This window comes from Fundulus heteroclitus, chromosome 6 (assembly GCF_011125445.2).
Source record: "Fundulus heteroclitus isolate FHET01 chromosome 6, MU-UCD_Fhet_4.1, whole genome shotgun sequence".
Taxonomy (NCBI): Eukaryota; Metazoa; Chordata; class Actinopteri; order Cyprinodontiformes; family Fundulidae; genus Fundulus; species Fundulus heteroclitus.
The window spans coordinates 11,811,272-11,867,782 of NC_046366.1; the positions used below are offsets into that span (position 1 = coordinate 11,811,272).

The 56,511-nt window shown below is 41.2% G+C and overlaps 1 protein-coding gene across 3 annotated transcripts; it reads left to right on the top strand.

Moving 5' to 3' along the window:
* The first annotated feature begins 1,220 nt into the window (after nucleotides 1-1,220).
* LOC105934230 (semaphorin-6B) lies at nucleotides 1,221-56,083 on the top strand. 3 transcript variants are annotated; one of them, XM_012874129.3, is made up of 17 exons: nucleotides 1,221-1,871; nucleotides 27,330-27,453; nucleotides 29,647-29,758; nucleotides 33,102-33,162; nucleotides 33,245-33,307; nucleotides 39,518-39,616; nucleotides 39,698-39,788; nucleotides 40,096-40,215; nucleotides 41,072-41,160; nucleotides 45,178-45,395; nucleotides 45,481-45,612; nucleotides 45,825-45,974; nucleotides 46,056-46,232; nucleotides 49,680-49,820; nucleotides 50,764-50,841; nucleotides 52,489-52,550; nucleotides 53,667-56,083. In XM_012874129.3, the coding sequence occupies exons 2-17, from the start codon at nucleotides 27,333-27,335 to the stop codon at nucleotides 54,650-54,652; spliced, it is 2,700 nt and encodes an 899-aa protein (XP_012729583.2). In that variant the 5' UTR covers nucleotides 1,221-1,871; nucleotides 27,330-27,332; the 3' UTR covers nucleotides 54,653-56,083. The 3 variants fall into 3 exon arrangements, with proteins under 3 accessions (XP_012729583.2, XP_021178016.2, XP_035993942.1); XM_021322341.2 differs by having other exon boundaries at nucleotides 1,221-1,546; XM_036138049.1 differs by lacking the exons at nucleotides 1,221-1,871; nucleotides 27,330-27,453 and adding an exon at nucleotides 27,493-27,755.
* The last annotated feature ends 428 nt before the right edge of the window (nucleotides 56,084-56,511 follow it).

Sequence of the window (56,511 nt, forward strand, 5' to 3'; positions counted from 1 at the left end):
TTGGACTGCTGTCATGAATTTAGACAGCCTTCAACTCTGACGTCATTACTTGATGGAAACACACCTGGATGATACGAGTCAAATCCGGGCCTACGACCTTCGGAAAATGAACTGCAAAGTGCATAATCTCCTCTTCGGACATTTTCATTGATTTCCGTGAAGTGGGCTGTGCTTATACATCATGTCACGCAAAGATTTGTGGGATACCTAAAGGGTTCCTACCTCCTTCCTTACTGACCGCACTATTCGGACAGCACTTATTACGGCAACCGCTGATGTACTTCCGCTTTGGCTAAAGAGTCCTTTCTCTATAAGGGTATTCGGATGGAGCCATAAACAGACTGCAGGATCACCAGGGAACTAAGTCATCACACCCCTGGGGATCCTGATGAATTTAAATGGCAATAAAATGTGTTGTCCAAATTAATTTCTCAACTGAAATTGTACTTTTGTTACTACATTTAACAAAAAAAGACATGTTTTTCCCCTATAATGTCTTACTCTATTTTTGCTTGGATTTAATAAAATATATATTAAATATCTATCTATCTATCTATCTATCTATCTATCTATCTATCTATCTATCTATCTATCTATCTATCTATCTATCTATCTATCTATCTATCTATCTATCTATCTATCTATCTATCTATCTATCTATCTATCTATCTATCTATCTATCTATCTATCTATCTATCTATCTATCTATCTATCTATCTTACTGTCTTCTACTTAAGCAAAGGACTTAGGTGGAAAATTGAATATTGTTTACTGGTGTGAGGGGTGGATGGAGACAGAAAAAAGGGCTGTTTGCATTTATGGATGCAGATTTAGCAGTATCTAAAACCTATGGCTCGTTGTCTTAATGATCCAGGTCCAAAGCACTTTGATTTCAACCTGCAGTTATTTGTATGAGCTCTGTTTAAAATAGAATCCCTCTGTGCACCGGTTTTTAAGACAATAAACATTCTCTGTCACATTCATAACGCTTTAGACGAGACGCCATATATTTATAGGCCCATTAATTGACTTAACAAAATGATGCCTGTCAATTATTGCCTTTTTTCTTTTCCACGTGAAGCTTTTATTTTGCTCCTTTACCCCCACTTTTGTCAACATTCTCAAACTCAATAATGGCTTACCACAAAATGTGTGTGCGTGTGTGTGAGAGAGAGAGAGAGAGAAAGAGAGAGAAAGGCAGAGAGAGAGAGAGAGAGAGAGAGAGAGAGAGAGAAAGGCAGAGAGAGGGTGCTCCTCCATTCATCATTGATCCACTGCAGGACTGTTTCAGGGGGTGTGAATTATGGGCCCCTGTTGTCACCGTGCCTGCTCTGCGCTGGACATTTCACCTCGCCACTGTAAATTTACAAAAGGGATTACGTTCTGCTGACCAGTGATTTCAGAGCCGTACCCGAACCCTCCCCTGCATGACAGAGGACTTCATTGCAGGGTTTGGTGTTTATTATTATCTTTACATCTATTTTTTACGAGGGTCTCGAACAAGGCAGTCGGGAGAGAAAACGGATCTGGACAACAGACAACCTCAGTAAGTCGCTGTTTACGCATTGATGAAACCGGCTCCTACTCCCTAAGGAGGGTGTGCGGAATAAAAAAAAAAAAAAAAACGATTTGTAGTTGCCTGGGCGTTTTGGACGCGCTCCGTATAAACGGTGATGCCTCGGCGACGCGCCGGAGTCGCAGAAGGAAGAGGCAGGTGAGGTGCGGCTAAGGAGCGCTATTCCAGACTACAGCCTTGGATACCAGGAGAGCTGCTGCAGCCGTCACCCTTTTCTCCGCTGAGGGAAACGAGAGCGACAGAGAGGGCGGGTTGGCACCTGCTCCAGCCTCCCCATACCTGGCCATCTGGTGCGGTGAGTGTGCCAAATGGTGGGATTGAGAGACGCTTAGACGAGGAGTGGGTGATCAGGTGTAAGTGCGCAGTTTTTATTGGTGCCAAAGCGATGGTGCATTTTAAGGGGGGCCCCCAGGTAAACTGAAAGGTACCGTCTGGACCCTGTTGGGTTCGAGCAGGTCTTTGTGTCTGCTGCAAGTTTGCTGGGATATTAACATATGATGTACGCCTTTGTTGCGCGTCGTTGCTCTTTCACGTGTTGCACGGGGTCGGAGCTTTTGTAATATTTTTGTCATGCAAAATAGGATTATAGAGATGAGCACAAAGCCTGATTTAAAAAAAATCCTATTTGGCTCATAATTCCCTTTTGGATCAGGGCTCTTGATCTGTTCTAAATGAACCTTGTCACCTTCGGGTGTTATGTTTCATTGTCCCTTCTGGGTAAATTGATGACGTCTTATAAAGTGCGTGGTCAAGATTTTGTGTTAACAACAGCAAAGGTCAGATGTGATTATTTGGAAGCCATAAAGTCAATTGATTATGTCATTACTCACAGCACAGCAGAGGCACAGGGCAGGCAGCAGGAATTAACAGAAAATCACGGAGAAGAAATGAGAAGAAATAAATGCATCACAAAACATTTTAGGATGTCTGACTCCTGCAGATTCAGAGAAACCCAGAGAGCAGTGGCTGTTTTAGATGGAGGCGATATGGCTCAGCACCCAGGGAACCATGGTTTTTTTGAGGACTCATGCCATGAGTCCCCAAAAAACATTCAAATTAAGTTTGTAAGGCCAGTTGATAAAAAGTTCCCCAGTTTAATGTGTTGAATTTTTAGCAATCAGCAAAATTACTTTTTTTTACGAGGCTGGAACCTCCAGGAGAACCCGGCTCAGTCTTCTGTCACGACCTACTGGGATTTTGAAAGGACAAAGGAGATAAATAATAACACAAAAGTAATGCTCTAGGCGAGGTTTCTATGTTAACTAAAAGTGCAGCGAAAATATTGCCAGCAGTTGCTCCAGTGGAGTCATCTATCCGAGAAGCACATCTAATCAGAGAAGATATGAGCCTGTAGTATAATCTGGGTGATGAAAAAGCTGCAAGCTATCCCTCCCTCGTTAGTTATTTGCACCTCTAACAGGTTTCCTGCTGCTTATTTGCATGTCCAGTTTATGGGGCAGTTCGTGTTGTACACAGCAGAGCTGGCCAGGCTCAACCTGGTATCTGACTCTCTGGACTGCAGCTGTTCATCTCTAAGCTAGACTGCTCAAACCTCAACGGCACTGTTTCTGAGTAAACTGGGATTCTTTAAGACGTAGTTTGAGGTTCGTGCAACCTTTGTTTTATTTGTGAAAAACACAAAGAAGAGCAACATGACATCGCCACCTCTGTACTTCACAGCAGGCGTGATGTTCCCAAGCTTTCCTGTTTTTTTTTTCCTCCCAATTTATGAACCGTCATGATGGCCAAACACTTCAGTTTTAGTTTCAGCACATCACAGGACATGACTCTCGGGGTCCGTGTCCCTGAGTGTACTTAGAAACTGTGAACTGGCTTTCTGTGTTGCTTTTTGAGTAATGGATCCTTCCTCTCTGAATGGCTTTCTAGCCCATATCAGTATAAGACTCATTTTACTGTGGATAATGACACATATACCACCCGAAGCTGGTAAGAGTATCACTATCCACAGGAAAACAAGTCTTCTATTGATCTATTCAAAAGTCTTTACATTAAGCACAAGACCTGAAGTCAAACAGAGAACTACTTTTTATGTTTTAACGATTCTCTGACAATACACCATAAAAAGTGAGTAAAATTTTTGTTTTGTTTTTATGCAGACTAGGTGGGGTCATGCGGCTTACCTAGTGCCAAATTCATGCAAGAGCTGCCTCTGCAGTCAAGAGTAATTTGAATTATGCTCATTGTCCAAAATGTCTTACAGCTACAATAACTAAATTGCCCATAATCACCCACACACTCCCTACTTCTATTGCCTGGGTTAAATGCTCACATTCAGCAAGGGCTGGAGTGATTTAGCTGTTACTCTGTATGGAGTTGCCTTCCCACAACTTTGTCTTTCATACGGAAAACCGTCGAGTACAACAGAGGAACCATAACAGCTCCCAGCTGCCGCGGTTGGTGTTTGTGTTGCTGTGCGAGCTGATATTCAAAAAGAAATGTCTGGCATCGCGAAAAAAAAAAAAAAAAAAAAAAAAAAAAGAAGGAGCGAGCGGGAGGGGGAGACGGGGGAGCCAGAAACACAGACAGACAGATTGAGCGTACAAAGGATAAAGTGTGGCAGAGAGCGACCCTGGTGTGTAGGCTACACAGGGATCGGCGGAGAATGTAAAAAGAAAGAGAAAGAAATGATGGCGCAGAAAGCGCTGAGCGGACCGGCACCGAGGGAGAGGGGCTGCAGGCGGCCGTCTGAGCGGCTGTGAATGGTCTCCCTGTTGCCCACACAGACAGCCACACAGACAGCCGTGCGAGCAGGTGCTAAGCCCACCACACAGCGACCACAGCGAACAACAGGTGCAGCCCCTGTTTCCTTCGGCCCCTCTTTGGAAAGGGCAGCTAACACCCAAACACACCGCTAGAAACGCCCACATAACATGCTGAAGGACAACAAAGAGAAAATTCAGCCTATATGGTTTGAAGGCCAGGATTTAAAAAAAAAAATGTAGGAAATTCATTTCGCTTGAAAGTTAGAGCTATGGAGACGCGGAGCTTGCAGGCAGAAGCAATCTCAGGCTTAGACAAATACCCACAGGGACATTATTAAGTCGTATTGATCACACAGGTCTCTATTCAATCTTCAAACAGGCCATCTCAGGGCTTGGTAAGATAAAAAAAAAAACCCTGATTGGATAGAATTGTAATTCAGGCCAGAGAGTAAATAAACAGTAGATTAGTGTGTCAAACCTAAATTCTTGGGAATGCGTCTATAGATATACAGGACAGCGGTCTGAGAGCTTTAGTGTCTGAAACAGAGTGAGATGAAGGAAACAAAAGGTGCTGGAGGGTTACCTAACACCCTCACAGCTCCCTCTGTCAAGAGAAACAAATAGCCTTACTCTATCAGAGGTATACAGGAAGAAAAAGTCAAGACACCGGAGTTGTCAAACCGTGGGATTATAGCTCTGCTAAACCAGTGGCTCTTTTATCTAGCTGAATTCTCTTTTATGTCTGAGTGTGAAGAAATTTCACAATGATGACCTTTTTTGTCTCTGAAATAACAGTTACTTCCCCTAATTTTGTTTACAGTGGAGCTCAAGCATCTTGGAAACTGATTAAAGCCGCTTTTAATGCAGGCATTCCTCGGGTCTGGCATTATGAAGAGAAAACTGAGCCAAAATGCACAGTTCTTGAATCTTATTCCAACTCTGAAATATCACCATTACATATGGATCATGACCGAGACAGCTAAACTCCAGATAAAAAGGGTTGGACTTAGGCTCAGAGAGAGGTTAAGGAGCTCCATCATCTGGCTGGAGTCACCAGGTGCTTCATGCATCTGAGAGGGATGCCTCCTGGACGCCTCACTTTGGAGGAGACAGACCCTGAGGCAGACCCTGAACATGTTGGAGGGACTGATTTCATTCTGGCCTGGAAACATTTTGAGATTGCTAGAACAGCTGAGAGTGTTGATTGGGGGGGGGGGGGGGGGGTGTCTGGGTTTCCGTTGTGGACCTGTTACCCCCACGAACAGTGACGACTACTTTTAACTTGACAGTTTTTGCCCCCCGTAGGGCAACCAGTTTGCACACACCCAAGGTGTAGGAAGTAACATTTTTTAAACCACTGTGATTTTCTGTCCCTCCCCGACAGCTTAAATCAAGTTTAACAAAAACGAAACTGTCAGAGTGACCGCATAGAGCACTGCAGTTCTGCTCCTATCCACTGCTGCACACTGCCAGTCAGCTGGCAGTAAGAAAACTATTGCTCTTTTACTTTGCTTGCAAGAAAGATCATTTCTTTTTTTTCTTTCCATATTAAAACCAAAGGAGCACTGCTCATTGCTAACCGGGCAAGCCAGATTGATAAAACGTGGCATTCTCGGTGTAGTTCTGCATATTATCAATCTGGGACTGTTCGTATGGAATCGGTTTGGGGAAAAAAGGGACATTCAGTAGAAGCTCCGAGAAGATTGGGCGAAGCGGCACCAAGTGCCCGCCCACCAAAGTTTGGTTTTAGCCAATCACGGTATCAGATGAAAATATCCGAAGCAGACGCAAACATCTTTGCCAAAAATGTGGAAGGTGCCTCTTGCCGTTCTTCTTTCAAAGAAGACATTGCGGATTCTGACAAAACAGATGTGACTGCAGCAGCTACACGTGCGTCCTCCTGCGCTGCCATGTTGATGTTGGTTCGACTGTGGGCTCGGCTTTTGTCACAGATGTATGTCCCGCACTAAACCATAACACTGCAACGTGATTGGCCGACTCGTGCTGGGTTGCTTCTCGAATGGTAGAGACGGGAGTGGGACAAGATGGATTCTCAGCTTGCAGGCAGGGTTAGCTCATCACTCCTATTATACTATTCCAAAGCTATGAGTGGCAGGTCTGTTAAGCAGCTGACTGCAAGCTGGTTACCGGAGCAGAGAGCCCAACTAATTAATCAGCTAATATGCTTGTGTTGCTTTATAAAGAGCAGAACAGCCAAAGTGTAAAATATTCTGCACAACTGTTTAAGTTTGTAAATCAAGCACATGTATCTCAAAAATCAATGTCAGGTTATTTTTGGATCAATGGGAATTATGGTTGCTCTTCTGTTTTTATGTAAAAGAAACTTAATTATGTTATATATTTGTATAAATACTGTGGTGCAGTGGTGTTTTACCTCAAGGTTATCATGCCATGAAGAAGTCATTCCCGCCCTGGTTAATGCGTACTTTTACAGTACTCACACTTACTTTGTAATTTTCTTTCAACAAGCCCCCACCCACCCTAACTGTAACGATCTTTCTCTGTCATAGCATAAACAAATTTTCCTAGTCATTTAATCTTAAAATAGAATCCGGAGATTTGAGGAAACGTTTCGTTTTGCGGAGAAGGGATCGCATTAAGTGTCTCCAGTTTCACAACACTGTGCGGTGTTTATCTGGTGGTAGGGCTTAGCTGGATTCTTTGGATCAGACTCAGTGCGTTAGATGGGGTTGAGCAGCACAGACGTCAATGGCAATTAGGAAAGTGGGGTTCTGGGTGCGCTGGTGGCGCAGCGGGTAGCGCGACCCATGTATGGAGGCCTTAGTCCTCGACGCGGTCGACCCGGGTTTTACCCCGAGTTGCGGTCCTTTGCCGCATGTCTCTCACTCCCTTCCTGTCAGCCTACTGTAATAAAAAGCGAGCCACTAGAGCTTCGAAAAATCTCCAAAAAAAAAAAAGAAAGAAAGTGGGGTTCTGAAAGGTCACTTGTTCCTACGGGGTCTTTGGATCGGTGACCTTAGCGAGCATTTTCTAAACATTTAGAAGCCCAGAGGGTTGGGAATCTTGCAATCTGGATATATCTCTTGACATGATCTAATTCCTATTGTAGATGATATGAACCTCGACATGCAAACATTTCTTATTGTTGTAAAGGTCTTTCATAAATTTCCAACAGGTCTCCCCAGATGTTAAAGGAAAGAAGACAGATAAATATCCCACACACTGGGAGCTTTAACCTTTTAGAAGCTCAGCTATAAGATAAATGATTTTCAGGATGCTAAAATGAATGCACCATGTGGATTATATCACTGCCTCGGCTTCCTAAACACTGTAATATTATCTTTCACCTATTTTCAATGTAAAAACCCCTCTGCCACTTTACAGAGGCCATATATCTTTGGTTTTATGAATCTCTGCTCACACCGATTCCTCCCTAAGGGGCAACTTCTTTTGAAGCATCCACCTAGGCGGTCTCAGCACATGTTATACGCGTGCAAACACATGTGTTCGTTTTAACATCTGCTCTGTCCACTGCATCATCTTCACAACGCCTCTGAGAAGACATCAGACATAATTACAGAGGTCAGGCATAATTACAGGGTTCCTTTCGTAGTCGAGAAATGCCTGGAATCTGATCTAAGGGCAATGTCTTCAAGGTCTGGATAAATATGGAAAAGGTATCCATCCATCCTTCCATCCGGGGGTTACGGAAATCTGAAACCTCTTGAACAACGTAACTTTGGAAAACCATTGCACTGGATCTTCAAAAATGTGCAAGAATCCCCGTGTTTACTGAGGGATCTGCGCCGGTGCATGTGATCGCGGCTTGTTGTGTACGAGGATCATGAAACGTTTACCCTCCAGACGAGCCCGTGTCTTTGCACACAACTGCTCCTCCCATGTAACTGCCCGCTAATTGGATTGCCAGTGATTTCACAGCTGTTTCAATTCAGTTAGATAGAGATGTCCTGATGGCCTGCGTTTGGTGTTTTCTCAGCTACGACAAACTAATTGCACAGGGGGGAAAGTGACCATCTACTTCAAGTCTTGGCACTCACACCCACAATTCTCGCACACAAACAAGATAAGCAATTTACCAGGTAACCTTTTCTCAAATGCCACAGCCACGGCGCTTGACTTTTTCCTTTTTTGCCCACAATAAATGAGGGTTTATATGTTTCTTTGGAGCTTGGTCTATCTCGTCTAATTTTGCTACCTTTTGTGTTCCACCAATTCACAGGGCACCTTTGCCAAGCACAGGCTTTAGTTATTGCAGCTTAGCCAGAGGGATTTGGAAGACTTTTCTGTCGGGAGATAAAGGCATCTGAGTCCTTTGTGTCCCCAGCAGATGATTTTACTGCCCAATGAAGGTTTGCCGTCTCTCAGTTTCCTCTTCTCTCCTTCAACAATCATTCTTACACACAAAAAAAAAACCCACTACTTTTCTACTTTAATTATGGCTCTTCACCTGCGGCTCATTCGCTACCGTGAGGGAAGAAGCAAAGCATAGCTAAAACACAATTACAACTAGAAGGAGAAGAGAAGCCTCTCGGAGGGAGGCATCGAGTCTGCCTGTGCATGCTGCAGTAGCAATGCTCATGCATCTCGTGCATGTGCACACATCAGTCTATAAGCGGGTTCTCTGGTATTTTCTTTGCTGTTGTGTTTAGACCACCTATTGTGAGCTATGATCCTCTTAGCAGGCTCCTGCCAAAAGAGCTATATTTACCCTTAGAGATCAGAGTACACAAAGAACAGCGTCACAAGAATATGGGCTACCTTTCAGGCTCTACAGTACACCAGCATCAGAGTATCTAGAGGAATTGAACGTGCTGAAATGGACAGGTAAACGACATGCAAATGTTTATTTTCAGTCTTAAAAAGCAATATATTTTCCTTCAAAGTGAAGCTGATTCAAAGCAATCAGACAAATCCTCTTTGTTTTGAAATTTGAGCCGCTGATCCTGGCCGTAGGGACAGTGTTCATAGTCTACCGTCCGCAGACCAAAGTGCAACGTTAACACCGACTATCCCAGCCCAAAAAAAGAGTAACAACACTAGCTTCTTAGATGTCAGTGTTGTGTAATTAGGCTGCATCTTCACTGCCGCCGTACACAGTGCTGCTAGGGGGGGGGGTGCGTGTGTTTGACTCGGTGCTGATTGTGTGTGCCGGAGTGTGTGCGCCGCATACTCATGTGCTCGCCTCCAGCTCGGAGCTGTGCAGTGAATGTATATGTGCTTACTGCAGTCAAACTCTGGTTAGCAACGTTTGCCCTTGCTGCAGCTTTGCACAGCACTGTGAGAGTGTGTCTGTGTGTGTGTGTGCGTGTGTGTGTGTGTGTGCAGTGTCTGAGTTGAGCATTTCCGAGAATTGTCGTTTTACTGTACCTGCAAATATGCACACATTACCTGCACTGTTGCCCCATTGCTAGTACTAGGCTGGTATGTGTCTGAGCTGTCCGCACATTCACTGATCACTGTGTGCACGTCACTAGCAGCATTGTGGCTTTAGGCAGAAGGGTTGACTATGGGGAAGAAGTCTGAGGAGAGCTGGAGCTCACTTTGGCAAGACTCCAGCTCTGTCCATCTAATTTTAATTACCTATGGTACCTTCCCAGGGGAATATCTCTCTTCCTTTCTTCCAGTGTCGTCTTTCCTACCCTTCATCCTTTCTCTCCCTTGTTGCTGCTTCCTTTTTTTCATCTTCCTCCCATTCTTCTTTCAGGATCACCAAATATGTTTTCTTATTATTTTCCCTTTCCGACCCAAACTTACAGCACATGGCAGTGTCAAATGTGTATGCAGAAGTAATCTCGGCATTAGCATATAAATGACCCTGTAGATTGAATAGTATTTTGGGATATTTAACTGCACAAGACAGATCCCCTTAACTCTGATTAGAGTAGTTCTTTGAAGACAGGTAGCCTCTTGAGGGAATATCAACTCCACTGCTATAAGATAAAGACTCATCACAGTAATTCCTATATAAGTGCACACAAACAGCCTGCATATCTCATATATTTCCATCTCCATAAATTATTGTATATAGCCTATTCTTAAACCTGACTCAATTGGATTAGAGCATTTGAAGATTTGTTCTGCCTAAGGAGTAACCAATCTGTCACACATTATTCATTTAAGGATAGCTTTTAAAACAATAGTTTTTGAATATTTTTCAGATTAGCCATATATGACAATAGGGCAGTAGCATGCTAGCATTGTGCTATAGCTAATGTTTAGCTTAGCCTGTCAAAGAAGCTTGGCAAGCTTTGTCGAAACTAAAATCGTTTTCGCAACTAAAGAGACCAACAAGGCTAACTGCATACTAACCGTAAAGTAAAAACATCAGGAATGTTGGTATCGAGCTAATGTTGAGTCTGCAAAGCAGCTTCAATTCAGTCTGTATATTTAGCTTAAAATGGATGTTTTAATGCTTAGAGCATCCTCACAGGTTATTTCCAGTCAATGTATTGTGGGATTTATCCCATTCTTTTCAGATTTCCTTTTACTATAAGGTACAGAAAAAAAATCAAACTCAAAACAAACGATGTAACCTTACCAAGTTTCCAAATGCATCAATGAATACTAAGAATCGTATAAAGGCTCCCACATATTGATTCTGCACATACTCTGCACAGAGTCCGCAAAGATTGCAATTTTAACATTTACTGTAAACTGTAAGAAGTCTTCACATTGAACTGTTTTATATGTGACACCAAGCTTGATACACCGAGCTGTTCAAAGGAGGCGGTCGCAAGGACGCATGGCGTCACAGCGCCTCTCTGTGCCGCACTGGCAGGTGTGCGGTGGGTGCCTACTGGAAAAGTAAGGGCTCTGCGTGCCCAACTAGCTAATCAAACATATTACTATCCCTTCCCCCACTTCGTCCCACTGGCAGAAAGTGTCTGTATGTGGGAAATGTAGGCATTTGTCACAAGAAATGTAGGCAATTGGTGCTCTCGACTATGAAGGTTAAAATGAGTACAGTACGCCCGAGTATGTGGGAGCCTTAAGTTGGAGACTTCTATCCATCCATTATCTATACCCATTTATCCGTGAAGGAAAGTTTGGGGGGGGGGGGGGGGGGGGGGGGTCTGTCTCCAGCGGTTATTGGGCAAAAGGCGGCGTACACCCTGGACAGGTCACCAGTCCATCACAGGGCAACACAAGGACACACAAAACACAGACACTCACAGTTAGAGAGAACCCATGCATGCGCGGGTGGAACATGCAGAAAGATCCTAGGGAAGTGCCACTGTGCAGCCCAAGCTGGTTACTTTTCAGAACAATTACCACCTCACCAAGGAGCAAAGTTTTACAAATGCCAGCATTATGTCATAAAAGAGCAAGACTCTACTGTTTCTTGCCTGTTATCACCTATCACAGAAAAAAGATTAAATAGAAAAAAGTCATACTCTTGTCCGCAGCATGTTTGGTTGAAGGATGCAGTTTAAACGTATGCTTCATTTATGCTTAAAGGATAAAAAAGAACTGAGCTCAGAATTATCAAGCCTGACCTTAAAAGCTGATATGGCTGATATTAAACATACTGATAACAGGGGCATTTCTGTCAATTGGTATCTCATTGAATTAGTCACCAATCAATTTTTAAAGTGTTATAGAGTGCAGAGTAATCCAGTTCTTCCCCTCCCCGGCATATTACTTCACAGTACAGGTGAGCTGTAGGAAAGAAGGTTCTCACACTTTTCCCATGCTTTCAACAGCTATAGAATCAGGTTTTTAGAAATATTTCGTGTTGCATGAAACACAAACCATCACAACCGGCTGAAGGTGGAGCACAAAGCGCTCTTTTTAAGGCAACTAGTGGTCAAGCTATTGGGAATCCTGTCTGTTAGGAAGTTACTGGAGCATATGGCTCGACTATTTGATGTTGTTTATGCATTACTCAATAAAGAGAGGAATGGTAAAAATGTATATTGTGTAAGCAGAATATACCTTTTTACATTCAATAACAATTGCTTAATACTTTGCATCAAAGACCAATAGACACATGTCTTAGAGAACATAAGTATAACTAGTCAACAATATGTCATATTATGTAGCAGAAATAGCAAGAATTGTTGCATTTTCTGTTTTGAATAAAGGTAATTAAATCATCCTACATTGGTTTAATGCATTGGTTAAATTTTTGTGGAAATACCTTTTAATTACAGTAGAGTAATTGAGTTTTTACTGAATATTATCATATGTGAGACTCTCTTATCTCTTCGCCCATGCCTACTTTCTGTGAAATTGAACACAGCAGCCAACAGCTCTTTTTCTGGGTTTATTACTGTTTACTTCAGGTTCCACTTGGGGTGCTTGAAATATTTCCGCACTGCACTTTGTTCTTTTCCAAGTCGCTTCTGTTTGAAGCTAAGATCATTGTGCTGGAGCAACTCATCTTTTTTGTCTGTTTATAATACTGGAACTTCTGAGTATTTCTAAAGGCATTCCAAGCACCAACTCAGGTAGTTGCTCCACTGTTGAAAGATTATGTAGCAAATGTTAAGACTTAGCATACATTAACATGGTTGCCTCTGGCCAATAACCCTTGCCTGACTTTCTCTTTTTGTGGTATGATTCATAGGTTTTCTTTTTTATAATATGAGTGACAGGAGCTGTCATAACACATCCCTACAGACAACACTTTCTTTTACTGGACACAGCCAGAATTTTCGGCACAGGGTCTGGCCGATTTATGAGTGAGGCCCACTGTTTTTGTGTGAATCAAGTGTTGTTATCTACTGTACATATTTTATGAGCTAGACTGTGTTTTTCACCTCAAGGCAGGTAGCGTTGACTTGGCGAAGATGCAGCGGGTCAATGCTTTAGTAGGCTGTCTGGTGTTTTTGCTAGACAACCTCTGGCAGGTTTCTAAATGTTTGAACCGTGCCTGGCACATTATGTGCAACATACCACCGCCGTATACACATTCTGTATGCCACTTTCAGATTTTTAAGTCTGTTAATGACTTTGCTCAAAAAGGGTGGAGTTGCAAGGAGTCAAGGTGACCCACTTCTCCCAGTTTAGCCTGTGTCTGAGTTTCCACCCCCGGGCCAACTTGCTTTATTCCGGGCTTTATCCTGCCTTCTGTCCCCAAGGACCTAACGAGAACAATGTGTAAATGATCTTACTGAATATATATATATATATATATATATATATATATATATATATATATATAGATAGATAGATAGATAGATAGATAGATAGATAGATAGATAGATAGATAGATAGATAGAGAGATGCTGTCAGATCCTTTACACATTACAATTAGTCGTTATAGTGTTAAAAACTATTTGCCGAAGTTCAAGACCTGAGAATGCCGAAGAAAGGGGGTTTGCGTGACAGTTCAAGGTTGTCTGTACTGGACCGGATGGTCTGTGTATTTCACAAGCTACTGTTCTACTGAGATTTCCACACAGAGCAGCTTCTCAAGGTTACAAAGGATGGTCCAAAAATATTAAACTATCCAGTGAGTGTCTTTTGTGTTGAAACAAATGCCTTGTCTACGTTACAGGAGAATGGACATACTGACCTGAATTGATAGAAGGGCCTCAATAACTCAAGTAATCATTTGTAACAACTGATATACACCACCTGGCCAAATTAAAAAAAAGTCACCACCAAAAAAAAGGTTACACACTCTAATGTTTTGTTGGACGACATTTAGCTTTTATTATGGCACGCATTCGCTGTGGGATTGTTTCAATAAGCTTCTTCTAATGTCACAAGATTTATTTCTACCCAGTGGTGCATTCATTTTTCAACAAGGTCTTGCATTGATGATGGTAGCGTCAGGCCGATGCGCAAAGCCTTCTCCAGCGCATCCCACAAATTCACAATGGGGTTAAGGTCTGGACTCTGTGGTGGCCAATCCATGTGTGAAAATGATGTCTCATGCTCCCTGAACCCCTCTTTCACAATTCGAGCCTGGTCATCTTGGAATATGTCTGTGCCATCAGGGAAGAAAAAAATCTATTGATGGAATAACCTGGTCATATCTACCCCGTTTACACTACCCTTTTTTAAGCGTGCCGAGACCAGTCCAAGCTCGGTAACTGAGATAACTTTCGTGTGTAAATGGATCGCAAACTGAAATGAACCGTGCCAGACACAACCCGGACCGCGCTAAATCTAGACCAGTTCGATGAGTGGGCTCGGCCCGGTTTTCCCCTGGCTCGGTTCTCAGATAACAAAGAGCGCATGAGCAGACCGCGTCATCTCCTTAGAGTCAGCTGACTAATTCTGCGGTTTCAGACATTCATAAAAATACTAGCTTCCCTACCGTGTCACACGATTTCCAGTGACGATTCTGCTTAGCAGTGTGATGAAGCTCAGCGTCTGTCGTGGTTTCCTGCGTCTGTAAATCCTGATTAGACGTTCATTTGTCTTATCCACGTCCCAAAGCCGACTCTGTCAAGTAAATTCACCAAAGGTTGCCTTCTTCGCAGCAAAAAGCAATTATAACCAAGCATAACTTAGTTACGGGCGCCGCCATTTTTATTTGCTTGATTCCCTCCTTCAATCCTAGAGAGCAGTAGTACCGTAGATTGTCACTAGGAGGCAAGGAACCGTGCTAGGGTGTGTAAACGGTCATCAGAACCAAGCTCGGCATCTTTAATTGATCCAAGCTCGGTCCGAGCTTGGCATGGATCGGTTTAACTGTTGTTTTTCTCCGATTTGATTTCACTAGACGTTTAAGTGATCGCCGATCACGATAATTTCCAGCCACGTTTTCCTTGAAGACAATGGTTCACCTCTATCTTTCCAGTTTTTAATAATGCGCTAGACTTTCGGTTGTTTCTGCAATTGCCTTAGATGTTTTCTCTGCTTGATGCATGACAATGATTTGACCCTTCGGAAATAGACCGACATATTTTTAGTCACCACTGGACATGTCATTCGACATGGTTGTTTAAAAAATGAGAGCTGGGGTTAAATAACTTGTTGCCCACTAAAACATAATCGCCCATGCAGCAATTATCCAATGGGAGGCTCGTACCTGTTTCCTTAGTTAAATCCAGGCCGCAACTTTTTTTTATTTATTTTTTTTGGCCAGGCACTGTATATGTGATATCCAATCTTTGAACACTAAGCATGGCGTGTCATAATGCAGATGGAATACAGCAGCAGAAGACCGCACCAGGTGTCACTTCTGTCAGCTAAATGCTGTCATGCTTTGGTTGAAGAAGGGCCCACATGCAGACAAACTGCTAATTTGATAACGAAATTAAAAAAAAACTTCCTGTTGGCGTGGGTAACAGGGCAAAGATACAAAATATGAGGAAAAACTCAAAGAGCAAAGGGGTAACAGGGAGCATGGACTCAACAGGAGAAACCAGCGCTAAGTAATGTGAACCAGGAAGGTTAAATACAGAGGGACATTTGGAAAAAGCCGAGGCAGAAACAGGTGAGATCAATCAGGTGGAGATGAGGAGCAGCTGGTGCTAATAAAGACAGAAGAGCTGTGGGGAGAAGTGTAAAGAAAAGGAACTGGAGGGGAAAAAACACATGGGAAGAATAACAACAAGACCAAGACAGCAACTAGAAAATATAAATAGGAGAAATAAAACAGAAATATAAAGAAACTCAAGCTAAGCATTGAGATAAGCAACAGAAAACTGACACTACAGTTGGGTGGCAAAAACATGTAAAAATCATGTTTGCTCTTCTGAATCTTGATTTTCAAAGCAACGTTCAGATGGTTGGGTCAGAATTAAGCATAAACCAAATGAAAGCATGGATCCATATGCTGCCATCTAGCAACAGTCGTGGCTGCTGCTGGTGGTGCTATAATAAGTGGGCAATATTTTATTGCTAGTACCAATTGAGCAGTCCTACAACATCCAGGCCTACCTGAGTGTTGTTACTGATCATGTCAATCCCTTTAAGACTGCAGTGTACTCATCTTCTGATGGCTGCGTCCAGCTGGATACTGCACCATGTCACAAAGCTTAATCAATCTCAAACAGCTTTTTATCATGTCAACAAGTGTAATGTTCACTACTCCAGTAGCCTACACAGTCACCAGATCTGAATCCAATAAAGCACCATTGGGATGTAGGGAGAAACAAGGTTGGCATTATGGCTTTGCAGCAGACAAATTTGCACCAGCAGCTACAATGTCCATAGAAATATTTATCAAAAATATTTAGGGAATCTTTCCAGCACCTTGTTGAGTCTCTGCCACAGAGAATTAGGGTCGTTGAAGGCAACGTGTACCTAATAAAGTGACTGTATAATATACGTTGGTTGAATGATGATTGGGTTATATATGGCTGAGTGTATATTAGATCAGTTTCCAGGTTTGCAATTGAAATGCGCTGTTACTTCTACAATGTAATCTGTCTTTTTCAAAATTGTGAATCATGCTAATCACAGTTATTATCCTCAGGAAAAGTGGCTTACCTCATATGTTTCCTCATACCTCATCATGGGCTTGGCTTGGCTTTGTATATGTTATGTGCACATTTGAATATTTTCACATGGCAAACACTTGGCTTTGTATATTTTATGTGCACATTTGAATATTTTCACATGGCAAACACAATTATCAAAAATCTGTCTGACACATATTGTATCAGATGTATCGTTTTAATTTTCAGGCATTCGTGCCTATAAAATAAATTCATGTGAGCATCTTTCATTGGTGAAATAACAGGATTCCTGCTTTTCAGTGAGATTTTATCATTGACCCATATTGAGCCCATCTGAGCTACCTTATATATCTTGCCAGCAGTGGCATAATTATGGAGACAAAATGCCTGCAACTCCCCCATCCCCCTCCTTTGCAGCAAGAGACCCCCACCTACTTGCATGTACCTCTATCTCAATGCATGTATCCATGAGCACTCAGATAAATTAACATGTATTTGGGTAATGGCTTCGGTCAATGTACATGTGTGTCTCTCTGTGTCTGCAAGCTCAGATATGTGCTTGCGACGTGGAGGGCGGATCCACCCCGCTTGCGTTTGCATCTGCTGCAACAGAACATCTCAGCCTTGCTTTGCTATTGGTTTCTACGGTAACAAAGGCACCGAGTGAAGTGGCTGCAGCAGCCAAACAGAAGGGAAGAAAGAATCAGTCTGTGGACCTAATAACAACCAACAAAAAAAAAAAAAAACAAGTCTGATGCAACATCAGAAAAGAAAAAAAACAAGTCTGATGCAATGATGTCAACGTAAAGAAAAGATGTGTTTGGGCTTTCACCTATCTGTCATGCACAGACGCAGATTAATAGGTCGTGCTAACAAATTAATTAATGGCTGTGCGGTAGCTCGGTGCTGCACAGGTTAAGGCCCTTGACGGCTTTGCTCTCTCTTGATTGGCTGGATTTAGTGATCAGTGCCGTACCGCTGCTCAGGCCTCCTGTATCCATGCCTCTGGGTTGTCTCGCCATCAGTAAATGCTTCTCTGGGTGGTTATGGATGCTGCTCTTTATTCTGTTTCTGCTTGGCACAACGAGAGCGTATCGATCCCGCTCAGCGGCTTTTAATGGTCGAGATGCTGCGTGCAAAAGATTGGCACGTTCAATATACACTTAAAGCTACTTATGTATTTCAAAATCGGCTTGTTGGTAAATATTAAATGGATATTCATTAAAGAGGTATCTTTTGTGTAAACTACTGGCAACCCCACCATTCCTGGCAGATGAGTAAGATTACTGCAGAGGGGAAAAAAAAAAAGCCCCAGAATGAAAAAGAAATGACCGCTCTGCCAGATGAGCAGAATACCAGGTGAAAGCAGGTGTGTTTCCCTCTTTCGACGACCTGCTGATTGGCTAATTACATGGGTGTTAGCAGGTGATTTGCTAATTTGGTTGCCTGATGAGGATAGATTACACCGTGACGCTGCCTAGATCATTACCTGCGTTCTGTAACAACAGTGTTGATGTCACAGTATTAAACGGTATCACGCCAACATGATCTGACACAGCAGCCTATCCTCTGTCCTCCGGCTCGTCGCATCCTTCCTCGATATATCCTGATACTCATCCTGTCACCGGCCTGTTTTTTTTATAGCGCGATGAGCTGGAAGTCTGTTGCAGTTGTTATCGCACGTCCTCTTTTTTTTTTTCTTCTTCTTCCCCTTTTGAAACTATCTCTGTCTTTTGTCTTTTTTTCTCTGCTGTTTGTTGGATCTACGGGGAAAACTCAAGAGACCTTTGATAACCCGAAGCCAAAGTTCTGCGTGGCTCTTCCGCTTGTAGCACAGACACCTAAAAATTTTAATCTTAGCAATGGCCAGGAGCAGTGTTTCAATCACTTGGCCGTGGCCGACATCTGATGGTTTATCTTATGGATCAATAACCTGAATCAACACATGCTCTAATGAGGAGACTATTGACCGAAGGGTTTTTCTATTTTGCATGTGCAGCTGGCATCTTCCGTTGGACAGATGGGAAGAAGCTCTTCTGTTTGTTTCTTTGTTTTTTTGTACAGAGGTGTCCTGATAATTAAAAAAAAATTTTTGCAATCATATTTAAAACAGTTTTTGTTTTGCAAACAAAATTTAAACAAATTACATTATCAGAAGAGGAATTTGACAAAGGGAAACTCAAAGCACTCTCCCTCGCTCACCAATTGCTGTGCACTGCTGGTCAGTGTGCTGAAAGAAGGTTGCATTACTTTTCCTCTGCCAATCAAAAAGCCAGATTTGTCCATTTGTAAATTTTCCTGTTTTGGAAAAAAATGGGACCGTCATGGTTTTCAAATAAAAGGATCCTCTCTTAGCCCTTTTACCAATGACACTGACTTAAAACTACAGTTGGCAAGTTGTGTGCAGCTTGTCTGTTGTGGAGCTGACCACAGGTCGTAACTGAGCAGATAACCCGACAAATGAACCGGTTACAATGAGTGTGTTAGACTTGTGTTACTGTGCAAAAAGAAGAATCTATTCTGCACAGTAAGCATTTGAAAACTACTACTAAATTTAGCTGGGATGTACAATATGTGTTATATCTTGTTTTAGATTATGTAGAAAGCAATAAGGTGTGTATTGAAGATAATAACTTGGTGTAAGGGTTTAGAAAGATAAACCAGCATACAATGGGAAAATGTATAGGTAAATATTAGTAACTGTTACTTCTAACTGCCACTTTGATTTTGATTTTTTTTTTCAATGACAGTAGGACTCTAAAGTCTCAAGTGTTTAGGGGTAGGAGTTTATAAGTTGTCACTTCTTCCTACCCCATTTTGAGCATGATATGTTAACTGAAACAAAAATCTGTATTTTCTCTTCTTTCTTATGCACTTCTTGTTACTGTGCACTATTTTATTTTTATTTTTGTATCATGTTCATGTTTGAATGTTCGAATATACCTTATGTATTCAAAATAAGTGACAATATCCTTTTTGCATAAATACAAACTGCTGTTTTGCTGTTTAAAATGTCTGATAATTTTTCTTTCCAGTTGTATTAAAACCATGAAACCGTGGTAGATCATTGTGATGTGGAATCTGATGTTAACTCTTTAATCCCTCATTGAGGTTTATCACAAACTGTAAGCCTCACACAGACCACCGTGAACTTTACACACGTGTGGGCTGGCCAGCACTAGAGAATCCTAGACTCCCTCATTGGTATATGTTCGTATATAAGGGTATTCCACGTCTACTCCCCTCATATCTGTGTGAATACATTCAACCAAAAGCGACTGGACTTTATTCTTTACACTCACAAGACTCACTGTGACTGTCTGTACCAAGTGTCTGCACAGAAGCTGGTATGGTGGCATTTCATTATTCTGCCCCCTCAACATGGAACAATTTAAAAAAAGACTGGAAATTAGAGGAACTGTTTCCAATAGCCCAGTTTAAACTCTTGCTCAAAGGTTTGGAAATTAAATCCATGGTTTGGAAATGTTTCTAAATAGTCTTGTAAAATTGTCTGAAATGTTGTGATCTGTGCCACTCCCTTTAAAAAGAGATTAGTAATCTCAATAGGACTTTCCTGTCTAAATAAAAATTCCCTGATATGACACACACAATAGTGATGTTGTCAGCTAACACCTCAGTGTTGGTTGTGCAGTCCTGTGTAAAAAGAGTGAAAAGGGCCGGGCTAAGAAAACATCCTTGGGGCACCCCAATGTTCAGCATGAGGCTGGACTGAGTTAGGTCACCCAACCTGACATTTTGTGGTTTGTAGGTCTGGTAGTCCTGAATCCATGAACGGTGCATTGGTTTAGTTTAGGTTTCTGAGCTTGTTTATCACTTCACAGGGAGGTGCTGTGTTAGAAATGGAGCTAAAATCCCAAACCAGCTTCCTGACATATGTTGGGAAGCTGCAGATGAGCCAATGTGTCTTTAAGGTCAATGGAGATGGCGTCTTCTGAGCTGTCCTCTCTGTAAGTGAGCTGGTGGATATCCAAAAAGCTTTAGTTGCAGACATATTATCTAGGAATTCTAGTGTTTCAATAATCGCAGCAAAAATAAATATTTCTTGATGCCGATTTCCTGACTGAATAAACTTAATGCCTAAATTAAAGGTTGGATTTTTTTTTTAAATGTGTGGAAGTTTGAGGTAATGGAACAGTCATCCTACACATCTCGTACATAAAAATACATAAATAAAATTTGAACTATATTTAAATGAAATTGATATGTCTTTTAAATTTATTGCAATTATGTAACACTTATGTGATTAGATTTTCCAATAAGACAAGGCATTTATTTATCTATTTATAGTCTGCGTCAGTATGAAATGTGTCAAAGTTCGACCAAATGAAACACAGATTTGTCTTCCTTTTTATTCTGCTCATGCTAACATAATTGGATTTGAGGTTTAACTATCAGACCCTGCTCCTGAAATGGCCATAATGAAATGAGGTTGACCTAAAACCTTTGTCAGCCCTAGTCCAGGAAATCCCAGTGGACACCAACATGAAACGACCCCCCCCCCCCCTTTCAGGGCTCCTCTGATGCCTCTGAGGAGGAGGAGAAGGATGAGGAGGAAGCTTATGTGAAACCTGCAATCTCTAGGCTACAATTTCCTTTGAAGTGCCCCCTGAGCATAGTCTCCGGCCCTCATCACCTCGCTGATGTCTACAAACAGCTTGTCACTCAATGTTATGGGGAGGAATCTGTGGTGCTGGCAGCCCAGGTGACTGCGCTCATGTGTGTGAGTGTTTGTTTGCTGCATCTGCAGGCATCTGTGTGCTTCAAATAGCAGTAATCACCTTAGCAACAAATACATCTACCTGGCTCTCTGTCGCTAAAAAACAGTCGTGAGGTTGTCTGTGTGTGTGAGAGAGAGAGAAAAAGAAATGCAGGGAAGAGGTTGGGTGATGCAGGTAGAAAGATGGAGGATGACAGGAAATAAGCGGGGGTTGGGGAAATCACTGAACATGGCTTTCAGTTTGATTTGATTGCAGCAGCACTGATACTGCCCACATCTTTCCGAACCTTTCCCTTTCATCTACATTCCTTGAAACCTGACATTTTTCAAGAATTTTATTTTTTTATTTTTAGCAGCTCTCTTTCCAGCCCCTGATGCCATATCCTGGTGCTTCACCCTCTGCGCTCTGCTCATTTTTTGGCTTATCTCTCCCTCTCAGCATCTCCTCTTTGCTCTTAATAACATTTTCACATCGAAGGCTTTTCTTGCAGCAGCACAAGCTGTAAAAAAACAAAAAAAAAAAACAATGCTTGGACATTGTTTTTGAAAAAGTAGAAATTTTTCTATGTTCCAATGTGTTTGAAATAGGTGCAATTTACAGATACATTTTAAGAAAAATTAGAGTATCATTAAAAAGTTCAATATTTTCTGTGAATAATTTCAGAAATGTAAACTCATATATTATATACATTTGTTACACATATTAATATTTTAAGCCTTTATCCCTTGTAATTGTGATTATTATGGCCCACAGATAATGAAAACCCATAAATATTATATGAGATGGATTAAAAAAACAAAATTTTAAAAAGAAATATCAGGCTTTTGAAAAGTATATTCATTTCAATGCACTCAAAACTTGTTTAGGGCTTCTTTTGCATGCATTAATGCATCACTCTGGTGTGGCATGAACTGTGGCTCTGGTGAGGCGTAATGGAGCTTAGATAATCATATTATTCGTTAACTTTGAGGGGACAAACAAGGAAATTGACTTCGGGTTCCAATGCTCACATTTAAAAAATTTGTTTCCAGCAGAGGTGCTGGGTACCCTGGCTGTAAAGCGTTCATTGTGTTCATCAGAACATCAGCAAGTTTAGCTCCGGATGGTTCTGAGTGCACCAGGGGCCCAGCCTTGTCGGGTCTGCCGTCCCCTCTTAATCTTAAAACACTAAATTAATAGATTCTTCATAGGTTTCAGGTCAAACCAGTTTGCTGGCCTTCAACCATAGTGACACCATGGTCGTTGAACCAGCTTTTGGTACGTCTGGCTGGGTGGGCAGGTGTCACGTCCTGCTGGAAATGAATCCAGCATCTCAACAATGCGTGTCGGCAAAACGGAGCACCATATGCTCTAAAATTTCCTGCTAGACGGCTGCGTTGACCTTGGACCTCAGAAAAGCCAAGTGGACCAACACCAGCAGATGACACGACACCCCAAACCATCACTGTGAAAACTCCACACTGGACTTTAAGCAACGTGGATTCTGGGCCTCTCCTCGCTTCCTCCAGACTCTGTGATCTTGATGTGCGAATGAAATGCAAACCCCTCTTTCATCAGAACAGACGACTTTGGACCACTGAGCAATAGCCCGGTTCTTTTTCTCTTTAGCCCAGGTGAGATGCTTATAGCCCATCTGTAGGAGTCGTCTGTGCATGTAGTGGCTCTTGCTGACTCCAGTCTCAGTCCGCTACTTGTGAAGCTCTGCCAGATTCTTGAGCGGATTTTGCTCGACAATTCTCTCAAGGCTGCGGTTATCACTGCTGCTGCACTGCAAAAACAGAACTAGAAATATGTAAAATGTTCTTAAAATGAGTGTATTTGTCCTTGATTTGAGCAGGTAAATAAGATGATTTGCCAATGGAATAGGATTTTTGCACTTAAAACAGGAACAATTCATCTCCATCATCCTTTTTCAAGTGCAGGATGTCTAATTATCTTATTTTAGGGGTCAAAATACTCATTCCATTGGCAGATAATATTATTTACATGCTCAAATCAAGGATAAATACACTAATTTTAAGAACATTTTACTTGATTAGATCCGTTTTTGCAGTGTTTCTCTACCTTCTCCTACCACACGTTTTCCTTACACTCAGCTTTCTATGAACACGCTTGGAGACAGCATTCTGTGAACAACCTGCATATTTTTGGTGGCCTAATGGTAAGGGAGCCGTCGTTTGTGTCTGAGAGAGGCCGCAAAGGTTGCCGGTTCCAAACTCAGTCTGTCACTCTGGGTCTCTAAGCACAGATTGCTCCCCCATCTGTCACTCAGTTTTGCAGCACACTGCTCCCAAAGGGATGGGTTAAACGCAGAGACAAATTTCCCCTCTGTGGGACGATAAAGGGAAATATTTATTTATTTAGCAAGGACCCTCCTTGTGTATGGTGTGTGTGACTACCTTCTGGACATCTGTCCTGTCAAAGGTCTTCTCCGTGATCGTGTCTCGTTCTGATCCAAACTGAGAGGCTACTTAGTAACCATTACATCTGCTTACACTCCTGTGACACAATGAGTTTCCAGTATTTTTACTTTTTCACTATATTCTAATTTTCCAAGACAATTAATTTGGGTTTTTGATTTTCTGTAAGCCATAATTGTCCAAATGACAAGAAATAAAGGTGTCAAACATTTCACTCTATCTATAATCAAGCTAGATGAGTTTCACCTTCTGAAATTAATGGCAAACAGTGTGTTCACAGTATTCTCATTTCTTATTTTTTCATCAATGCACTAAAGATGTTCTTTAATGCATTGATGATGTTCTACCTAAGTTATATTTACATTTACTGCAATTATTGGCTGAATAATTTTCACAGAAATCAATGGTCCACTGGTGATGCATCTTTATTTTTGAGAAAAAAAACACTTTTCTTTTATTTTTATTGATGACGTTGCCTTGCGATTTATGCTCTTTGACCATTTTTACATATTCGTTATCACAAACCATTTTGTTGCATTTTTATATGATAGACCGACATAAAACAATGTTTAATTATGAGGTGGAAGAAAACAGATTCAGGATTGTCATATTATCTTACAAATAGAAATCGTACAAGTGTGGCATTTGTTCTACACCCCTTTACTCTGGAACCCTAAAATTAAATTGGTCTCAACAAATTGCTTCCAGAAGTGACCCAATACTTTACCTGGATGCAAATTTATTGTGTCTAAATCCAGCTGTTTTGTAAAGCACTCAGGAGTTTTTTAGATGTTGTTAAATGTTAAAAGCTTTTTACATGGAGTTTGCGACTGTGGTATTACCAACATATTAAATTTCGAAACAGCAGAGAAATGTGAGTTTTTCTCGCAGTGGCCAAAAAAGGAAGTAGGGCTCCATAAGCCCAGGCAAATCTTACATTCAAAATGGAAAATTCTCAAACAGAAATACTAAACCTATTGTCAACAATCAGATTAATGTGTGATTTTAATTGCATTTATATTTAATGGAAACACCACAATTGCAAAATTCTGTTGTTCTGTGCACATTTGTGATGGAAATGCAGCTTATAAATTGGCCAAAGTCACCAAACACTTCAGCATGCATCACTTTTCACCCCCCATGTGTGCGACCCCCTCTTAGCAGGGTTGTTGTCGTACCACGTGCGTTCCATTTGAAGATGATGGATTTGATTGCACTCTAGGGGAACAAAGATTTCAGTATTTGTTTTCATAATCCACCCTGACTTGTTTGGGGAGCTCCTTGGTCTTCATGGTATGATGCCTCTTAGTTAGTGGGGCTGCAGCCTCTGGGGTCTTTCACAAAAGGTGTGTTTATGGTGAGAGATCATGGGATGCTTAGAATGTGACGCTTAGACTTCATTTTAATAATCATGTATGTTTTGAACATAATTGGTTGCACCAGAACTTTTTGGGAATTTTATATTTTACATGCCAATTTTCATGTAATTTTTATTTTTTATATGTAGGTATTTTATATGTATTTGTCATTTCATTTATATTTGACCCATTTTACTGCTTGACACACACTGCAAAAACGGAACTAAAACTAAGTAATATTTTCTTACAATGAGTGTATCTGTTCTTGATTTGAGCACGTAAATTAGATGATCTACCAATGGAATAACAGTTTTGCACTTAAAATAGGAACGACTCATCTCCATCATCGTATTTCAAGTGCAGGATGTCTAATTATCTTATTTTAGGGGTCAAAATACTCATTCCATTGGCAGATAATATTATGTACCTGCTCAAATCTAGGACAAAAACACAAAATTTAAGAATATTTTACTTATTTTTAGATCCGTTTTTGCAGTGTATAGTAAGATTTAATAAACATTTACATTACTGGTTGGAATGTAGCAGTCGGGGGATAAATGGAACAGTATGTGCACAATAAACATCGTCTTGATTTGTCATTACAACTTTACATTCCAATGAAATTCGTCCTCTGCTTTTAAGCCAATCCTTCTGGACCAGTGATGCTGCCACTGTGTGTCCAACTAGGGAATTTGCAGGCTTCTCTCTCACTATATATCTATATCTATACTTTTATATCTATATATGTGTATGTGTGTGTGTGTGTGTGTATATATACACACACACACACACACCCTGGCCGGGTTGCCAGTCCATAACGTCATAGATTTAAAAAAAAAAAAAAAAAAGACTGTAAAAGAAAAAAGAAAGGTGGGTCGTAATAGTGCTTATTTTGTTTCACAGGGCTATAACTTAGATCTTGGGCTGTGTTCGTTGTGTTTGGCAGGAAAGCAAAGACACTGTCTCTGTGTAGGTCGGTTTTGGCTAATACCGCTCTGTAGCGCCGGCGTGAAAATTGTAATCTCAATAGCTTGTATCCAGGGTGTGTAGGACCTGCGGAAATGTTAGCTGTCCTTTTCTGGACTCTAGACCTCTACAAGTCTTGGAAGTCGGCCTGGTGATCGTCTCTGCGGACCTAATTGTTTAGACCTGTCCTATTTTGTGGATGAGCCAAACCACACAGTGATGGATGAGCGTAAAACAGACTGAATAATGGCAGAGTAGAAGATGACCAGCAGCTCCTGTGGAAGGTTGGTCTTGAGCTGCCGCAGGAGGCACAGCCTCTCTGTGCCTGACGACCATCTCAGGTCCGGAGAAACAGTGGTTCCTAGGAAGCGGAAGTGATCCACAGCGGACACAGTGCTGTTGAGGATGGTGAGGGGAGACGGCGTGGGAGGTGTTCTCTGGAAATCCACGTCATCTCCTGAGACTTGAGCGGATCGGTTTCCAGGTGGTTCTGACCGCACCAGTGGACCAGCTGATGCCCCTCCTGTCTGCATACAGGCAGAAGGTGGGCCGGCTGGCTATAAGTCTGAGTGCGGACACAAAGATTTAAGGCAGAGCATGTTTGAAAGAAAGCAGAAGCATCCCAAGTTTTGAGAGCAAACATTTGAAATCCTGCACTTAAATTGAAAGTGTGAGCTCCTGATTTTTACGGCAGGTAAATCAAATGGATCCGATGAAAATATTGATAAACATATAAAATAATCTTTCCTGCCAACTCACTATAACTCTGTTCTAAATATTTTTCAAGTGTTCTGAAATACATCATGTTGTGTACGCATCCCTCTCTTCCTTTTTTATCACGCTCGTGTTTTTTGAACCTAATAACCCCGCTGAGTCATCTCCGACCATCATTTGGCTGTCTGTTTTCACCGTAATTCAAACTGTTTAATAAGTGGCGTCACCTCTGAAACAGACAATAGAAGGACCTTTCTCCCTCTCCTAAATCCAGATTTGTAGCAGTCAGCTGTACGTACGCGCACAAATGTGCCGAGACAAGCAGAAACTTCTCGGTCAAGCCTTCTGTGCTGAAAAATCCAAAATGGCACTACAGTGACGCGCTCTCACCCATGCACACATGAAATAATTTGCACAAAATGAATAATGTCTCCCTCTCTCTCTCTCTGTGTCTCTCTTCAATAACAGTGCATGTGTGCTGCTGCCATGGCAACAGTGGCTCCTCCCCTAGCGCTTCTCCTCCTGCTGCTTCAGCTGGCTGATGGCTCATTCCCAGAGGAGCCAGGTCCACTCAGCTACGTCCCCATAGAGGGTATGTGTCCTTCCCCTCTGTATGAGGTGGGGGGGAGTGTCTGGGTGGATGGGTGGATGTGCGGCATTGATGAATGGCTCTGTGGAGGATGTGGAAATCGGAGGTCAAGGATCAGAGCCTCGGTGAGAAGCTGGTTTAGAGCGGCCCGCGCATACAGATAAATGGAGAAAGTTCACTCTTTATGCATGTGGTAGCCCGTTAGATTCATTTTTATGCAAACGACTGGATTTTCAAATCGGAGACCCTAATCAAGCGAGAGGGTAGACCGACAAGAGATTCAAGGAAGTAAAGAAAGTTAAAAGGTAATGTAGGAAGCACAGTTGTATGATAAAATTAGGGCAAAGCATTAAATACTTGGTTCTTTATTAAGAAATGTTCACAATTTGATGTATGTGATACTATCTGATGTTATTTTTCTATCCCTAGAAAAGGACATGATTTAAGTGAACATAAACGACAATCTTGTTTTACTCAATTAACAAACTATGTCAACAACAATGTGTTTTCTATCTGATAAAAAATGTTAGGACACCCTACCCTCCAGTAGTGTTACTTTGGCTGAATGAATGTTTTTGTAGCATCTGCATCTCTTTGACAGCCTGAGAAATATTTGACCCACTCCTTATTAGCTGTGGGGTGTTTAGGGATTTTTATTTGTTTTTGGGGTTTTTTGTACATCTTTACTGCCCATTTCAAGTCACCCCACAGCATCTCGATGAGATCAAGATCTGCGCTTTCACTTGATCCAAGCCTTTTACATCATTGTCATGTTCCTGGGCAATGTTCTGCTTTGGATTTAAATTTTTTTCTTACAGGTGGTCTAAAATATCCTCAAGTACCTTCTGATAAATAGTGGAAATCATGTTGGCTTCTGTGATGGCTTCCTTTTGGGTTTTATCATATTTCATCTTCTGTTTTGGTATCCAATGCAAATTCAAAAATACTTTATTAATCCCAAAGGATTAATAAATAATTCAAATAGTAACAAAGAGTTTAGTTTTAAACTCATCTGTCCAAAGAACATTGTTGTCTTTGTTCTCTCTGGCAAACTTTATTCTGGCCTTCATGTTTTTTTTTTCCCCCTCTAGAGTACAAAGCTTTACTTTTTGCACAGCTCCCAGCTTGTGCACGCTACACTGACAGCCACTTAATTCTCAACGGTAGCTGTAGGTCCCAGGATGACACTTTCTGGTTTTGGAGACTTCTTGTAGCATCTTGTGGTCTGTGTTTAGGTGGAACTTGCTTGGCCGGCCAGACCTGTGCCTGTTGGCAGTAGTTTTATGAGCCCTCTTTAAATCTCTTACCAGGCTCATAAGCTGCTAGAATCTCCTTTGTGAAGGCCTTATATAGAATTTGATCTCACCGTGGCGTTCACTCCTGCTACAACAGTCAGTAGCACAGCAAAACTGAGGTTTAAAAAGGGGGGGAACCTCCTTTAAATTGCTTTATAACAATCTTCCGATCAAGTGTATGGGATACTTCTTTTATTGATTCTAGTTGTTGGCAGAAATATTAAAAGGAATGTTCTGTAATTTAATTGTTTATTTATATTACTTGAACTTTTTATTGATATAAATAAAAAAATGACATGTACGTGTCCAAATATATATATAAATAACAGTCTGTGGTGGGGAGTTCTAATTTTTCACACGACTGTGGTTGGGAGAAGGCATGTGGCGATGAATGTCTGTCTTTATCCTCAAATGAAGACCAGAGAGACATTTAATCTGTCTCCTGAAGTAAAAGACTCCCTGCAGAGATCTTCTCCTCAAAGCTTTCTTACAGTCTAAAACGCGCAGCTTCTCTGTAATTTAGAACTTAAGATGACGACAGGAGATAAAGAACATTTTTATTCACAGCAGAAAAGTAAAGAGCTGCATTACAGGCCTGCAGGAAACAACCACGTCGAGAAAGAACAAACAGGATAACAGTGTTTAGTATGCTTTCGCATTCCTCTCTCCCTATTATCTGTGTTTGCCTTAACAAAGCCATCAAGAATGATTGAAGACACTATTAAAGTGAAGGTTAGAGAAGGTGTTTTACAGCCTGCCTGTGTAATTCTGGTGGCTATAGAAGCGAAAAAGGTGCTCCTTTTGCCCACCGTTCTCAGGAAGTCCTTGAGCCGAGCTCGTGCATTTTCATTTGCCATGCATCTCACTTCTCTCATTTCCTATGTCTGTGTAACCACGGCAGTGGTGAGGAGATACCCCGTGTTCCTGGGCAGAGCTCATCGTTCCGCTCAGAGGCAGGAGCTCCACATCCAAACGGTCCTCCAAGTCAACCGCACGCTGTACATCGGAGCCAGGTAACCAACAGCAACCGCCTCCGGCCGTGACGCGTTTGCATTAATATGTGTTTGCTTTCATCCCATCTGCTGTCACTCGTCAGGAGGACGTTGTCATTTTATTCCAGCGATAATTTATTCACTGTTGATTTTAAATGTCAAGTAAAAGCTGCAAATCTGTTCATTATCGTCTTTAAGAAATCCCCTTAGAGTGGTAGAAGATTATCTTTGAACTATAGGCAGACTCAGTTCCATAGATTGAAAATCCCCTCCCCAGCCCCTCTCCTTCCCAGGGATACAAATAAAAAGATCACATGGTCACAATGATTACATGCGCATCAAAATTGACCTGATTCTTTAAATTTACCTCAGGAGAACTGTGTGCCAAGGCACCAGGTATGTTTTGACTGCATGAACTGTTTCCGTCAATCAGGATCATTTTCTCCAGTCGGGGTGAAGTGAAGCCAGGTTTCAGAGGGAGAAATTGGACCCTGGAAAACAACCCTGGCACAGCACGGTTTATTTTAAGATCACCGGGAACTTTATTGTAATATAAATTATAATCTTTATTCGTCATTGCTACATTGCAATAAAATGTAGCTGCAATGGGCTGCCGCTATGCAGCACCATGTGAGCATTTCTGGGGTTAAAGGTCTTGCTCGGGTACCTAGAAGGGCAGTCTGTGGGATTCCAATCAGAGAACTTACAGCCTTTCCAGGATGCAAGCGCCCTGCTCTAACTACTAGGCCACCTCTCCACTTTAAGGCGGAGCTTTGTGGTGGAAGACTGCTAAACATTTGATTGGCAGAGTATTCCCAGCATTCTGTATTAGTTTAATCACAGTTAGTTTTTGTTAACTGTCTGCAGACAGACAATCAGTTCTGTGCAAGAATCACAGGGGGAGTATATGTATAAGATATGTTACAGTTCCTCATTTCCATGACATGTGAAATGAGTTTGCCTGTGTTTTAGATTGTAACTGCTTTGAAACAACTAAACCACAGTGCAATGTTTTGGTGCCTGACTTCACTTCTTTCATGTCCCAGTCTGGAGCTTTCTCTCCTGCTGAACAGGAGATCTAGTCATCTTCTCCGACAATTGAAGCTGAAAGAAAAGATAAGATAAAAATCTTGCAACACCAAGCAAATATATGCACTGTCCAGTTGAGACTTAACAGATGTACGAGTCATGGAAAACCAAAAGTGGATGTTGTGCACTTGCTGGTTTTTACACTTCTTAGTCAGATGTCTGCAGATTTAATTGGCTTAATCTATGCTGATTTTATTAGAAAAGAAACAGAACAGGAAATAAAATTAAATACATTTTAATGGTTCCAGAAATTATACCTGTGGGGGGTTAAGGGTATTTCCAGTAAACCACTACTATAAATGCCTATGAACGTTTCCTACCAATACAGTCCAGACTTTCTCCAAAGTTATGAATCTTTACATCATGGTGTTAGCACTCTGTAGACCTGCTCACAGCTGGAAATGTTACACCGCTGCATCTGGAGTAAAGGCTTGAACCAGATTCAAAAAGTTCTCCAGAAATGTATAAAATTTTGGTTCTTCCCCAGACAAATGCTTAAAAAATGTTGTTTGCTGTAGTTAACATGTTAAAACTGCTCCACGGTAATTTCAACCATGCCATATTGAAACCAAAACAAACTAAAAACTGCTTTAATGCCATGCTTTCAGAACATTTAATCTGAATATTGTCAGTGGGTGACTCATAATAAAAACACACGCAGATGGCTGTCTGAATGAAATTACATTTTGATAAATTTTTCAAAGTCAACAACAGTACTTTCATTCAAGCATAAATGAAAGAGGGCTGCTGCAGAAAACACTGTGATGCTTACTCCCCAGTCACCTCATTAGCAAAATCAATGTGATCGCTTTTTAAAGCAAATACTAATGAGACAATCATGTGGCAGAAACATTATGCTTATCCATAAATCTTCCATTATCTTTGGCCTGTCTTACTGATGCAATGTTTTATTTACCTAAAGTAGAGTTTTCCTTCTAAAATTTCTCAATTATCTAAGCAAGTTCAACATGCAAAACATTCAGGTTTTTTTTTTTTTCATGCTGAATGATAGTTGGATCTAACTTAATTTATTCAGTTTACATGTGGTCAAGTTGGGTAAACTTCATTCAGTTACTTGTTACCAATTTAAGCAATTCATTTAAGTTGGAGCTGCATTCTCTTTTTAGAGGGGATATCTCACGTAGGAGCTCTTAAAATAACCCAAAGGAACAGCTAAAGTATTGCAGGCCTCACCATAGCTAGTTTCTAGACAGGGGCCAACAGAGGCCAGTGGCCCTGTAGAACTGGTCGTGGAGATATAAGACTAAATTCATCTCTCATGATAATATGCGCTGGCAGAGAAAACTGTAACTGAGTTTAATTTTTTTAACTTTAACAATGATTTAAAAAATTAGAGTGTTTCACATTTAGCTTCAGCCGTACTGAGGTAGGATCCCAGTTTTCATCTGCTAGACCAGGGGTCTGCAACCTGCAGTTTCAGGGCCGCAAGTGGCCCTTTGGCTCTGCGACTCCATTAATATATTAAACAGTAAAATATTTTCCCTTTTTTTATTATTTTGTTTTGTGCCCCCTTGAAAAAACCCTGGCCCGTCTGGTAAATTTGGTCGAGGACCACCACTGGCCTCAGTTGAGGTCAAACACCAAACCAGACCAGTTTACACATTGTCAAAAGATTCTCCCCAAGACAAAACTGGAGCTTCTTGGAAGGCGTGCAACTCATTATATTTAGCACAAAACTTACAAAGCATTTCAGAAAAGAACATCATAGCTACAGTCAGATATGGTGGTGGTGTGATGGTCCCAGGCTGCTTTGCTGCTACAGAACCTGGACACCTTACATTAAATGATGGAAGCATGAATCATGTTCTCTATTTAAAAAAAAATAATCATACATGGGAATGTCCTTGAAGTCACAACCTTAAACCTAAGGACAGTCGGATTATAGAGCTAACCAATGTTCCAGTGCACACCAGTAAGTCCACCTTTAAATAGCCAAAATAAAAGAAAAGACTGAACGTTTTGAAATAGCTCTGTCAAAGTCCAGTTTAAGCTCAGAAACACATGACAGTTGTTTCTGACAAAGGCAGCACAACCAGTTTCCTTAATTTTTCACACAGGGACTGATTGGTTTTGATGGCTTTCTTCCCTTAACAAAGAAACTCACAATTTAGTATTAGTATTGTTCTATATAGACATTTGTTGGTGATCTGAAACATTTAAGAGTGACAAAATAGTAAAAACATCAAAAATCTATAGGAAAACAAAGACTTTTTCCACAGCACAACAAATGTGAACGATTTGTTGTGTTTTGCAGGGATGACTTGTACAGAGTGGAGCTGGACAACATGGCAGGCGAAGAGATGTTCTACAGCAAGGTATGGGTCTTTGAGAAAAACTATTTCATTTTACATGCCTGTACAAAATGAGTGAATTCTACACACGGTTTGTGTGTTTCAGAAAAGGACCTGGGAGTCCAACAAGAACGACATCCGGGTGTGTCGGATGAAGGGCAAACATGAGGTAAAACGTTCAAACGCACAATCGTTCTTTAAGGACCGTTCCTCTCCTTTGACTGCACCTGTAAATGAGGCTTAACACAAATTTGGTTTAGTTGGTACAAAAGCAGTAAATTATCCACAAAAGCTGGCGCGGGGAAAACCTTACGAGAGCTGAAAGAAGCTTGGAAGGCATTTGTTTTGCATGCATTGATTTCCTCACAATTTCATACAGCATCGATAGCCTTCAAAAAGACACGAGCAAACAAAGAGGTATTGCTTAACAAAAAAAAAAAAAAAAGAGAAGTGTACGAATGCAGCTGGCTCGCTGGCAAAAGTCAATCCCGGCGTAACTTGTGGAAGAAGATTTATCGCGCAGAGAAACTTGTATTGAGCAAACAGAGAAGAGTTAAGCGACGCAGCCTCGGGGAAGAAGCTGTAATTGAAAACAGGTGGGGAAAAATAAAAAACGAGTGAAAGAAACAGATAAAGAGAAGAGGGCAGCTGGGCGCAGATCAAAAGATGAGACTATAGGAGGGAAGACAGGTAGAATTAAACTGTGATGAAACGGGAACAAAGATGTGAGGACAATAGAGCGCCTTTAGGTGTGGAGGCAGCATGTGTGTGAGGCAGAATAACGTTTAACTTAGATTAGTTAAAACTGTACATAACCATAAACCGAAGTACTTGCAAACACAACTATCAGTCATTGGAATAGGCTTAGTGCTGAGGGAATTAGAGTAAAAGGTAATTTACGAGCCTGTAACACCATGGAATAGTTTTTATTACCTTGCTTTAAGTCATTACACTACATTTCATCACTGCTGGAAGTCAATGTGACTTTTACCTGTGATATAAACCTGTGACATTTCATCCTACCGGGACTGGATTTTTTTTTTTTAAAGAATACCTTTGAAAAAGTTGACAACTTTTTTAACAATTTTCAGATTAAAAGACAGTGATTAATTTCAAACATACCATTTTTCTTCCTTTTTTTCCGTCCTTTTCTTTTCTATTTTCAAGGTGAACATGCATGGATGGTCCAGACCTGGGCATGCTTAAGAGTTCCTTTGAATGTCCTCGATTTGTAGATACACTGGAATAGCTAAAAAAATTTTAGATCTCTTGAAATCCCTTACCAGTCTCATTAGCTGCTGCGTTCTTATTTCTCGAGCCATTGGATGGCTCCTTAACGTAACATTCTTATCATGCACACCTGATGTGATACACCTTTATGTAATTTTAGCCATTCAATTGAGAGGATAATAATTTATTTCTTGCCAGAAGAATTTTTATTCATTTCTATGGACAAATTTAACAGGTCTCTTCTTTGGTCGGGGCTGCTCATCTACAGCCATATTAAAAAGAATCAGAATATAAGCTACGATAAGGCTCGTTGTTTCAAAATAACCTTCAAGCAAGCATTTAACATATTTTTCATTACGCTCACATTTGTATTAAAATTTTTTGTTTCATTGGTCTCATGTAATATTATAATCTTAAATGCAACATTTTCATTAGCTATGGACCTAAATCAGTCAATTACAACAAGATAAAAGAGAGTATCATTATAATTAGTACGTTTCAGGCCCCATTCACATGAAGACGGGTTTGGATGTATCCGACAAACATATAGACGTACAGACGCTAGTAGGTTTTGGGCATAAAGCTCCAACACTTGTTTAGCACCCACATTTTAGCTCTAAAACATTCTTGCTGGTATCAAAGGAATAAACATTATCACTGGTGTAGTTTTCTCTGTAGGTCATCTTCTTACCACAGCAGTATTTTTCAAGTATAGAAGTTGCTGCTTTAAACTTACACACCACAATTCTCAAAGACTTTTTATCCTGTAAGAACGCTATAGCAAAATAACATAGAATCGAATCTGAGGTTTATTGTGGGTCTTATTTAACAGTGTAATTACAAATGTACGTAAACTGGTGTTTTAACTCCCCAGTTGGCTGATACATTACAATGCCTCGCAAAAGTATTCACCCCCCTTGGGTTTTTACCTAGTTTGTTATAATCCATCTTGCAGTTTAAATGTTTTTAAACTTATTTTGTGTTATGGATCTGTAGATAATAGTCTAGTTTGGTGAAGTTAAAGGAGCTAAATATCTATGAAAAATTTAAAAACTGAATACTTAAAACTGGATACATATGAACTGATATCCATTGTGCTAATGTATCCACCTCCTCTTGCTCTGAAGCCCCTAAAATGTTCTCATGCAAGAAATTAACTTCAGAACTCATATTATTAGAGAAATGAAGTCTACCCATGTCACATGATCTGTCAGTTTACACAGAGGCCTCTGGGCCTTTTCACCAGAGACTGCAGCACCACTAAGCAAGAGGTCTCACACTATGAAGACCAAGGAGCTCTCCAAACAAGACAGTAAAAAAACCTTTTGAGAATACAAGTCAGAGGGGGGTTATGAGAAAACACAAAAAATCTTTGGTTCCCAGATGGATGGAGGAATGTATAATCAGATGAGACTAAAACTAAACTTTTCAGCCACCAAGGAAATGCTATGAGTGACATAAAGCCATCACTCCATCACTCCAATAACACCATCCTCACAGTGATACATGGTGGTGGCAACATGATGCTATGGGGATGTGTTTCGGCAGCAACGACTGAGAAAGTGGGCGGAGTCGAGGGCAAAATGGATGAAGCTAAATATAGGGATGTTCTTGAGCAAAACCTGTCAGTCTGCCTGTGATTTGAGACTGGGATGGAGGTTCACCTTCCAGCAGGACAATGACTCGAAGCACTCTGCTAAAGCAACACCGGGGTGGTTTAAGGGGAAAAACTTAAATGTGTTGGAATGGCCTGATCAAAATTTAGACTTCAATCCAAATGAGAATCTGTGGTTGGACTTGAAGATCCCTGAACACAATTGAAAACCCATCCAACATGAAGGAGCTGGAGCAGTTTTGTCTTGAGGAATGGGCAAAAATCTCAATGGCAAGATGCGACAGGCTCATAGAGACCAATCCAAAACCACCTGCAGCAAACAGTGGCTCTACAAAGTATTGATTGTATGGGGATTGAGCATTAATGCAGTAATGTCTGGTTGATTTGGTCTATTTGTTGTTTGCTTCACGATGCCAAAAAAAAAATAATACGTCTTCAAAGTTGTGAGCATGTTCTGTAAATGAAAGGATGCAAACTCTCAAACAAGTCTGAAAAAATGTAATTCCAGGTTGTGAGGCAACATAACATGAAAGATGCCAAGGGGGTTGAATACTTTTGCCAGGCACTGAACATGTTATGTTCATGTCAGAATAAAAGTGCTTGTCATGTTTGTGACAAACCTGATGAAACCTTATTGGCTGCTTCTGATATAAAATATGATCAAATTTGTTATCTGGTTATCTGTACGGATAATTAAGGGTCCTCAACACAAGCAGCGAAGGAAAGAGCTTTAAAAACGGGATTAAGATGGTGCTAGAATCTTGTTGGGTTTTTATCAAGGCATGTCACAGACATTTTATAAGGATTAAAACCTTGTCGAGTTGCAAACAAGGACTTATTTGTCAACTAAGAAAAATGAGAGGTAGGTTAGAAATGAACATGTCTCACTCTATCAGGGGGGAAGATTGGACTATAAGTGCACAGAAAACTAATCTATCACAGGTTAACGCAATAAGCTCAGAGAAAAAGAACAGAAAGTAAAACAAGAAAAGATGAACAAAAATTAGATCCGGAACAAGATTAGCGTAGCGTTAGTGAAATACTATTAGCCACTAGTGAGCTGTGCAGGCAGAAGTGGAGCTGTATTAAATATGTTGCATCCGCACTTATTTAAAAGATAAAGGTGCTGGAATTACTCAGCCATTTTGAGGCGTAAATGTATAGTTTTTATTTAAAAGTAAGTTCTGGTCATGTACTTATGATGAACATAAATGAGAGGGTTGGAAAATGGTCTGGGAAGAAGCCCAATTTGCTGATTTCTGACAAACAAAGCTGAACCTGTATTAAAACTAGGGCTGGGCAACGATTAAAATCTTTAATCGCGATTAATCGCATAATTTGCCCGATTAATCATGATTAATCGCGTTGTATGCGCAAACTCCAAGAATGAATTCAAAAGTAGTGTAAAGAGCACTTTTTATTAATTAATGTTCTGCTGCCATATGAACAAAAGTGTTGTAACATTTGTAGCACTTATCAGTAATACATATTTAGTGTAAAGCTCAACTTAAACATGTAAAACAAAAAATAGCAATAATAATAAATTAAAGCTTATTGCCACTGACAGGAAATTCTCTTTATGGGGAAAAAATCTACCAAAAACAGGCAATTTCTGAGGTAACAGCAGGGAGCAGCATTACCATTTTATGTTCAATACCAAAGTGTGAAGCACAAAAAAGGTCTACAGTAGCTATCCACTTCGCCATTACATTGGTTAGCTTCTCTGAGTCATTGAATTGTTTGGTGATGTCTACAGTGTGTTTGGCATTTAAGTGATATGTTAAGCTCAAGGTGCTCCGGTGATAAGAAAGTTTAACTTAGCAGTGGTAACAACCAGGCCAGCTGACAGCTTTGCTAGGGCCCGGGACAAAGCAGTCTTTTTGGGCCCCCCCTCTACACCTGCCGCCACCACACACACACACACACACACACACACACACACACCAAAAAAAGTCAACTTAACTGTATACTTCATGCCCTGGGAATCTCTGTATTTTATACTGGATATTTTCAACCCATCTATTGAATTTAGTGCACTAGTTGATCTTTTCTTCATAAGAGAACAGCAAGCACTGCAGCCAAAATATGGCCTTTTTTGACCTGCTTTGTATTAGCCAGTCCCTAAGCTTGATGTATCATGGGTTATCTTTTGGGTTTTGTGGTTTTTATTTTATTAATACAATTAAATAATAATAATAATAATAATAATAATAATGTTATGTTCAGTGTTTTTTCGCTAATCCACCTCTTATATATTTCAATCCTTATGTAATTTTGTCTGTGCTGTGTGCACCTGCCTGTTGCTTTAATCCTATATCCCCGTCGTGGGATAAAAAATGGATTAGCTAATGTTATCTTATCTTAAATAACACTTTTTAATATATGTACTGGGTTCTTTCAAGGTCTTAATTACATTTTCTGTGTGGGCTCCAGTAACATCTGATAGATAATATCTACTTTGAAAGTTAACATGAACTGCTGCTGAAGATGACCACTGATCTACCTGGATGTTCCATGGAGGACTGAAACGCCTCAGTCAGAGACGTCAGTCTGTGGGTCTGTCGGGGCAATGACAGAAGTTTCGTCTCCTCTCTCCGTTTCTGTGGCTCGACGTCTTTTCTTGCTCATGTTTTTTCATGTGCTTAGATAAATTTGTTGTGTTTCCACTGAAATTAACCGGCTTTTTACAAAACATACAGCTTGATTTCATTTACGGTATTAAAATAAAGCCAAACGGTGCTACTTCCCCTGTTCGTGTTTTCCGCTGCTGCGGTCTCTCTCAGCTGTTTGTGTGTTAAGTTTGTGTGAGAGCTGAGTGGGCGGGCCAGGCTGAGCCTGCGTGCTGATTGGCTGGCGCCGCTGAGCCATGTACGAGAGAGGAGGGGGAGCAGCAGAGTGCTGCCGTGACACAGCGCGCTGCAGTCAGCGCACGTGCTGACTGACACTCTGACTGAAAGCATGTGAGCAACATGCGTTAATGCGCGATAAAATAAATATCGCCGTTAATAGTGTAATGAATTAACGCGACATTAACGCGTTAACTTGCCCAGCCCTAATTAAAACAAATATATTTTTAGCAGTAGGGCTTTCGTTTACGCTTGAATGAAAGTACTATATATATATATATATATATATATATATATATATATATATATATATATATATATATATATATATATATATATATATATATATATATATATATATATATATATATACTGATTTATCTACAGAGGAACATTTCATCTGTTGGACATTCGTCTGACTTGGTCCAACAGATGAACTGAAGAGATAATGGCGTCAAGATAATGGCGTCAAGAAGGTTCACTGACAGCGTTTTTAAACGAAAATCTGCAGCCATTACTTTAAAGACGACGACATAGTTAGAGCCCGATTGTTGGATTGGTTTTGTCTCACCTCAGAGCTGTTGTCACATTTCTTTCTCTGATTCTTAACGGTTCATAATGCTCCTTTTTGCATTGCCCTGAGCTTTCTTTCCTTCGTCTGATCTCCTCTCTTTCTTCTTTCATGCAGGGAGAGTGTCGTAATTTCATCAAGGTCTTGCTCAGCCAGCACGATGGCCTGTTTGTATGTGGAACAAATGCTTACAACCCACTGTGTGCCAACTACACTGTTAGTATTCATCAATCTGCCTCTGTGAGAATCTGTATATCTCCCAGTTGGGTTACCTTTATCTTTCTCCTCTTATTGCAGCGAGACACTCTAGAAATGGCAGGGGAGCCCGTCAGCGGGATGGCCCGGTGTCCGTATGATCCCCGACACGCTAACGTGGCGTTATTTGCAGGTAGGACGCTGGCGTTCCACCCTGAAGGCAAAGAATCCATTTTTTAACAGATGTTGAAGTCAGTTTTCAGCTCCAGACTCCCAAATGGCTGCACCCTTAGGTTTACCTTTACAAATGATTTATATCCAGACCTCTTCCTGCATTGCTTGTTTGGTTTTAATCTTTCTGACCTTGTGCTATCTCTCCATCTGAATCTCACAACTCTTCTCCCTAATCTCCTGCAATCGTCTCTCTCTCTCTCTCTCTCTCTCTCTCTCTCTCTCTCTCTAACTTTCTCTCGCTTTCTTTTTCGTTCCCACTCTTTCAGATGGAAGTCTTTTTACCGGCACTGTGACAGATTTTCTGGCCATTGACGCGGTGATCTACCGAAGCCTCGGCGACAGCCCAGCTCTCCGCACAGTGAAGCACGACTCTAAATGGTTCAGAGGTACTTTTTTTTTTTTTTTTGCACAGGCACATTCACAGTGATTTTTCAGGGCCAAGACACTTTCAACAGACAATCAGCAAGCAAATGATTAAAACAGCCCCCGCAATCTCGTGTGCTAAAGGAAAATTAAACTAGCAAGGCTGGCCTTCTTTGAATGCTAACTCTAATGTACTTTAACTGCCTCTCCTAAGGTCACTTCAAAATGTCTTTCCAGTACTGATGGCGTAGTCAAAACAACACGCTGTTCCCTCAGGTGTAAACTCAGGAGCTCCAAAACATGAGAAACTTAGAACTTTGCAAGGCTGTTAACAATGCTAGCTTAGAAAGCACCTGTTACAGCTCAGTATTAATGGGTGTGGGGGAAAAATCATTAAAGTTGATTGTCCCATTTTTCAAGTTTAGGAATTTAGAAAGCTTCGAAGTAGCTTAATGCCATTACACACGTCTGTGGAGGTTTTTACATATATATACAAAAGGTTTATAGAGCTCAATGATAAGCATGTTTTTACAGAACCAGACATTTTTATTAGGCCTCCCCTTAATAGGCTATTTATAATAGGAATGTGCTCAAACAGAGCGATGTATTGAGGTTAGCCAGAGTCCCTACAGATTCAAAGTCTTAACTAGACTCCAACTGAACAGGGCAGCCTAAACGGGGGGGACAAAACACATGCTCAGGCAAGTCGACGCAGTGCGAGATGAATACATGATATAGCATGTGCCCTGTTGTCCAGAAGGATTGATTAAACAGGACTGTTTAATTAGTCAGTGTGGTGGATAGCAGTGTTTCATGTTGATGAGGCTGTTATTACAGGGACTGTTTTTCTTTATGGGGTTGTCACCTTTTATTTTTCAGAGCCCTACTTTGTGAGTGCCATGGAGTGGGGGCCTCATATTTATTTCTTCTTCAGAGAGATGGCTATGGAGTTTCATCACCTAGAGAAGGTTCTTTCCTTTTTGTATATCATCTCCTTTATTGTTTGGCTGCTCCATCAGCAAAAGAGTAGTAACTGTATTGTCATAAATAGTTTTCCTTTCCTGTTGTAGAAAGATGCCATTTTGCTGTGAGTTTGTGGAAAAGGGAAGAAATCCTCAGAATGATGGAAGACTAACAGCTGGCCTGACAAAGCCCACATTTTAGCCGATTAAAAGGACTCAAACTGCAAATGTTTATACTGGGATGCCCGATCTTTTATTTGATTCTGGTTCAGTTAATTTAGAAATTTGTAGGAGTCTCGGTCCGGTAATTCATCAGCAATAATAATATTGGTGCCCAGTACCCTTATGCTTCAAAAATGTCAGTCACTTCTCAGTGTGAGAAAACAACACACCACATTTCACCAGTGCCTACAATGGTAATCAATGGAGAGAATAATTCTGTGAATTGTGAATCAAATATTGAGCACCTACTCTGATATTAGCAAAGAGTTTGAGATACTGTTAGCTAACATGCTTTTGTTAGAATATTAGCGAATGACAGCATAGCAGCTGCTGTTCAATTCAATTCAAAATAACTTTATTTATCCCAGAGGGAAATTAAATGTTGTTGCTGTTGGCAAAGTTGATAGACTCATTATGTTAGATAACATCCAAGTGTCAACCAACAAGCTCAGGCTCGCATATTAGTGAATGCTAGCATATTGCCTAACTTCCACATTATGCTAATGCTCCATTGTCATGTTGAGTGGAGAAAATGCTGGAAAACTTGCAGTCTGGCACAAGATGACTCCATAAAAGGCCTTGGAAACAGGTGTAATTACAGGAGGACCAAAAAGGCCCTTTTTACATGACAACGATTCTGGTGAAAGTGGAACAATGTTTTTGCGTTGGTCCCGTTCATTTACATGACAACGCTGAATGTTTGGTCTTTGAAAACGGGTTCCAGAGTGTAATGGTTCGAAATCATCCCGGCGTCTTTTTTCACTTAAGCAGGAAAAGATGGGACTTTCTTTCAGGGAATCCTAGGCTCTGGCTCAGTATGACAGTGATCAATAATATTAATGAAAATAATACCCTTTTTTTGTGGTCGAGCAGCTGTACTTTCCATAAGTTCACTGCAGGTAGATGACGAGTACTGGAAAAACGGAAGGCCCATGAAGGGGCCTTCAATTTAGCCCAGACAGCAAACTAGTGCCAGATTGTAGTGACATCGTAGCTGAAGGAACTCTGTAGTGACAATGAAAACATCTCTCATTAAAAAAAAGCTGCAACATCAAATGAGAATATCATTCAACATAAGTTTTTACCTACTAACAATGTTTGAATTTTCAATGCCAAATCTATTTTTCAATGTCATTGCGAGTGATTTTTCAATGTTTAATTTTTAAACATTTGATTTTACAATGCCAAATCTCTTTTCAATATTACTGCAAGCTGTGACTGGTTTAGCTCCATACCTATGCGATTGGGATGTTTATGACAACACTCACTTATTTGTGAAGGTTTGTGTGAATGAAAACTTTTCTAAGAACAATCCCGTGAACAATATTATTTTTAAAAATTATGTGTGGAAGATATTTATTTTTATAAACACCCAGCTATTTCTGTACAAGTCCAAGCAGATAATAAAGGAATGAAAGGTCAACAAAGTGGTAATAGAAATAACACAAAACATGCACAGAACAGAATAAAATAAACAACAAAGCTCAAAGCATTACACAGAAAATAATCAAAATGAAAACAGATGAAAACCAAAACATAACGGCGGTTTGTGACGTTACCTCCTTTCTCTCTTTGTGTGGGCTGTGAAAGAAAATGATGACCCACATTATTTGCCAATAACAGAATAGGAAAATTAGGTAGATTTAAGTCACCTGTCAGAGGAAAGGAGAAATGAGCCTATTCAAATATTGCCTTCTAAGCTGTTTCTTCAGACACCTGGAAGGACAGAGCTGACAACTATCACTTCACATTAAAGGATCCAACACCTTAGCATCAGCCTGCGTACAGAGTCCCTGACTGTCTTTCTTAAAGAAAGAACTGGACATAATGGAAGAGATATAACTCGTTGAGCCTATAACTAGTCAGTGGAGTAGCACAATAATTGTGGTTCCCAAGAAGGAAGCAAAATGGACCGGTACCCAATGCCGAGAGTTGATGACTTGGTGGAAAGACTGGGTAGTCCTAATTATGTAGGTACTCTAGACTTCTTAAGAACTATTGGCTGATACCTGCAGATACACGCTGATGATAATAAAGGGATGACAGCATTTCAAACTCCATGTGGACATTTTCAATTTACAGTTCTCCCATTTGGGGCAGCGGCAGCATGTCAAAAGATGATGGATGAGTTGCTGGGAGCTGCAGAATCCTATGCTGCAGCATATTTGGATGACGTTGTACGGTATAGTTCCACCTAAGAGAACCAGCTGTTTCATCTCAAGGACATCCTCTATCAGTTAAGTCTGCTCTTGCAAAGCAGGATGCCAAATACCTTCGTATTTGCTGGGAAAGGAAAAGATTCTTCCTCAACTTGGTAAAGTAGTAGTAGTAGATGCCATGATGACAGCTGAGAGGCCAACAACCAAATCAGAAGTAAAACATTTTTGGGTTTGGTGGACTGGTATATTGTTTCAAGGCAGAATTTCAAACCAGAACAGGAAGCCTTAAATAGACAAGCTGATTATGGGATGTTCCATTTGTAATGCACTGCCCAGAGTTGTTTGTGACACCGTTCAAAAAATGTGTGTATTTGCAATCAAACAATTTAATGACATCATAGTTGTGTTAATACATTTGGACATTGTTAAATATTTTTGTGTGTTTAATTAACTAACGGTGGTTTGTTGTGGGAGGAGCTTCAGTATAAAGCCAGGAGTGGAGGATCCTGAGCAAGGGTTGTGCAGTTTGCACCTCAACAGGTATAGCATGCCAAAGCTCCATAGCCAGGGGTCTTGTTCTTTCTTGTAATGTTGGTATGAATTCAGTTTAGTTATTTTAAAGACTTTTGAATTTCTGTTCCCTCTAATTCTAAATGTTTCTTCCCCACAATATATTTTAAAAAATAAAACTTTCCGGGAAGAAAAATAAAATAAAATCAAGCAGCAGCTGAATACCATGCCCTACAACGTTTTTATGTTGAGTTTTTTTTTTTTTTTTCTCTTTATGTTGAGTTTCTAAAGGCCCTCTTCATCCTCTCAAACAACCATAGAGGTGTTTTACCTTATGGGATATAAAAATGTCAGAAATGTCCTGATTGTTTAAATTGAGTTTGTTTTATCATTAAAATGTTATGTGCTATATTTATCATTGGCAAACATTGAGTGACCAAGAATCTGTCAGTGTCAAGTTCTAGTTTAAGGTAAATTGGAGTGCCATCAGCATAAAGGTTATATAATTGTTGCACTGCATTTAACATTTTCAAATACTAAATGAAAAGAACATCAATTGGACAGATTCCTAAGTGGTTTGAACAGATGAAAGTAAATTATTATTAGCTGATTTGATGATAGTAGTTAGCCTGGTCACTGAACACAACATGCAACAGACAATTTACATACAACATCCTAAATCTTCAGATTTCCCACTCTCAGCTGAAACACTGTTACCTTGGGTGTAATGTTATTTCCAGAATGGAATAAATTTAAAGCAGCATAGGAAGTCTTTAAAATACTGAGCAAAGTAGCATAGGACAACCCGCTTGTCAAACAAAACACTAACCAACACAGAACCCTGAGGGATGCCACAGCAGCAACATGGATGTTGCTGATAAAGCAGTGTATTTTTACATACCAGAGAAAATTTTCACTTTTTGTAGTTTTGATTCTGAAAATTAGCTAAACCTTTGTTTGACAAGCTGCCAGCTTTTCATTACGCTAAAGATTTTCTTCACTTTTCCACAAATTCATTGTGATATGACATGTGTCTAAAGCTATTACTGATAATAAATTTACTAAACTTGAACTGAAAAAAAAATCCAAACCATTCCTTTAATGTTTCTATATCTATATTTGTGCATTTAAGGTTATGGTATCCCGTGTAGCACGCGTGTGTAAATCAGACTTGGGTGGGTCTCAGCGTGTCCTCGAGAAGCAGTGGACTACATTCCTAAAGGCACGCCTCAACTGCTCCATCCCGGGAGACTCCCATTTTTACTTCAACCTCCTTCACGCCACAAGCAACATCATCCATATGCAGGGACGGGACGTCATCCTGGGTCTCTTTTCCACACCCCCAAACAGGTAGCCAGAGATACGCCGTGTGCACAAAACTGAAAAGACATAATTGTTTTCTCACCGCCGTGTTCTTTCTCCTTTTCACTGGCAGCATCCCAGGCTCTGCAGTTTGTGTGTTCGACATGCAACAGCTCGCTCATGTTTTTGAGGGCCGATTTAAGGAGCAAAAATCCCCAGAGTCTATTTGGACACCTGTACCGGATGAGGCAGTGCCTAAACCAAGGTGATGTGAAGCAAAAATCCAGTAGAGCACTGCAGCACTTCTCTCCTGAGCATCTGTTTCGCAGATACTCTTCTTTGCAGTCTCTGATGGGCTCCATCTGTATGTCCCATAGCTCCTTCAGTACTTTTCATTTAAAAATTACCGATCCATCCCTGAAAATGAGTCCCCCGTTGCCTATTCTTCTGTCTTTTACCTGTTTCTTATTTGTACAGGCCTGGCGGGTGTGCTGTGCAGGGATCCAGATTTAGTACATCAACAACATTGCCAGATGAGGTACTGAACTTTGTGAAGACCCATCCGCTGATGGACGAGACTGTACCCCTGCTGGGACATAGACCTTGGGTGGTCAAGACTATGGGAAGGTATGGATCTGAAAGCTTGAGAAATGGAGGAAGGAGATTTAATGCTCGTCACTGGTCTGATTTACTGACCTATCTTTCTAGGTACCAGTTGACAGCCATGGTGGTAGACACAGAAGCAGGCCCCCACAAGAACCGCACTGTCTTGTTTCTGGGCTCCACCCGAGGGACCATCCTCAAGTTCCTAATGATTGCTGGTGGAGATTCATTCTCCCACGGCAGCGTGTTTTTAGAGGAAGTGGAGGGATTCAACCCAGAGAAGTGAGTCAATGCACCCTTTTCACTTATCTTCAATGGACTTCACTTCTTGGCGTAATGTTTCAGATAGAGTCCCTTGCACCTGTGTCCAATTGGGTTTTTCATTTATGAACTCTACACTTACTATAAATCAGATTATTTTACATACAGCTGACGATAAAAGCCTATTCAGTTAAAATCATTATAACCTTTGCAGGTTACTTACACCGTATAATTAGAACAACAGTGTATAACAGCCTAAGTGCAGAGAGCTACAGGACCCATTAGATGGATGAAATAATTTTTAATTCTGGTCTGAGCAGTGAGGGATATTGAACCAAAGTATATCAAACATTTATGCAACAAACCAATAATCTAGCCGTACAGCCATGTCAAGTCAGCACTCTGTCTAATGTGATTTCTCCGACTGAATAGGCCTGGCTTACACCCTCCATGTGAAGAGATGATACAGTATTAGGTGATTAGGGAGGAATAGTTTTTCGCTCCTGACCATTGTTGAAATAAGACAGTATGATCTGGAAAAACGTTCTTTCTTCAAAGATATAGTTTGATTATTGAGGTTTTACTTAAAGGGCACAAGTGATTAGTATCTTGCTTGCAGTAGATACGCCTCAAAGCATCTTCATTTTCTAGGTTAGTTGAACCAAACTTCTAGTCCAAAAGGAGTCGAGAGCAAAGAGAACTTCTACCATCTTTAAAGAAGTCCAATCTTAAAATATCAGAGGGGTTTTTGTAAATTGTATATTATGAACCTTTAAATTGTGTGTTTGCATTGGCTGGTTATTCACAGTGTCCTGAGAAGGGAAGATATGAAGTGTTTCCAATCAGAATAATTATGTTATAGAAGAGGACATCAACATAAAAATAGGGGTGACCTAAAATTATACAACACTTTTAGCGTTTTATTAGGCCTTTCTCTTATCAGACTACTGATTCTGACTGTAGACTTTAGTATACATTCCCTTTCATTGTACTTGTTTCATAGAGGAAGATTTAGATAATTATTATCCAATAGAAATGTATGGTCACGTAACAATCAAGAAAAAGGCATTTACTTAAATGCCCATATTTATACTTTTTTTTTAAAACCACTTTACTTTTATATTAGACATTTGCTCACTTAGCACCTCCATTTAGTTTAAATCCAGATAAGTTGGTTCCCGAGGCTAAAATTAACAGCTAGTTCAAAACTGGCCCAGACCAAATATTACTTACACTATCTTAAAATAACTCCAAGCTCAAACATAGAACTGTGTACAATGCTAACACTATCTTTAAATCATGGTCACGTTTGCATTGGGTGGTTATTTAACCAAAGGTCTAAGATCATTTACCCAGCAAATGGAGGTTGGAGGCAGCACTCCATCAAGTCCCTCCTGGAGTGAAACACGTACTGAGAACAGAGCAGGTAAAGCGTTTCTAGTCAGTATAACTACCCCAATAGAATAAATAAGCCTTTGAAGAAAAAAAAACGTATCAAACAGCAACCCTGAACAGAAATGATTTACATGTTCTGTTTTTAGTAAACATTTCACACAGGAAGATCATTAGTGGCGTACAGTCTCTGAATGTCCACTTGTATGTGCCTAATCATTGAGTTCTCTGTAAATAACCTCAAAATGCAACATTGCAATGGGTTTAAAAGCTCATAACACAGCGTTCAAATAGCCTGCTAACATTTTATGGTTTTGGAGATTTGACTGGGTTTTTAGGCAGCAGAAGTCTATTCTGGGTTTGTCTCTTTTCTGATTAGCTGTTAGTTTCAGTCCCTGATTTCACACACGGTAATCTAGATTCAGGCAAAACGAGGACTCTATGAGGTTTATCTTACACAGGTAAGATATTAACTGCCTTTGAGCTTTCAGCAGAACCTGGCTGCAAAGGTTCCATGCTATCTTTTTTTTTTTTTTTTGTATGAAGAAGGCTTTTCCCGATTTCATTTTAATCTGCCATGATAGGAGTTAAAGGAGGACGCAAGCGCAGAGCACGGTGGTGGGGAAATAACTTTAAAGTAAAAAAGAAAACTTACAATACACAAGAAACAGGGCAACCGTGAGGAGGCGCGACGGCAAAAAAAAAACACAAGAATAACAATTTGGCAGACAAACAGAGGTATTGGAAGCATGGAGTCAGCAGAAGAAATCAGCAATGAGAAATGACAACAGCGGCGCTTATATACAGGGGAAGGATGACTGCACAGGTGGGAGTAATCAGGTGAGAAAGCTGAGATTAATGAACACAGGTGAGGAGAATACTGAGCAGACGGAAACACAGGGAAGAGAAACAGACAAAGTGCAAAACCTACAAAGAAAGACCTAACCAAATCCACAAAATGTATGAGCTACAACGACAGAGTGTAGGGAATATAAAAAAAAATAGAGACCCAAAAACACAAACACCTAAAGGATGACAGGCATGAGGGAATAACTAAAGTAGGCACGGTCTAGCAAAAAAAACAGCAAAGAAATAGCCAAAAGTAACAAACAAACACCTGGAGATTGTGACACAAACATCGTTAAAAAAAATATATATATATTTAAGAAGCTGGAAATAGATAATGGGGGAGGGGGTAATATTAAAGAGACTGAAAAATTAAAATAATGATATAAATACAGTTGTTACAGATCATAACCCAAAAAATACATTTTCAATTAAACTTACTTTCTTATTAAAATAATATGAGCTCTGTTTTACCTGTATGTCACATGAGCAATGTCATGTTCTATGTTGTTCTCTCACACCAGGCATTTGTTAGTGGCCTGTCTGTATCTGAACATATACGCCCCAGTTTGTTCCTAGCTCTTTGACTCAAGGATGTCTGGAGCAGGCTTCTTCAGATATGCCCCGTGACACGCAGCACTCGATGCACACCTTTTTGCTACACAATAAAATGGCTTCATTCCTCCTGCTTTTATTTAGATTTTTTTCCCCCCTTTTACTTTTAGGCTTTTAACCTGTTTTGTCCGTATTTCACCGTGTGAGTTTGGAAGAGTGGTTTTGAGTGGTCCATAAAGAGTAAAAGCACTTCATAGAAACCGTAAAAGCAAATCATAACAATATTGTCTGTTTAACAGAGCTATATTTTGTTTAAAGTAATGATCTGTTTGATTTTTGTGCGAAAGTCTGACAGGAAATGTGGAGACTAGTAAACAAATGTGCAAAAATAGATAAAGAGTCAGCAGTGAGACGCTGCCAAGTCATTTCTCAGTTTGTTTCCCTGCGTCTGCCTCCATGATCGTACTTTATAATTTGACAGTGGGAAACCCTGAGTCTGTGCCTTTTTTTGTATTGCTTAATGAATGCACAGATACTTTATGCATATACTTTGTTACTCCGCTCTGCTGCTCGACTCTCCAGGGTGATCTTATAGATTGTTTTTCAGGCTGGAAAATGACAGGCAGCACTCTCCTCCTTATGTCCTGTCCTGAGTGTCCACACATCTGTCCCCAGGTGTGGTGAGGACTCCCCTCAGGCCCGCCAGCTCCTGTCCCTGACTCTGGATCGCACCAGCCACACTCTGTTGCTGGCCTTCCCCTCCTGTCTGGTCAGGCTGCCCACGTCGCGCTGCCACCTGCATTCTCGCTGCATGAAGTGAGTGATATGAATCCGCTGGTTTGTTTTTGTGTTCTTACTTGGTCCGTTTGGTTTGAATGCGGGAGCAGAAACTGGCCACGGCAGTCTCTGCTGGCCACATTTTTTATTAAAAAAAAAATGTGTTACTGTTACTGTAGTCATCCCCATAAAAACCTGTATTTCTGTTTTTGTTCGAGACAACAGAGGAGGCACGCCATGTGTGTTTGTCAAATCACAGCTAGCTTATCTGGTTTATTTTCTATTCTGAGAGTGTTGGTTTTCCCCAAGAAATAATATTTGATTTGAAGCGAGAGGCTTTAGTGGGATGATGGTGGGGTATAAATACAAAGAAGGAATTTATTTGTGAAAGTGGAGCACTGTGCTATGCGGCAGCTTCCCGCCGTGAACAAACATGTATCACATTTGCGATATATACAGTTGAGCAAAGATCTATTGGATACAATTTCCGCTCTTGGTTGGTGCAAAAAGAAGATTGATTACATGTATTTCTCCTATTACAGGGTCTCTACCAATTTGAAAGAAAAAAGTTGAATTAGCTTCATGCGTCCTTCAGGGTAGCATGGTGGAGCGGTTGGTTGCACTGCTGCTTTGCAGCAAGAAGGCTGTTGGTTCAAATCCTGGCCTTCACTCTTTTTGCATTGAGTTTGCATGTTCTCCCCTTACATGCATGGGTTCTCTCTGGGTATTTCCAGATTCCTCCCACAGTCTAAAAAGCTACAAAGACCACTGGGAAATCCAAACAAATGAGTATAGACGATGGATGGATGGATATCTTTTAGTTTCATATTTTGAAACTTTCATGAACTGGTGCAGCTTTTCGTGGTTTATATTGAACAGCTACTGAGTAAATTCCTCTCAAACCCATTCATAACCTGTCTCTTAATTGTTAAATATTGAAAATTGGCTCATTCATTTTCAATATATTTCTGTGTTCCCTCAGGAGCTGTCTTGCCTCAAGGGATCCATACTGTGGGTGGACCAGAGGCAGTACCTGCTCCTTTCTTAGACCGGGGACAAGGTGAGGGGAGCAAACCCCAAAAACACTTTGAATAGCTCACTCTATCTGCAGGGAGACTGATTGTATGTAAGAAGATCGTTGAGTGATTTTTAGTTTGTGTTTCATGGTTGGACGTTGCAGAAGTGATCATTTAAAACCATGAAAAAGCAAAAAAAAAAATAAATTAATTAATAAATGCCTGAAACAATTGTTGGAGTCGATTATATTATCAGAGCCATCCTTGATCATCTAGCATTGCTGATCTGTGCCACAGAAGTAGACGTATGAAATGGATCAAATTTAAATTCTGATCATCACCATGAAACATCAGGCAAAGTGAATATAAAATGTAAACTATTCTTGATAGTATTCATTTGATTTAGCCCTTTTTTTATTCTGCCAACTCCTAACAAATGACACGTAATGGCATTCAGATTCAAGTGCACGCAGGATAATCCAACGCGATTAGTGTGTAATTAGTGTGCAGTACAATCAAGGTCAGTTGATCATATAATTGCAAATTAGTAAAAATCTATCTACCTAATGAAGCCCAGCTGAGTCGAGCGGGCAACGATCCCTCCTCCCGAGCATGCATGTGGTGACAGTGGAATGGAACAACTCCCTTTTAACAGGAAGAAACCTCCAGGTGAACAACGCTCAGAATGAGAAGGCCAGCTGCTGTGGCCAGTCGGTGTTTTAGGGGGACAAAAAGTAGTAATAAAAGTCTGGATTTCTAAGGTGAAATAAAAAGAGAGCTCATACAGTTAATTGCAGCAGTACATCCATTAGTCGCTGCGCCTAGGAGAGACAATCAAATAGAGAGGCTCTGTACTAGCAATACTCTTGATGCAATAAAAACAAATAAGTTAAATGTTTAAAGGCAGAAATAGCTCTATCAGTGGCTTTGTGCAGAAAAGAAGCATAGGTCCTACAAGAACCACTGAGCTTCAGTCACCACTCAAGTACAGAGATAGGTCAAGAAAAGCTTAGCCACTAAAACAACAAGCTTTGCCAAAAACAAATATTTTATTTATATAATGCTGTATTAGTCGTTTTAATTTAAACATTTTTATTATATCTTTACCAAAAATACATATTTACTGAAAGCACCTTTATTTGTAATTTTTCATCAGTTATTTGCTAACGGAATCCCCTTTAAATTGATCCAAGTGAATCAAGAAGATTAAATGCTTATTTAAACCATGTAATTAATAGTGAATTGGGATTAATGTGTTTGCTTGTGAAGAAACAGTAGTAGTTGTATGCATTGCTCACTGATGTTTTTAAGTTGTACATATATAAACCACGACCTGTACAGTCTGATTCAGCTTCCATCTCCACCTGCATGGCTGATCCTCGCCTTTGACCCTGCTGAGGAAGGAGATCAATAATGAGCTCAGCAGCGTGCGCCATTACAATGGATAATTCATAACTTTGTGCCATATTGATTTTATTTACCACGGCCTGATGTGATCGTATTTGATTAACATCATACAGCACAGTGGACATCTATGTACATTTTAAATTAAACTTCCCGTCGTTTTAGGGAGTGAATGTCATCTTATCTCCCATCAGAACTGAAAACAGTTTGACAGTAAATTATGGGCGCTGGCGTTTTCATTTCTCTGAGAAAAAGGATGCTCATATGTGTTCTATCTGTGACCACAGAATCCCCTTTCAGCAAGATGTGGAATATGGAAACACCACCTCCCATCTAGGAGACTGCGATGGTAGGTTTCATTGGTACATGGATACTTCTGGCTTTCCATAGAAGAGTTACTAAGTGCTCCACCTAGTGGCTCAACTCTTCACTGCAACGTATCTTCTTGTGCCTGAACATTATGTTCTGGCTTTACTAAAAGATGGAGGAGAAACACAAATTAATTTCCAATCCCAGAACATCGGGATCCGTTCCACACAGCATCTTGGTGTCTTTGATAACCTGAATCAGGTAGATAAGGAGCTGAGAATGCTCCCACTGTGACACATTTTAATTGGATTTCTGATGGGGAAAAGGGTGCAGACAAAGCCAGACTGCAAGATGGGGAAAGGCATCCTCCTTTGACTTTTGAGATTTTGTCTTGTCAACGCGGGAGATCTGAGGAGGTTGCTAGCGAGCAACGCTGAAATAGTTTTAGTCTAATGTCATATGGTTTCACAGGGAGGCTCAGATGTCAGCGCAGTAGAAGTGAACAGGCCTTCTTAGCTTTGATTCAGTTGCTAAGAGTTGCTAAGAGTTTCCCCAACATAACAAAACAAGGGTATGCTGCATATGCCTTAACTCTGATCTTACGCATTTGCCCCAAAGCTATAAGCATCCCCCGTTTATCTCACTCTGTGAAACTTGCCCTGTTCGATGTAAGTGATGCCAGGCAGCATCCTCGCTCGTCGGATGAGGAAAGCTCAGAGGACGGCGAGCCAGAGGAAGGGCTGTTTCTGCAGATGGGAGTGATTAGAGTTGGGTGGAAACACTGAGGTAATGGTGCGCTGTGAGGAGAGATTCGCAGGCCAGGCAAAGGAAAGAGTGAGGACAAGACGGGGAAAAAAAGAGTCTGTTGGTGTGGTCTGAGCTGTATTGATGAGAAGAGCAGGCCTCAGTGAACCTGGAGCTCATGAAGCCTCAAGGACAAACTGGAGAAAAGATTCTCTCTAATTTTCTCGGAAAATAATCCCATAATGCTCAGCATAATGATAACAGCTTTTAAGTGTTATTGTAGGTACTGAAATAGTATCAACTAACAGGCTATTCCGTTGTGTGATGATGATAATAATATTTTTAGACAGGACCCCTAGGATGTCATTTGCACTAAATGTCACCGTCTTAATTATGCCTCTCAATCCTGCAGGAATTCTACAGCAGAGTTTGTTGATTGAACCAGAGAGCCTGGTCTCCCTCAACCTCCTCGTCGCGTCCGCAGTCTCGGCCTTCACCATCGGGGCAGCTCTCTCCGGGCTGGCCGTGTGCTGGATCATGGCCCACAAGCCTGCCAACCGCCGCCACGGCAGCAGCTCCCAGTCCTCCATCCAGCGGCGTGAGAGGGGCCTGCTGAGTAACTCGGGCGGGATGGCCGGCTCGGTGCTGAGTGTCACGAGGCAGGGAGGTGGGGAGCGCTCGTGCACGCAGGGTGGGGAGACCCTGTTCGTCATGCCCAACGGCTGGGTGAAATCGGGAGAACTCGACCCAGGGTTCCTACCCACTCCTGAACACACGCCGCAGCAGAAACGCAGAGGCCTGCGACTGTCCGACTCCAACTCCGGAGGCTGGGACACCAGCCAGACGTACCTGGGCGGAGGGTCTGTGGGTCTGGGCTCGCCCTGCCGCATGCCCCCCTCTGTCTACCTGACCACTAGACTCTTTCAGCAGGGCGGAGGAGGGAGACATGGCGGTGAGGGACGGGGGAACGACACACCACGCCAGCATTACGTCTGCTTAAGCAAGCAAGAAAAAGGAGGGAAGGGTACACCTAGAGCCCCCGTCAGGAAGTCTGCTGGAGAATATGTCTACCCCATGACCCCCCAGGACTCTCCTGAGCGCCGGAGGGTGGTCTCGGCACCCAGTGCCCCCGTTGAGTACAGCGAGCCGCTGCCCTTACGTTGGCCTGCCCCAGAAGGATACATCCTCAGCAGCCACGGGATGGTCCCCGTCCCCCTGCCGCCGCCCACCATGCCCCCTCCCGGTGGTCAAGCTTACATGTCCCAGCAACACACACCGGGGCTGAGCAGGGCTCTGCTGAGGGGTGCTCTGGAGCGGGGGGAGCTGGGGGAGCTGGTGGATCTCAGCCAGCTAATGAGTAAGAAAAACTGCAGTGATAGGACTCAGGCAGGCCAGTGACTGTGGAGGAAGTGAAGCATTCCTTCCATGTGTGGAGCCCTCCGTAAAATGTCCATAGATCTCTCCTTTCTCCTCATTCTGTCAATCCCTCTCTCTACCCTTTCCATCTTCGACTCCCCACATCTATATTTCCTTGTCACCCTGCTCCCACTCTCCTTCCACTCTCTCAGGCGAACCTCTTCACCCCGTAACGAGTCTTTGCCTTCAACTGGCTGCTGGCTCTGCCACTCATATCCTGGCTAACATTAATTGGTCAGACGGACTGAGGTTGTTGCTGTGTCTGCAATGCAGAGTTGCCTTTCTCTCCAGCTCTCGGGATGAGGGAGAAGAGGGGCTGGAGGGCAAAGATAGGCGGAAAGAAAACCAAACAGGGGGAACCAAGGATAAGGACAGAGATTTATAGAATGCCTTTCTTCTGCAAACCGACTGGATGCTTTGTCCCTTCTCTATAACATTGCCAAGACTGCCAGCCATCTGTTCCTAAGTGTATTTCCTGTTGCTCTGATTGCCAACAAGGGACTTGAAGCAAAACTGCAAACTCTGAATGCTATTAAAGTATCTAAAGCTCGAGGTGAATCAACAGGCGGGCGTTCTGACAGAACAGATGAGTCTAAGCAAATCCCTCCCCGATTCCCTTTTTATAGTCCTTCACCTTGCTACATACATACAGCTCTTGCTTACACATGCTTGTACAGGTGGGTTCCTAGTATTCTATAGAAAAGCATGACTTGTGTGCCAAATGCCTCTAACGCGTCTCGCAGGGATACTGGACCATAACTCACGCCTGTGGAGAGCAGAGTGCAGGACTGAAGTGTCAGCATTATTCCTGCCAACTGCACCCTCTGTGTAATGACAGCATCTCAGCTGCACCCCCCCCCCATTCCAACCCCCCCCCCCCTCACCCCACCCCAACTCCATTCTCTTTAATGACCAATGATTCCTCAAGGACGCCTGGTGGGGCTGTGCCACACCACTGGACTGACGAGGAAAACCGTACCTGCATCGAAAGGAAAAAGGGGGGAAAACAGAGGTGTTGTTCTGGAAAGAAACTCAAATAACTGCAATATATGAAGACCTTTTCTGTCGCTCCAGGTTCATTTTCCATTTGAACGCTTGGTTTAGTGCTATTTATAGAACCCAGCTTTGATTTGAGTGGGCAAATTTCCTTTGCAGGCTTACAAGCGGGTTCAAGGTCCTTTTAGATGCGATACAGTGCAAAGCGACAGTTACACTGATAATGATTGAAACCTCGGGTTTAACTCGGAGGCATTGGGGGGGGGGGGGTGGAAATGTTCCCAGCCAGCAAATGGAACTGTATTTTCAGCCTATCAAAGTGTCCGGCACCATGAAGCAGTCCACATTTAGCACTACGCTCTGCAGCTTCAAATTACGGCAGAGACTGAAGATACAGGGCTGGACACCTTTAGTGGCACCCCTGGCAAAGATAAGGAGAGAACCCAAAAATAGATTATTATTATTATTACTGCGGTGACATAATTTCACCCTTGAAATTTTAAAAAACAACCCCATATTTTATTAAGTAGGTGGGGAAGAAAATAATATTGTGTTAACACATTCTGAGTCAACACAGTTATTGGTACCTCTGCTGTTAATGCTTTACCAATACGACAGAACATAGTCTTCTCCTAAAACAGTCCTGGGTCCTCCCAGATGCCCTCTTCTATGCCCTCTTCGATTTTTCCGGAGTGGTTTCCAAAGGATTGGTTGACATGAATATAGTATTTAATTGGTTTTAAAGAGACTTTTCTCACCCCTAAAATGCCAGTCTTTAGTGCATCCCTAACAGTTCTCCTCAACAACCTAGTCCATGGTGATAAGAAATTTGTAGACGCTCTAAT

Coding starts and splice junctions, on each gene's coding strand:
- LOC105934230 (XM_012874129.3), top strand. CDS start 27,333: ATGTGTGCTGCTGCCATGGCAACAGTGGCTCCTCCCCTAGCGCTTCTC. Junction 45,975..46,055: donor GTGGTCAAGACTATGGGAAG/GTATGGATCTGA, acceptor CTATCTTTCTAG/GTACCAGTTGACAGCCATGG. Junction 50,842..52,488: donor TTTCTTAGACCGGGGACAAG/GTGAGGGGAGCA, acceptor CTGTGACCACAG/AATCCCCTTTCAGCAAGATG.